At 42.9% G+C, this 62,497-nt stretch overlaps 4 protein-coding genes across 5 annotated transcripts; 1 reads left to right on the forward strand and 3 right to left on the reverse strand.

The window, feature by feature from the left end:
• Positions 1-28,213: 28,213 nt before the first annotated feature.
• On the reverse strand, positions 28,214-38,405 carry snap47 (synaptosome associated protein 47). Its single transcript, XM_062529665.1, has 5 exons — positions 38,151-38,405; positions 37,380-37,910; positions 35,996-36,501; positions 35,087-35,217; positions 28,214-29,006 (listed from the first exon to the last, which is right to left on the reverse strand). Exons 2-5 carry the CDS (start codon positions 37,871-37,873, stop codon positions 28,860-28,862), a joined length of 1,278 nt encoding a protein of 425 aa, XP_062385649.1. The 5' UTR covers positions 37,874-37,910; positions 38,151-38,405; the 3' UTR covers positions 28,214-28,859.
• A 313-nt stretch (positions 38,406-38,718) lies between these two features.
• On the forward strand, positions 38,719-41,100 carry jmjd4 (jumonji domain containing 4). 2 transcript variants are annotated; one of them, XM_062529684.1, is made up of 6 exons: positions 38,719-39,393; positions 39,523-39,688; positions 39,828-39,953; positions 40,050-40,317; positions 40,496-40,579; positions 40,659-41,100. In XM_062529684.1, the coding sequence occupies exons 1-6, from the start codon at positions 39,144-39,146 to the stop codon at positions 40,965-40,967; spliced, it is 1,203 nt and encodes a 400-aa protein (XP_062385668.1). In that variant the 5' UTR covers positions 38,719-39,143; the 3' UTR covers positions 40,968-41,100. The 2 variants fall into 2 exon arrangements, with proteins under 2 accessions (XP_062385668.1, XP_062385661.1); XM_062529677.1 differs by having other exon boundaries at positions 38,720-39,393; positions 40,433-40,579.
• iba57 (iron-sulfur cluster assembly factor IBA57) lies at positions 41,069-43,138 on the reverse strand. The gene is made up of 3 exons (XM_062529697.1): positions 42,603-43,138; positions 41,901-42,241; positions 41,069-41,657 (listed from the first exon to the last, which is right to left on the reverse strand). Exons 1-3 carry the CDS (start codon positions 42,944-42,946, stop codon positions 41,269-41,271), a joined length of 1,074 nt encoding a protein of 357 aa, XP_062385681.1. The 5' UTR covers positions 42,947-43,138; the 3' UTR covers positions 41,069-41,268.
• Positions 43,139-47,208: 4,070 nt separating this feature from the next.
• Positions 47,209-60,602, reverse strand: gjc2 (gap junction protein gamma 2). Its single transcript, XM_062529707.1, has 2 exons — positions 60,493-60,602; positions 47,209-50,771 (listed from the first exon to the last, which is right to left on the reverse strand). The coding sequence occupies exon 2, from the start codon at positions 50,740-50,742 to the stop codon at positions 49,486-49,488; it is 1,257 nt and encodes a 418-aa protein (XP_062385691.1). The 5' UTR covers positions 50,743-50,771; positions 60,493-60,602; the 3' UTR covers positions 47,209-49,485.
• Positions 60,603-62,497: the final 1,895 nt, after the last annotated feature.

Raw genomic sequence — 62,497 nt, forward strand, 5'->3', positions numbered from 1 at the left:
GGTGACAGGAAACGAGTGGGAGAAAGAGAGATGGGCTGGGATTTGGACTGTGGGCACTTGGACCCAAGGTGTGGTACTGTATGTCTGAGTGCTGCTGTTTGCCCGGCCACCCCAGTCATTATCGTTTATGCTCTCCTGTGTTACAGTAAATAGTTCATGAAGCAGTCACAGCAGCCTCATCTGGCCACACTGAAGAGGTGAGAGTGGTGCATTCTTTAGGGAAGTGAGCCCATCATCACGCTGTCCATGGTCTTATTTAGTGATGATTCAACACTACCTCAACGTGAGTCTTATGTGGAGACATTGGACAAATACCTTCTTTACTCTTAAGAGTCAGGATGGTGTCTTGTCTTTTGCGTCTAAAGACATAAAGACTAAATGTCAACTTTTAAAATCCCTTATTCATACATTATTGCTCATAGTTTTGATACGTTTGTTTATTTGTTATTTTATGCTAAAATGTAAATGTGCCAGTTGTTATTCAACACACTAAAGTACTGTACATATAGTGTACTGTACTGCATACAGAATAGTCTGAAGAGTATTGTCAGACACATTATTTGGTTGAGGCATATTGTTTATGTAGGAAGCCTGGGAAAGACAGCAGTTGTCTTTTTTTGAAAACAACAGCAAATTTACCATGATAAATATTTATACTGCCACAGCGATTTTGTAAGGATTAACATTTCCACTGCTTAATCTCAAGCTGCAAATAACAACAAATATCTCCCTCTCAGTTTGCACTTATCAAAATGGCATCTTATCAGGCGCAATTACTCCTCCAAGTGCTTAGTTCCCCCCGCGAACCCAAGGCTTAGTCATTATCCAGACCCCAATGTCAATGCCTCGTTTGAAGTTTATCTTACAACCGCATGGGCATATTTCCCTGGATACTCACAGTAATGGTTGTCTCTTGGCACAAATGATCCCACCCACTGTATGTGATTATGAAATTAAATCAGTCTTGAGCAAATGCTGTTTTTTTTTTGCCTTTGGGGGGTCATTGAGGTTGATCAGTCAATTAGGTCATAGTTGCATTGTCACAGAAACCACGCCTGATGTATGAATAGACGTATAATAGACGTTACAGAGAACTGAGACTAAGTGAAAACATAACAAATAATGTTGTAATGGTTAGATTTAAATGAATTAAAGCAGACCGTGCTGGGAGTTTAGCTAAAAGGTGTACAAGGCTTTGAAAGCTTAGCTCTTGTATACATGTATCATGTATCATTACTAATGCTTAGCTTACAAGCCATGGTTATTTTGAGAGAAAACTGGAGCAGGCTCACTGACAAAGGTTTGCATGTTTGCAGGCTACACACACACACACACACACACACACACACACACACACACACACACACACTTATGTTATTTTATATAGATAGATATGAGTGTACACAAGTGAATAAATATGATGAAGTTCTACAGGGGAGATAACAGTGATGCTTCACAGATGGAGGAGTTGGAGGGTATTACTTTGAAGTGGACATGGTCTTTTGTGTTTATGAATGTGAGGCTGGAGGGGCTCTACAATGAAAGACATGGGTTCTGTCAGACTGTTTCAGTTTCAGCACAAGCATACAAGGTCCTCTTGTAGCCAGAACAAAGGGACAAAAATTACAAAAAAAAAAAGTAATTTTGCATTTTTGCTTTCGCAAGTACATTCCTTCATTTGTTTTTGTTCTTTTTATTTGTCCATGAACAGGTGCTTCACCCTCAGAAGTGTGTCCATGGCTAAGTTATGTGCCAAACTGAAAGGGGGGATTGTAAATATAACCACAAAATGTGGACATTCTAAGTATTCTATGTTTTATTCAATGCACAATTTACACAACCCATCGAGAATAACAACCACAGTAAAATCCAGATTTATCTGGCAAAATTATGAAAGGTGGTAGGCTAGCACTGAGGCTCATCTACATCCGACACCGAATTGAAAATGTTCACACGTTTATCATCACCGTCTTCAGATAGCCCGTGTTTTAGTCCCCATATTTACACCATGAATTAAAAATCGAAAATCTATATAGTAGACTTGCACAGACAAATAAAGTCAGAGAAACCTTAGTGTTCTGTCCAAGTGCACTCTGTGCAGCAACGACTGCAATCTAGGGGATGTGAACATTCCTGTGAAGTTTGTGTCATTCTCTCTCATAATCACATTTAAGGCGTTAATCAGATTAAGAATGCACAATGCAGGCTTATCCCATGTGTGGTCTCCCTATCCCAACCTAAGGCTAAATCCCATTATTCCACATTTTGATTATAGGATAATAACTGTGGGATCCTTTATCATTAATGTTCTGTTATCCATTTGATTGACAGCCCAGGTGCGTGTTTTTCCCACAAATATTTGTTTCATGAACTGCATTAATAACATCATTTATAATGTTATAATATAATTTTATAATGTACATCAAAGTTAAGAAAATTATATTTGCCTCAAGTCATACAGTACAAGCAAATTTAACACTAGAGATCGAGGTATACTTTTGGCTATGAGAAATAAATCGGTAATGTCAATAGACTGTGTAGAGATATTTATAAATAGCTTAAATCCACATGACTCACATGCAGTTATGGCTTTTAAGTCATAAAACCGATAAATATTCATGTCTCCTTCTCTCCTTCTCTCTCTCTCTCTCTCTGAGTGTGGCCCTGCAGTGAAGGTGTGGAGCTCGAGGACAGTCGGCGTGCTGTTCTCCGCAGTGAAGTCACTTTGACTGCGACGGGATGGGCTTGACCTCACGGGCGGCCTACAGCAGGTTCCACTGGCCGGCAGTGGCAGGTCATAAATTAGAGCCAGGAAAGGGACGGGATGACAGACAAACAACAAGAACGAAGAGTGGAGTGACCCAACCTGGCGCACGGACCGCTGCGCTGAGGCCCAGCTGCCTGCGCCTCTTGACCTGCTGTCCCCATCATCATGACTGTTTGTCGGCTCCCTGCCCTGCCAATGAGGGCCGGAGGACTCTGGATAAGGCAAGGGGTTGCATTCTATTCCCCAGCGGCCATTAATAACACTAATGAATGATAAGTGCCATAATATTTCAATATAAACAGACACGTTACTGATTGCTTACATGACAGTGTAACAATGCGTATAAGCAGAACAATAAGCAATAGAAGGGCTGGGTGTTTTCATCAGGATTATAAAAGTGGCCACTAGAGGGATCGGTGTGCACTCCTAGTTCGCCAAATACTTTGTTTCGACAGGTTGCACTTGCAGTCCCTTTTATTTATTTATTTCTGGCAAGTTGCTTTGAACTGATGTAAAATACAGAAGGTTCTCCAAATATAGTTCATATGTGGATCCCACATTAAGATGGGTATGGAAACATCACAAATGACCAGTCCTTTGGCAAGCATGCGTTATTTCAGTCAACGTGATGTGTCCTAGTTGTCTTGCAAGATTGTTGTGGATGAGCATGTCCCTTTGCTGACCGCTCTTATCAGTTTGGTGGCTGACCATGAAGTCACCTCTCTTCGGCACCCCTCCACCATTGTTGTTGTTGCACGGAATGCACCACACTGGTAGAAATTAGAGTCCTGTGCAGGCCCACCAAACTCCAGTCGCAAGCTGCAAGGGCTATTTATTAAAACCAGATGGGGCCACAGTCTCTCTCTCTCTCTCTCTCTCTCTCTGTCTGTCTCTCTCTCTCTCTCTCTCTCTCTCTCTCCCTCCCTCTCCCTTACAAGCTCACGGCAGAGTCGAAAAACACACTCTGGCTTCTCCCAGGCCTGCTCCGGGGGAGCGGAGAGCTGCTGGTCCACCCATTTCCTTTCCTTGCCCTTCCCAGGCATGTCAGAGAGGAGCCAAGCCAAAACAAATCAGACCTGCAATGGCTTCTGGACAAGCTTGGCCTCCACCAGTGTGGTAATTCCACATGGCAAGCAGAGGAAGGTGTGTGGTGGTTGGGGGGTTGGATTGTGTATGTGTATGTGTACTGTATGTATGTCTGTGTCTGTGTGTGTGTGTGTGTGGAGGGGGTGCAACCAGGAGGATTCCTCCTATGCCAAGAGATTTAAAGGATCCTATAGGTGGAATACAAAGACAATAAACACACATACTGCTGAAAGCCAGGTTAACCTATCCTGTGAGGCAATATGTGTTTATCTTTAAGATTCCCTACAGGAATGTCTGGGTAGTTGTACTAGTGGTCATCCATCTTGTGGTTGTTGTAGTGTCGTTATTGTATCTGCCATGGAAGTAATAGATGACACCAGTGGAGCTGAAGGATTTTTTTTAGAGCTTTCAACAAATCAGAATCAATATCATTTGCTTAAGTTGTCTTTGTGTTTCTGCAAACATGTTGTTGTAGCAGCTTGTGAAGTAAGACCTTCACCTGACCGTAGTGTACTGACAGCAAGGAGTAATGGTGATATTTAAAAAGTAGTTCCACAAATCACACGTGGCGAGTTGTCCTTGGTATGAAATACAAAACAGGCTCTTCAGCAGGGAATACTTCATCATGCAGGTTGTGGTGGTGCCAAGGACAACGGCCCTGAACAATAAAGCATTGTGCGCTATCTCCGAAGAAGACTTTCCCTGGGACGAAATCATTTGACTAACATTGATGTCTAATGAAAGAGTCTGTTTCGCTGCTCAGCTGTATAAAGCCCTCCAAAGTCCTCTCTCGCCGTGACAGGAAAGCCGTGAAGAGCTGCTTATGACTGGGCGAAGCCATTAGACATGATCACAATGAGGTGTAAAGGAGCTGAAATGAGCAATAGTGGGTGACATCAGCACAGCCACAGCCGCCACACACACACACACACACACACACACACACACACACACACACACACACACACACACACACACACACACACACACACACACACACACACACACACACAGACACACACCACACCTCCTGGTTGATGCAGCGGGGAGGGACACTCCGAGTCCTCTATACCAGTCCAAACCAAAATTACCCTGCAGAGGACTATAACACAACAGCTCCCACGTGCCACTTTCTGATGGATTTAATAGCACTGTGAGGATACATTAGCAACCACTGTTTTTTTTATGATCTTTCGATCATCACAGAGTATTATGTCCCTTATGGTTATGACATACGACTTATGAGAGAGGCTGGTGTGGAGGTTGAAATGTTTGCAAAGTCTGTCTTTTACATTGGATTAATAGGTCAGGTACTGGGTCTTTATTTTCATACCATCCACAAATAGGACACACACAACATTCTCTTTAGTTTAGCAATACTAGAAAATGTCATTCACTACCTGGTCATATCCTCCAGGACATCATTATTTCCTTGATGCGTTGTGCTGCCAACTCCGTGCTGGGTATCCGATATCAGGCCAACTCACTTGAAGTGTTTCAATTGTCAAGCTATTACAAAACGACTGTGTTGTTTACCTTTTACATAATAACTTTGAAATGTCAGTCCGTATTATCTGTATAGGTTTTAAATCTTGACGGTGACCAGCGTTGTAAACATGAGTTAAAAATACCGTGAGGTGTTACCAAAGATGCATCTGTGGCGTGACTCACAGTCTCCTAGCGGGGCGCTAAGTATGGCCAAATGTTATTTGCTTATTAAATGCCTCACTTGTGATTTTTCACAGAGACCAAAACGCTTAAAAGACATTTCCAAACAGGTGGAGAAATTTATGAGCGCTGGTTGATTTCCCGAGGAGAGGGATAAAGTGCTGCGGAATCTGGACGCGGCACTACCCAGCTTATTAGGAGGCCTGGCGGGTGCTCCCCTTGTTTGTAGGAAAGCTCTGGAATAATCTAATGTTACACAATTTTGTTTGGGTGGCCTTGCGTGTGTGTGTGTGTGTGTGAAGGAGAGAAAACTCACACACTCTCTCTCTCTTTCTCTCTCTCTGTCTCTCTCTCTCACTCACACACTCACACACTCACACACACACACACACACACACACACACACACACACACACACACACACACACACACACACACACACACACACACACACACACACACACACACACACACACACATCAGCCCATTCATTACTTCTTGGTCGACTTCTTGCCAGTGGCTGACACGGTGTGCCAGGGGCCAAGTCGGGTGTCTCCGAGAAACTGCTGGCTTAATGGAGGGGAGGCCCCAGCCAGCAAGACCCAACACTTACACCTTCAATTCGTCAAAACGTTTGGGTCATTTTTTTTTTTCTCCCAGGCGCTAATCTCGGGGCTGAAGAGGCAGTGGAGTGTCCGAGCCAAACTACTGCGCTGATTTGGAGAGGCATGCGCTACTGTGGAGGAAAAGTAAAGGCTTCCTCATGCTGGCCCATGCAGACTGCTGAGTGAAGGCAAAAATGGCCCATTAGGGCACTCTTTTAAAACATGGACTCACTCAGACTAGGCCCGTAATTTGTCTATTTGCTGTATTACTTTCTCCACCAATTTGCTCCCTGCTGAGTGATGGCTTGGGGGTCAAATCAGGGCTTTGACACTTCAGTGTGTTATAATATTGAAAACGGAACTGGAACTTGTGAGTGTACGGTGATCAACAGATCAATGATTGTGTGCACTGAACATTAATATTCTGCCCGTCTGTACTGTGGGTCAATGTGCTTGTGTGTGCATGTGTGTCTTTGAGTGCGTAACCTTCGATGAATGTGTCTTTTCATGTGTTGTGTGCTTTTCAATGTCTTACTCTATCTGCATTTAAGTCAGTGTTACTGCCCACTGCCATGGCATGGTTGTGTGCATGGGTAATTCATTAGCCCCCCATTCAATTCTAAATGATCTCTGTGTGAATCCAATACATGGGCTGGTGCAGTATGGGAGATGGGATTTATCTGTCCCTCTCCATTCTTCTTCTGGGCTAGATTGTGTGACGTTGGCAAAATGCCAAATGACGTGTGTGTGTGTGTGTGTGTGTGTGTGTGTGTGCGCGCGTGTGCGTGTGTGTGCGTGTGCACGTGCGTGTGCGTGTATGTATGTATGCATGCGTGTGTGTGTGTTTAGTGCACATGACTGTCTGCATGAATGGGAGAATTTAATTGTCCCAAGTTCGAGTTGGTTAAAGTGTTTGAGTACAAAGCAGCAGAGAGCCTCTTGATGTGGTCTGCCGTTTCCTCTGCTCTCGCCAGCTACAGACAGTGTGGGGTGTGAGGGATGTGGGAAAAAAAGCAGCAGGCGAGGGACGAGAGGAAGTGACTATTTATCTCCACTGGTGGGGCTACTATTCCCGCTTTGATCTGCCGCGCTCTTGAGCTGCGTCCGTGGTCCACGGTGGAGCCGGCTCCGGCTCCGGCTCGCTTCACTCGCAGCTTCCACAATCAGTTGTCGCATGATGCCACGCCTGCAAGTGCAAGATAGAGATTTGGTCTGGGTGCTCCCAGCAATATGAGGTGGTCTGTCAAAAAGAGGGTGACGTCACTCTTGTCTGTGATAGATTCTGAAAAGGGATTTGCGTCCAAGTTTTTGCCTCCAAAGTTTCAAAGCTGATTAGACAAAGATGGTAGTAAGAGCTTCACTGTTTTCAGCCTCCACATGCTAGATGTTAAAATTCCTTAGTGAAACAACTCTTTACCATCAGAGCTACTCACATCCCATGTATGTTTTGCAGGGTGTTGCCTATTATGTTGACATGCAGGTTGGGTTGCCAAAGGCTTAGGAGACCATCATCACTTTTGCTCTTTGAATATGGGCCAACTCTTCAATATACTTTCATGGTTTCTTTCATGTATTGCCTGTTGATGCGATATATCTCCATTCGCTGGGTTTAGGTCTAGGTTCTAAATGGATGTTTTGGGAGCCTCATCAAGGAAGTGGGTGACAGATTGTGGAGCATCAGAGAAGTGTAATACCCATGCCATCACTAGTGTTTACAGTGTCAGAGTGGTGTCACTAAATATGCATCTGAGCAGAGGCAGACATCCCGGGTTCAGAAAGTAAAAGTCCTGCCAAGTATTTCATCTAACCATTAAGTAAACCAATGCATAAGCAGCCAGGTAGATCGGTAGTTATTGATATCACCTGTGTTAAGTGCACAGGTAGAACAAATATGTGGCAGGACTTTTACTTTCTGGACTTGGGGATGTCCACCTCTGCACCTGACATTCCATGAAAAAAGCAGGATGTACATCATAGGGAACAACGGCAGTGACCCCGAGAGTGACTGCACTCAGGGATCGTTATAGTGTTTTTGGTAATATTGCACAACTTCCACTCGAGCCGACGAGTCGAGTGCAATCTGGTCGTGTGCATGTGGTTGTGGGTTTGAGAGCCCAAGGAAAGAGACTCTCACGTCAGCAGTGTCATTAGAACACATTATTTACAGCTTTATGTTTCCCATGTCAGAGCTGAAAATGATTTGCAGACAATACTTCCAAAAACAATTATTAATGGAGGCCTGTCTCTTTATCAAATCAACCTGGTGCAATATTTCTAACTTGGTGAAATATGTGATACATTTGTTATTGATTTACTTGCATCAACTGTAAAAGTGTTTGGCTTTTAGAGCACTGGCTTAGACTATAGACTAAGGATTTCAACCACATACTATTAAACTGAAGCACATGCGGGACACCTAAAGCATATGTGTGACACAATCAAGGTAACCATCGGGATGTATTTATGCCTTTCCCATCTGATTCACCTTTATCTGTGTTCATGCATGAGGTCAGGTCCAGATTTAGCCCTATATCGCTAATATTCTTCTCCACTGTAGCAAGATCAGCAGGATATTATGCTTGTCTCCAAGCAACTGTTGTCTCGTGAAACCTATTATCATAAATAACCACAAGAATATCACTTGGCTTAAGAAATACTATAAGCGGAAAAAAATGTTTAACGGTCTCAAGAGAAAACTTGTCTAAAAAAAATGTCAAAACCCCAGACACTATCGGAAGATGAAGAGCCTGTTTTTCACAGCCAGTTGCTGTTATAGTTGCACACATTTTGGAGAAGGACCAATAGTCTTTTGGAAAAATAAACGCAGTGAAGATTTTCTTGAAACCACTATTCATCACCATAATGAAGTACTGCTCTAGTCCAGGAGAGCATAAGTCCTTTCATCATAGGCTCAATGCTAATCCCTCTCATCCTCGGGCCTGTTCGCTCGTTCATCTTTACATTGAGTGAGACAGAAGTTAGACTATAGGTTGTACACACAAAAACAAAGCGCAACATAAAGAAACAGAGATTTGTGTTCATGCTATGAAATTACCATCGAACAATGACACTATGTAGTATCAAAATAGTGGATGTTGTATGTTGATTAGTTCCATACATTATTGACACGATCAAGTACATTTCATGTGTTAAGGTCTAATAACTCTCAGAAGGGCTTTCTGGAAGGGCTTGCAAAGCTATGAAATCATGGGGTTTGGTCTCCCTCTTAGCCATGTTTATTGAGATGTTTCCATCCATCCCACATCTTACTCATTGTGCAAACAATCCTGTATTCCTTCTGCTCATTTATAAGAGAGGGGGAGAGGTTGATTAAATGATTTACTTTCCATTGTCTGAACACTGGACTATTCAATTACGAGGCCTGTGTCAACACCTCCAGAGCATGCGCCATGACATAAGGCATGCTCTGTCTCACCGCCGTGGTCCCGTCCCGGTTGTCTTCGGACGGACACTCTCCCACCACCGCACGTGTTTGTGGTGATGCACCGACATCGTCTCTCCTGCAGGAAACCGGGGGCGGGCGGGAGGGGTGGGGGTCTCCCCGTATCCAGTCTGATCGCATGTCAGAGGCCTTCCCCCGGCCCACAGACCCGGTCCTGCCTGGCTCAGGATTTCCAGCTGTGGGCACCCCCGGCCCCCCGCCCTGCCCCTGTAATGTGTCCAGAGGAAGTCGGTCAATGAAAGTGCAAGTGGCACAGTGGCCGGGGGGGAGCAGATTAGCCGCTCCTGTGGCTATCTGGTGCTGACAGTTCACACAGGCGGTTTTTCCACTGCCCTTGGGCGTATCAACACACAGCGTTTCCCTTCACAGACAGCCTCGGTCTCCAGGCGACGGGCTCTGTTGTCCAGGGGCGATGACCTCTGTGCACTGTCAAGGTGTAGTTCACATGAAAACCCAAATCTGGGCTTTCTTTTTAGCTTTGGCTCCCTTTTTTAAAAAGTGTGTGTGTGTGTGTTCCCAAAAAAAAAAAGAAAAACACGGCAGTCGGCAGAGCGTGTGCTTTGGGCCGATATTCACTCCGCACTCCAAGCTGTTGCATGCGAAGACTTTGAAGCAAATCTGTCTCTGACATCATTAGGTGGGCTCGCCCTCCGTCTACATCAAAGCCTGGTGAGCCAGCGTCTGAGGCGGGTAAACTCCACCAGGCCCTGGCACCGGCCCCTGCGCTCATGATGCTATTGTCTCCGCGTCCACAGACACAGCCGCCCAGGCAGGACTTAGACAAATACTAACTCCACCTTCCCCTTCTGCCTACGGCCATCTCTGGGCCATGCAGCCGCTGGCCCGCTGCTGGCGCTAAAAACACCACCACGGCCACGAAAAGAAGCAATTTAGACCAAAAGAAAACACACAAATAAATATCAGGGCGCGCACAGGCTGCCCAAGCATCTGGATGTTATTGGCAAGTCTCGTGTTTTCTAGAGTCAAGGAGAGATATTTTGGCATGTCAAGATAATTTGGGATGTTTCATAGTATCTGAACTAACCAGGGTCTATTCATTTGGCTGAATCGATCTCTGTGTAATGCTGTTGGCCTCTGCTAAAACTACAGCTGTTTTTTCATGAGAATTTAAGAGGATGCAGTGGCCAATACAGCCAAGCAATTATTGGGATAGCTTGCTCCAAACAGAATTCTAAGAACTCTTTCGAATTCAGTCTTTATCATATATTAATAATATATATATATAATCATGACATCATACAGATGGTTCTGCTAATAAATTAGACTTCACACAGACACAGAACATGTTTGATGACATGCTATCCTCACTGGTGAAAAATGGTCAACCACGAAAAGGCCAAATTAGGTAGTAATCATGCCAATTTATTTTGGTAAACACTCGTTCAATAACAGTGAATGACTACAAGACTTTTACAAGAACTCAAGTGCAGCAAATGTGACTTTGTGAGACCATGGCTTCATGAGTTGCACTGCGCATCTCTTCTCTCTGGCACCAACTTCACCACCAGACGACTTAAGCAGCTCAGCATTAGTCACGGCACAGGCCCTCTTTCCCACCCCAGGCCACCCAACTTTCTGCGAAACCCACCCCCACTGATTTCTCGACGAGAGTGTCCCAAAAGACAGATGAGGGGAGCCATCTGTTTCATTATCTTTATTAATGATGGTCGTTTCGCCGCGTCACGTCAGCATTTTTTTTTTTTTTCCCCTCCCCCTACCGCCGCTGGCCTAACCAGGCCCGGTTGGCCGTCCGTCCAGTCGTCCGGCGGCGTAGTTTATGACAGCTCAAAGTGTGCCGCCGCGTCTGGGGAGCCTCACGCGAGACACGCTGACAGGCCACAGAGGTCGCTCCCGCTCCAGCGAGCTCTCAGCGCCGGCCGGAGCTCTGTTCTCGGGCTCCGTGGCACTGCAAAGTAAATGGATCTCCCCTCCCGGGGCGGACGGCAGTGTTTACGAGGGTGGGATTATGAATGACTAAATAGCCCTATCTCAACGCGCATACCCGAGATAAGAGGAGAGGGAACACTGGGGGACGTTGCACTGCCTGTCACATTAATGAATAAAACACACACCAAAGGAGAGAAGAGGCCGCTCACAGACCCAAACCGTTGCAATCCGTCAGAGCAAAGTGATGAGTGAGAGGGGAGGGGAGGGGGGGGGGGTTCTCTCTTGATTTGTCGCGTCAAAGTTTGGCTGCAGTTGCACTGGCTTTGAACAAACACAAAACCAAACACACAGCAATGAAGCGTGCACCAAATTGGAATACGGTGCAGAGAAATGAGAGGTACTGTAGGTCTAACACATGAACTGGTGTTTTGGTTTTGTGCTGTCGTGACTGCACAACGCCAATAAAAGTAAGCTTTACAAAGAAAATCAATGGAAAAAGTAAGTATTGATATGTTGAAAATCAGTGCAGGCTATTTATAAGCCTAGCATATTCCACTGAAAATATGTAGCTAATTTGGAAATCAGTAGCACACTAAGTTTGGAAAAATGGGAAAAGTATAGAGTAATGACTCCATATTTCATTATGTACAATAGCCATTAATCTCTGGAAAGTAGGCCTACTTTATGTATGACTGTATGACTTTTGGAAGAGTGTTATATTAACAAAACCAAGTTTTAAAGCAGTGATTTGTGCAGAACAGATTTTTTAGCCTGGGAGGCTGACCAATGCTGGTTTTTCTCACTGTGAAAGATTTGTGTAACAGAGGGGATGGAAAACTTATCAGTCCGTTTTGTTTTTTTACTCAAGCCTCTCATTGAATGATGGCACCCTTATTAGACCATGGTCCTACTCCTCCGTGGAACGCAATATGTTTCCATGTTTAAGCTCATCTGCTCATTCAACAGCCTTGCGGAGTGGCACACACACACACACACACACACACACACACACACATACACACATTTGTTACTGATTAGCATAAACAAATGAGAGATGAATGGTAGCGTTGGGAGCTGTGGCAGAGGCCGAGAGCTGTGCGAGATCCCTGTGCAGTCACGCACACTAATGTCATCACTCGGTGGGAATACGCCCCCTCGGCCCACCACTCCCACTCTAGTCCCGTAAATTAACTGGCCAAGAACATACTGCCGTTAAGGAGCACCGTTTCAGCCACCTGACATCACACACACACACACACACACACACACACACACTCTCTCTCTCCAAGTCCAAGTCTCTTCAGAGGGAGTGCGTTAAGTTAAATGTGCGATGAGGTGTGTATGGTTGAAACAGGGTCCCTCGTACCGGCGGGCAGGGTGTGGTGCTCTGGCCAAGGAGACCATTAAGCTTTCACCACTCCATTGCTAAAGGTGGGCCCACTTAGCCAGCCAGACCCCCCCCCGCCCCCCCCCCGCCCCCCCCCGCCCCCAAAACACAGTGTCGACTCTAATGACTTCTAAGATTCTTTTCACCCCGACCTCCTTTGAGTGCACAGACCTCTACTGGAGGACCCTACACAGTGGCATTAGTGGAACACATGCACAGGACAAAGTGAGAAAACGTAATTGATTTCCAGTGCAGGACTGATATAAACAGTAATATGTACCTGTCTTTGAGTTAAATGAAGAACAAACGTAATACAGCATTAATTGCGCTAATTAAGCAGGATAATTAGAAATAATTAAAGAGCTGTGTTGTACTTCCTGACCATTTTCATCTAGATGTACAGATTGGTTACCATGGCAGCGAGCTGTTTATAGTAATGACTGTCGAAAAAGCTTACCCAACCCCAAGGGTTCATTTGAAATAGTATCCCATTCCAATTTCAACCGAAACTTGGCCCCATTAATAAAAAAGAATATTTCTAACAACATCAATAACTTCAAATGGAGCCTTCAAATGTTATTGGCTGAAAATAAACAGACAGAATATTTTTTTTTTACCTCAAACTCAGAAAACTATCAGAAAATGTTACGGGCCGCGTAATATACAATATATTCCAGTAAAGGAAAATGCCATTTCTCTGAAGAGCAAGCTTAAAAAAGCTTGACCCCGTGACCTTAACCCATTAGCTAAAAAATGCCATGCGTTGCCGTCTCTTAGATACTGTAGTGCCACCTTGTGTCAACATCATAGGTCTCACACAAACCATCTATCATGGCAGATTTCTAGGGGGTGGAATTCAAACGAATGTAATGATCAAATGTCTATTACTATGATACATTTACTTAAACCACCAAACACATTATGATCAGGATATTAATGAGATTGTTCATTATCTCTAAATATACTCCATCCAGAGTGCTCCACCACCACTGCTGAATCATTACTGTTCAGTGCAGACTGGTATCAGTGGGATGGCCTGGGCAAAACATAGCCCCCCCACCCCCCCCACACACACACCCCCCGCCAGCATCTCATCACTGTGTTTATTTGAGCAGAGAGAGCGAGCTTGCCCTGGCTCTTCACTCAGCACGGCGAGGCCGTCCACATTGCCGTCCACGCGCGCGCGGCCCTATCGTAAAGCGTCTGGCATAATTAGAACCTGCTGTGCATGGCTGGCCAGTGACATCATGCGGGAAAGCACGGCTTCCCCAGCGAAACACACCAGCTGTTTGGACCTCGGGTTGGTCCTGATCAATGGGGAGCTCTTTACCTCTATACCTCCCCCCCCACACACACACACACCAGGCACACATACTCACACACACACATAGACAGACAGGCCCACACACACACACACACACACACACACACACACACACACACACACATGCCCCCATCCTGTCCATAGTCTGTATGAGAATGTGCTGTGTTTTCGGCAGAGAGAGGTGTGTGTGTGTGTGTGTGGGGTGGGGGGTGGGGTGGGGGGTGGGGGGGTGTAGAGGAGACGCTGCCAGGCCTGAGCAGATGTCATGCTTTTCTCTTGGAGCTGAGAAGCAATCAGGGCCTCACATCGCACTCAAGGTCAGGCAGGAAATATGGTTTTCTCGTCGCAGACAAAATCACTGGGGTTTCGAAATCCCTTCGTTATCGTTACTAGATGTATCTCGTTTCATTTACTTGTCTCCTCCTATCTATCCATCAATCCATCTACCCATCTATCCATATATCTATCTATCTATCTGTCTATCTATTTATCTCTATCTATCTGTCTATCTATCTCACTTACTGACGATCTGTCTGTGGTTCTATATATCAATCTATCTATGCATTCATTACTAAAGACACATGTTTCCTCAAAAGTCTGCAGTTACCCCAATGCTTACCAAATCTAAGGCATATTTAATGACCAGTTTTCGTTACCTGCTGTGCTGTTTCGTTTATGCACTCTTGTTCAGATGACGCACGCAACCCGATATTAAGCACACTCCCTTCAACACATTGTTTTCCCATCTAAAGCATTTCTGCCTGCAGCGTACACTGGGTTCGGATGTTTTTGCTGGGAAAAGTCACAAAGAACTCAAGTCGTCTCTCGTTTTATGTGTAAGTGCAGAGGTTATTTCAACACAGTTTCACTTCGGCTATGAGAATTACAAACTTGTGTATCAGTCTCAACATGAAAGCAAATCTAAGCCAAAGCGGTCTGCACTGGCTTGTGTATTTGCAGGGGGAAAAAAAGTATTTTGCACCCCAAGATGGCATTTTATGCTCCATGTAAAGTGGCTGAATTGGCTGAAGTGACTCAGTTTTGGTGTTCGTTGTAATCATTACCATCAGAACGAGTGGTCGTAGAAGAATCATGGACTGGATTTATTTTTAATTTAAGATGCTCTCCGTGACCCTGCATTATGTAACAGCACCATATGTGCATTGTATTTCTAACATCCATGCCTTTGCAGACACCATGTGATATATACAGTATGCTGGGGTAAAAAAGCAGTATGAACTTTGCAGTATAGGGCAGGAGAGAGCATTCTAGATGAGGATTGACCTTAAGGCCTCTCGCCTGCGCTCTAGTCTCTAAACTTGAGGTCACTCTCCTTGCCTGCTGGAAGCAGGGACACACAGCCCGTGGGTTGGCTAGCCAGATGCTTTTTGGGTGAATTGTTCCGACACATCCTGTGGGTTTGCATTGGAAATGTGGCCCGCCAGAGCCCTGACATATTTTATCCACCGCTGATACTCGGAAAAGGCACTGAAACAAGGTGGAGTCATTTAAATTGATTTTGCACATGCCAATTTTGTGGCTTTCTGACGTAAACTGGCACAGTGGCGATCCTCCAGTTTTTTTCTGCAATTTTTATGCTTGAATAATGCATGAAGTATGTGCATGAATGATGCCATGAACACATACACAAACAGAACAGAACTTCTGTTTATTTATTAACAGTATTTGTTTTTGGGCGGGGGGGGGGGGTGGGGGGGTGAAGACATTTGATTTGAAGACATTAATGATTGCGGCAAGGGCCTAGCTTCATCAGCAGTCGAACAGACCATCACTTATAGCTAAACCTATATAAAGCAACAACAACTGTAAAAACATAGATCAATGCAAAAAGGTTCAGGTAACATTTTGACACATTTCCAGGTCTAGCCTTGATCCAGGAAAAACATGCCTTTACCCAAATTCCCATGCTTCTAGCGTGACAAAAATGAGCTAGCAATACGAGTCCATATATTCTGAAGGGGTGTTAGAGCAGAATTTAGTACCCTGACCTGCACTCTTCTCATTTGTCCTTCCTTGAGCTGTTAAAATAGTTGTAAAAACTTGAGCTATTCGCCATTATAGTGATATAGAGTATAATTAGTCTATTGATGGCACAAACTATGCCATGAGCAAATTTAAAGATGCATCAAATGTTATATTTATTTTCTTTTTATGTATCTACTTTTTGAAGTCCTCAATGATGTCCACAATTATGAGTCATATGGATGTACATGTAAGCATATCGGCCAGGGAAAACAATAGAGCAGTTGTGGAGCACACAACCAAATATCTTCAGTATAGTGTATAGATACTGTAATTGCTCCCACTGTGAATAAGAGAAGAACTCATAGCAGGGCCAGGTAGTTGAGCCATAGGCCTTAGATCCACGGTGTCTATGCAGGTGTGGTGGTGTTGAAGGGCAAGGCCAGTCTCTGGGGAGACCTGTTTTACTTCACCCACTGGAGGAGAACTCTGTGAACTCCACTCGCTTAAATTTATATGTGAAATAAAGCTGCCCAGTAAGAGAGAAGGCGCTGCGATATACCCAAACATTCTGCTTCCTTGTTCAAATGTGCAGGTGTAGAGCAACACTAGAGAGTTAGGGGTGTGTAAGGTTTTATCATTTCAAGTACCTCTCACAGTATCTAAAGATTAAAATCGTCAACTGAGGGTACCATATTGCAATTCCATATGGCCTGCATGTCAAATATACACACACTGTAAGATGTTCAGTTAGCAAAAACACTGAACAGGCTGACCTTCCACTGCTTCAACTTTTGACTGAAAATGGACGCATTTCACTATCTGCTCCAGCTCAACTGGAATTGCTTAACGCAAAGCATATCACACAAGGTGATGGCAAACAGGTTCGTAAATAGTCTCAGGTCGGATCTGGAGAAAGCCTGAACCTGAGCGCCTGTGCACTGGCTGCAGACGTAGTGTGTCCGGTGTGATTCATGGGGAGGAAATGCTTCGTTTTTCCTGAAGGATGGGCCAGTTGTATGCTCTTCCCCTCCTCCCTGGCCCTTAGCTGCCTGTGTGAGCTACGGTGTGGTCCAGTCCAGTGAGACCACTGCCTCCTCCAAAAGTCAGTCGCAAGTCATAAATTACCGACACCATTCGCTACACAGAGAGATTCCCAGATGTGCGTTCAGAAAAAAGAGAAAAAGAAGAAGAAGAGGGGGAAAAAAACCTATACTGAGTCAACCTCTAGGAGGTTCTCTCTACAAATCGCCAATACTCTCCCTGGAAGCTTTTTTTTTTTTTGTGTGCTTTTATTTCGTTTATGAGTTTGAATGAACTCCCAAAGCAATTGTAGCAGTGCTGGGAGATTAGTCATGGGGGGGCAGGGGGGGGCGCTATCCCCCCGATGGACACTTAGACATGCACAACAGGCATTGCGGCTAGCGCCACTGCTGCAGCAGCGTGATGCTTAGAGCAAATGCCCTGTCTGATGAGTGGGGGGATGTTTAGTCAGAGTGCCTCTGCGGAGAGCTCGGGGACTTGTGCAACAGCTGGACATTTTTTTTTTCATGGCCTCAACCTGCATTTTGTTTCTTTCCTGTCTGAACGTAAGTGGGAACACATTATAAATCATTAACAATGAGATATTTTGACAATTCTGTAAATCTAATGGACCTTTGCTGACCTTAAGGGTAGCATGGTCAATTAAAGATCTGCTTTGGGACTGCAACCTTAGTAAGCCCATTCAAAGTCATGTTGCAAACTTGAAATGGAATGCATTTCACGGTTAAGCATTGCAAAACGAATTCAACAGTTATTTTAGTATCTTTGTAAAGATAAATCTGTTGCACATTTAAAATGACATAGAATGTTACATTATGCCTTTACAGTCATATCCAAACCAGGTGGTATTGTTTAAACCATCTGCCTGGGCAATGTATAACAGAAATTATGAAGTGCAAGGTACGATTCAATGAACTCCTAAAGCCAAGTCTACCACTGATCGTTCTGATAATCCTGCTTAAAATTGATGGAGCAATCAGTAGAATTAACAACAGAAAGACCATTTGAGACGCATTATACAGTTTTCCTGTTTTCAGCAATGAACTAAGTGATGTATTAGGCAATGTGGAGGAGGCTAATAGATTATTGCCGTTTTCTTCCACTCCATGACTTTTGAGTCATGCCACATTAATTCCCAGGCAGCTGATGAATCATGCTATGGTTGTTTGGGGAAGCATAATTAGAGTTCAAAGAAAACCTATCTATTACAGCACTGGTTACATACTGGAACCGCTAATAAATGTTTGGTTATATCTCACATAACATTGTCTACGTAATCAGTCTTGGTGCTCTCAGGACAAAGATCACTGTATGACATGGGGAAATAATAAACCTCCATTCACAAGCAGCAGTGGTTGGGATCTGGCCCTGGGCTAGTCACCAGATATTATGCACAAAGGAATACACTGCAGTTACCAAGCCATGAACTCATCTGAAATGATATGGGCACATGTAAGGGGGGAGGGGGTCGTCCGGGCCCACTGTTTGGTCCCCTGTCCCATGGGAGAGGGTCATAAGACATGTACTCCCTCACACTTTCCCTGTAAAACAAGACTGCGATGTTACACCTGCATCTCGCTGGACCTGATTGGTCCCGGTTGATTTCAGAAGTTTAAGGTCTTCCATCCCATAATGCACGGCATGTCATGGGTGGTTCATGACTGCTGAGTATAACAGGGTCAGTGTGAATGTATGTTATACTGTATGTATGTGTTTAATAGGCTCTACTCTCACCATTTAGGCTATTTTTTATTTACCAATTGATATTTACTAGCGCAAGCTAACAAGCCAACTACTCTCCACTGTTTTGAATAGACACGTCTTGTGTATCCAAACATCTTTATGATAACCCTGTGAATTTTACACCCTGCGCAGTGGGTAGGGAGTAGAGGATACAGTGTAAGGACCCATGTGATCGGAACGCAACCTAAGCTAACATGCCCATTGACACTGCCTGTGGTTAGGCCTGCAATGCTAATGATGCTAATAAAATGATCTCATCCATTATATCACCCCTTTAAGGCTCTTAAAAGGTTAATCTATTTTATTGTCTGTTAAAAAGTATGATTAAAGAATCTTTTAAGTACTTGGATGGATCTGATGGAAGAAGCTTTGAAAGGAAAAAGGCAGGGGACCAAGGCTGGCAAGTAGACACAAGACTAGTGAAGATAGGTTTGATCAGCCTCTATGGCAGCGCATGTTGTACCGTCAAGGCGTGCCTTTATGGATCACGGGTACAACATGTGACGTGGTTGGGACTGCCACAAGTAAATCATGCATTCTCAGGTCATGCTGTGTAATGTGAAATAGGCTTGGTTGCTTGATCAATTATTTTGAGAAATCCCCTATATCACAAGTAGCTTAACACCTTTTCTGTGTGTGTCTGAAATAATCATAACCATACCATGTGGAATGCAAGGCTCTATGAAGATGGACTCCCGACTGTGTGTTGTGTGGTGAAATACAGCAGCAATTACTGACCGTAGGAGTAATGTTTGAGTGATAGACGTGGGTTTTCATTCTCATTGTGATTATGTCCATAATCTACCTAACTGACTGATATTTAACTGCCAAAAATAACATCACTCTCAGAGGAAAGGTCATGATGACTAAGGATAAAATGATTTATTTCTGTTCCCTTTAACACACGTCATGTCATAAATATGTCATATATATGAGAACATGTTTCCTTTTGGTCGTAAAGAATCCCACATACACACAAGCAAGCTGCTAATCTCTCTTTCCGATTCCCTTTTCCATCCAGAGAGGAATGGCCTCCATTTTCTGCTTACATGTCTGGAATATTTGCCTAATGACTCCACTCTCTAATTTGGAGATTAAAGACCACCACAAATCCCCGAAAACACAGAAAGCAAACTGCAGGACACAGGATAAACTTGTCAAGGTCAGAAACCCCGAGGCAGAGGCGGAGGAGGGCGAATGACGCACAGTGTCACATATAACTCCACTACTTTAGCTTTGCGTCCACCAAATGAAAGGCATGATTTACGTCATGGGATTCCCTCTTAAATATAAAAATATATATTTGTCTGTGCCAGAAATTCCTCTAGAAGCTATACTGCAGTAAGGCAGTGTTGCTGTATGACTGTATCATATAGAACAGTCGAATGCAGGTGTTTTAATGTAATGTTCTTCCAGATGCATGACCTGATTTTTACTCGATTTGTAGTAGCCTATATGCAATGTATTTCAGTGAATTGTGATGGGCTCCTTGACATGTTGTACTTGATCATGCCACCGTGATCAACCCAGCACACCCACATTCCATTAACTGGAAACATCCGAGTATCTCCCCATCTTTTCAAACAAATCCAAGAGACATGCCAGCCTGTTTGAGATCAATTGAACTCCTCCTTGTTGAACCCATACACAAATATGCAATGTTCCTGACTTTGTCAAAACACTGGTCAACCACAGGTGCAAGTTTTCCATACCAATTAGCGAGAGCCCCACCTACAAATTTTCCGTCCAAATAAACTTGAGTGCACATAAAAATGCACATTAAACGAGGAGGGGATTGTCTTGGATATTCTACACCCTAATTGAAACCAGCCAGCGGTATTACAGAGCAGTGTTTTGACGGCACCATGGTTTACCTCAGTTGAAGGGGATTCCTGTGTGATATCCTGAGGAACACTCCATTTCCTCAACAGGGAGAGAGTGCCACGGACCACGTCATTGTTTTCCACTCATTACAGGCAATAGTCATGAAACAATCGCATAGTTTTCCCTTTTTTTTCTCTCCGCCTCACGAGACACATGAGTTTGAGGGTTCATAACCTTTTTTCTTTCTTTCCTTCTCTCTCTCTCTCTCTCTCTTTTCTCTCTCCTTTGTAGTGACATATGGTAATGAGTCTAATTAGTGGCACTTGAGCTTTTCCCAGCAACAGCTGATTTGAGGGCCTTCGCCACACACAGTGCATCTCAGCCAGCTTCCCTCGCCACTTCTTTCATAAACACATGGGAGGACAGGAGGAGTTTCCACTAAATAGGTGTTGCCTGAAAATTCCAAGCATTTACTGAAATAAAACCATACGGTCTGACTGTGTCAGTATCTCTCTCTCTCTCTCTCTCTCTCTCTCTCTCTCTCTCTCGAAGGGTGTGGGTGGGTGTACCACCTATTATGCATTTTGTTCATGGGGTCTGGTTTCATGTGGAATCACGGAGTGTCCTCGGTTCATAATATTTTTATATTGGTGCCTTCAGGGTAGATGGTTCGATATCAACCACAGTCATACTATTTCAGTGTTGAAGGTTGCTGGCAAGCATTCACTTTTTCTGTTGAAAAAGACCTTTCCAAATAAAAACCCTTACCCATTAATATACGTTTCAAAGCATACTACAGCAGTGGTATACATGAGAATGCCTACAACATAACCCTATACATTGAAGTAGAGGGCCAAGCTGACCAACATGATATTTAACTGACAGCACAGTATGAAAACAGGACATTTTATTGACGACAAATTTCCATTTAAATTAAGAACCTATTAAAGCGAGTCAAAAGTTCATCTGTAAAATATTTTGAGTGTAACGTTGAGTGTAAACACTTTTGGAGAAGATTTCTTTGTATAAAAGATGACCCATAATCTATCCCTTCCGAACAGGCCCACTCCATTCCTGGATACTTAATAAGTTTGAAGATCTACACTTGGAAGGCCATCTCCGAAACCTATTTTGTTTTCCCTGGCCAGAGCTGTCCACTCCAACCGCTGAACAGACAGAGTTAGCAACGAACAAGCTAAAGCTAACCCCAAACAGCACTCAGGAACAGGAATGGAACACCAAGACACATGAGTGACATAATACTAAACTCCTCCACGTGAGCTTCTGAGCTCTCTGTGTGACCACACAGCCATCGCATATCCTGTGGCGCTGTAGTACCTGCTTGCTGTGCTCTGGAATGCTCCCTACAGGCCTGGGGCTTGGAGAGATATCATGAGCAGTGACTTCACACAGGTCACCTGGTGGGAAGCTTTGCTTACCCTGCTGGCGGTGGGCCGGGGACCTTCCAGACTTGAAGAATTTTCCCAAGTCTCACCCAAGCGCTGCGTGCACCGTCATCCTGCTGAAATGTAAACTCCGCCGTCAGCTGTGTTTGGAGACGTACGCCCGTACCGTACCAGTCTCAACTAATGCACAATGCTAACAAAGCGCAGCTACAATAGCAGCACACAGGTCAGTATTTCAGAGTCTCTCTCAGCTGACTATTTAGCTTTGGAGGGGTCGACTGCTTTTCGACAGGTCTAATTTAGCATTTTCTACAGCCCATCTATTCCCATGGCATGGGCAGGGAAAGTAGTAGGCTATTCTAGGCCTTCCCCAAAGCTGGGTGCAAAGACTGCAGTTGAGCTGATAAATAAGGCCAATGCCAGATGCGGACCCCCAGCTGTATACACACACACACACACACACACACACACACACACACACACACACACACACACACACACACACACACACACACACACACACACACACACACACACACACACACACACAACACACACACACACACACACACAAAAAGATGCACATGAAAATAATCAATATGGCCTTGTGCTTATGAGCATATCACTACATTATCATATACTCCTCAACAAAATATTGAATATAAATATGGTAGTTCATCTTGAATGACATACTGTACATTAGCACACCAATGTATAAAATACCTGGAAAGGCTCTTTGAACAGCTTTCACCTACTGTAGCACTCTAAAAGTGTGTGTGCTCCAAAACCTGCAATGCTTGGAAAAGGACCAAGAACAACTCACAGCCTTTTAATACAGCTATCAACTGGAACCTTGTTGGGAAATAATACCCTTTTAAACTGTCATGATTAATTGCATAACACAATGGCTTACGAGGTAAAGTGAGGACTGCAATATTCACCGATATTTGAAGGTCACTCAAAGAAAAGCATACTTAGAAATATGCACATGCATTCTATTTTGTGTTGAAAGAACAGGTCAGTGGTGTACTACAGTAGATAATGAGGGGTGTGCATCATTACGCCAAGAATTACAGACATCATTCAAAAAAATGAGAGTACATTTCCCTTACTCACAACTTCAGACACTATACTGTATGCAAACTTCTAATGACATATTTATTTTCATTATCTTAAATGCTATGTTTAGTCCTGTACAAAGCTCTGTAAACCTATTAAGTTGCATATTTCCTTATCATAGAGAAATACCTATGGTTATCTGGCCATTCTTTAAACAGCTTTGATGATCAAGGGCACTACAACAAAGCCATAATAAAACAATGGCATGAATGTTATCATCTGATAACAAGACATGGAAATAAGCTGGCCACTTGTAGCAATGTGTACATACTTAGTTTTGACACACCTTTTGACCCAACCAGTCAATAAAAGTTAGATTGCATCTTGTAAAACTGGCGGAGAACTTGCATTTATCTTTATACATATCTACAGTATACCAAAAGACCCATAGATCCATACGGGGAGATACCAAGAGGATCATTCCATAGTTGTTTTACTCCAAAGCAGTTACCTTCAAGATGCTGGTGCTCAATTGCTGCTAAACACTGTCACTGACACGGTCATTGTTATCCTGGAATGACCTTGAAGTCCAGTCCAAAGGCCACATAGCTGACCTTGACCCTGAACGTCTGAAACGTCTGAAAACCCAGCTCTTCAGTGAACATCTCATCTCATAGCACTACTTACAACTAGTCTTGCTGATCCTACGGACAATTGCACTCACTGATGCACTTACTACACTCATTGATGCACTTATTGTGGTTTTTGTTTATTGTTGTAAAATTATTGTTAGAATTGCTCTTAAAAGCTTTTTTTTTTTGGTGGTTTTGTGTTTATAAGTCGCTTTGGTTAAAAAGCGTCAGCCAAATGTAATGTAATGTAGTGTAATGACTCTTATGCTGTTCTCCATGAGGTGGATGGCTTGTAGTGTGACACCAACCCTAACAGCATGGTCACAGCATTGCTCCTTTCTCTTGGCAATCACAATCGACTGGGTCACTGTGATGACGTCCACTGTTAACCGCTCTGACACAGTTGTGTCCTCCACCCCTTCCACTAAAGCAAGACCCTCGGAATCCTGTAATCTTATCTCCATCCTGGCAATGAATAGCGTACTGCCCCCCCGACCCGCCACACACACACACACACACACACACACTCCAGAGTGTCTTTAGGGCTCAGGCAGTGGCAGAACCTGAGGGGCCGGAGGAGTATGGCATCACTCGGTGAGTAATTTATTGTGGGAGCTAAGTGTTTCCATTTGCACGAGGGCCACTAAAAACAGTCTCGCTGAAGGTTTCTGGGGGGCCCACTCGTAAAAATACTGATGCGGTGGGAGCTGGCTCATCGCCTGACAACCTGTTTGGGGAGCTGTATAGATGTGATTTTAATGAATACATAATCCAGTCATCACACAAAAGGGAGAGAGAGAGAGGGAGCCCATGCACTTGCCAAAGGTCCACTCCTGACCATTATGTTTTCATTTACAGAGCATGAAGAAGCAGAAGACGTCTGTGAGGGAAAAAAAAAAAAAAAAAAAAAATCGATATAGGTCCGACACAAAGAATCTAGGTTTCCATTACCGCGTCTTCCGTGAATTTCCATGTGTAAGAATAGAGAGCAGAAAGGTCCAAAATCAGCCCCTCTTTAAATTTAGATTATAACCCAGACAGAAAAATAAACCCGAGGAGTGGAATAAAACGGGGGAACAATAGCGATGGCCTAATGGAGTGATGTGAGTCTAATGGCTCTGAGATTAGCCAGATAGATTGCTTCCACCCTTCAACCTGTTCGCCAGAGTGCATTTCCCTTCCTACATCTCCACTCTCTTGGGCCGGCTCATCGGCGGAGAGATTGCGCGTGGACACTAGGGTGGGGCAAATCAGCGCTGATTACCACTGCTGTAAAAACATTTGCACTGTGGATAACACGGATCTCTGTCTGAATGTTGAGTGACATAGCTGACTATTTCAGGTTGCAAAATAGAGAGGAAAAAAAAGAGACCCGAATGCACTTGCAGCTGAGGTGTGTGGGTATCGATTGCCAGTGTTAGTTTGATGTAGTCACTGCTGCCCCCTACTGTGCCAACGGGGGCCTTGCTTTCACAGCTATGCAGCCAGGGTGAAACCCGGGGAACCTATCTACATCCACTGCGCTGAGACTTGTTGGCGGCCAGCCACTATTTCATTATATGTCAACAGCTCTATGTTAAGTAATGTCCCGGACCACACAGGGCTAACCCATCGAGGCCTGTGCTAAACGGAGCGCATGCGTTCTTTTTTCCGTACCGAAAAACGCCTGCAGTGTGTTTGCACACGTGGACGAGTGAAACCCGGAGAACTCGGCCCGATCTTTAGTCATGCGTGTCTATACCGCATAATCATTAAAATGCACGAACGTCGATACTGTATCTGAGAGCTTGAACTGTGCCCTCTTGTTTTCGGCGAACGTGAGAGGGACAGCTCTTTTGGGGGAGAGTTTGTCTTGGCCGGGGCCGTGTGCAGCGCCGCCTCCCTCAAGCTGAGATGAAAAGAGGGCCTCTCTTGAATAAATCGAAACAAAACAACACAGGCACATTTAGTACTGAAGAAAAGACAACAATAATATGTGCAGGAGGCTGATGATATCATGTTCATCTCCATTCCGTTTCCCAGCAGCAGGAAAAGCAGCCAGAGCACTCTCTCCTGTACGGCGAGAGCAGCGTTGCCACAACACAACGAGGACGTACTCGCTCGGATGGTTAAGCTTAACCAGACCTAAAAAAAAATCCTAACGATTTCCCAAAGACGAGAACAAATGGAAGGACGTGAACAAATCTTTTTAATATATTTTTTTAATCCAGCGTCAAGCCACGCCATGAGGCAATACCCATATGCGTCTCTTTTTGAAAGTCCCATAAGAACAGAGGCAATTAGTAGAGAAGTGCCTTATCTTACCGTAAAGTGCAGTGTGGCCCCCAGGTTGCCATGTGGACTCCACCCTCCAGACCCTCGTTTTTTCCCCATCCCTACCTCCCTCCCTCCTTCTCTCCCCCTCCCTCCCTCCCTCTCTCCCCCTCTCCCCCCTCCCACCCAGCTCCAGCATTAACCAACAAGCCCTATTTCCTGAAACTCAAACCTCCCACAGAAAAGGGGAGAGGAAGCAGCACCTGCAGTTGCGAGAGGCCAGCCAGGACATGACTCAAAGGCCCAAGCTCTTGCATTCAGACATGTTCTAATGGTGCTGAAATAATGGACGAGCTGTGCTTTTTCTCCGGCCTTGGGAAAAGAAGAAGGAGAAGGAGGGCCCGTTCACAAGAACTGTTTGCGTTTCCATGTGCGTCCAGTGTTTTCTCTTATCACGAGAGCAGCTCACCTGCTAACTCATGCAGTTATGGAGGAAAAGTTCCGTTTTTTTTTTTATTTAATTTTTTATAACTAAAAAGTGAATTGGCAAGGTGAAGCTTTTATGGTCGGTGTCATACAAATATATACTCTGAGACACCGAGGTGACCCGGTATTCTACTGCTCGGACCCAAAGTTCAACCTCCACGCACAACAATGCTAGCAGACATTTTCCCAGGACAGTTGATTGATTTACCATCAATGGAGACGTCTCTTGTAAGGCAGCAGCCGCTCACCACAGGGCCATGGTGTAAACAGACTTGTAAGTCAAGGCCAGTGAAATCCCTGGTGTCTCTGCACCATCCGCTGGAAAGGCAACGCCGGATCTCATGTATCTGTGGTCAGACGAGACCGCCGCCACTTCCTCTTATTGCATGGCTGCTCCTGACCACGCCAGTTATGTGTTCACTCCGTCCTGCCCCTGTTTTTAGGCAGCGGAATTCTCCTCGCCATGAGGTGCATTTCTCCATGCTGCAGTAAGAGAGATTCTTTCCAGCGGCCAAAAAGAGAACAGCCCTGACGCTAACGGCTCTTCCCATCCTCACCACCCTGTCACAAGGAGTCGGTAGAAGTGGCTTTATTCATTTGTTTGTGGGTATTTATTTGTTCCTCGTAACGGGAATACCTTCAGATGAATGTTTCCAAAGACCAAGATGGACAAAGGAGGAATGTCTGTAATGTATAAAACTTGGAGAACAGCAGACTCTATAAGACCTTATAAAGTTACCATATCTAGTTGGTAACAGCATGGTAGACAACGTGAGTTCCTTCTGTGCTTTGCGGCCAGAGCACAGGCTACTACTCCTACTACTGTGAGCGCTATGAACGTACCTCCGCCACAACTGCCCCATCCAACATCAACATAACCTTACGGCGGCCTCTCCAACACCAGTCCACTTCCCTCGGTCTTTGTGAAGACAAAACACCCAAAAAAAGACCCGGAGACGATTAATCATATGACGTCCGAGTTCAAAGGGATCGTCGTGTCCAAACCCTAGCCCCTGCACCTCTGCGTAATCCCAAATTAGTGCTCCTAGGATTTACCGAGGGCCTGTTGTGAGCGCGGGAGAGACGCTGGGCCGGGGAGGGCCGGCGTATCGCCTCTGAACTCGTTTCAGGAGGGTTTCCTCCGCGGCGGTGATCGCGGGGCGCTCCGGCGGGCTCTGCCAAGTGAAACTCAATCTCCCCTGGCTGGCGCACGGTGGTCCCGCTCGTGAAAGTCGCACGCCAGGGTGGCGAACAGATGCGAAGCCCCCGGTGCCAACAGGATGTTATAATGACAGGGTTCCTGTGGAAGTATGCAGGCCTGTTTACAAAAGCCAACCCCGGTCTCGTTCGGCGGCGCTTGCCGCCATCGCGACAGTAAATAGCTTCCGACTCCAGCTCGGCAGTGTTTTGACATTCTCTTTGCCACTTCATAACAAGCGATCTCATTTATTGTGGGTAGTGTCTGGGCCTGTCTTCTGTCAACTGGAGAGTCATGTGACAGTCAAGCTACAGACACGGAGAGCCGCTGAAAAGAGAGGTCTAGCGGTCATCCAAACACAGCCAGCCAAGAGCCGCTTTCATCTGCACATTAGAGTTTATTGCACTTGTTCACAATGACAACCATTACAACACGCGACGGACAAAATTACATCACAGGACTTTCCCAGCCACTTAACAAATATACAGTATATATATATATATATATATATTACTATTAACAGTTGAATGGGGCTGGAGAGAGGGACATTACAGATGGGCATTCATAGTTAGGGTTGATATGGATCATCAAAAACAACCAGAATCCATAGGAATATGTAACTTGTCTTGTCTTTGCTCCCCTTTGGGAGTGTTTGGACTTACTACAAGGGACTCATCTTAGACATGCAGTATGTTGGGGCACTGGATGGGGTCTTTTATACTGTACGTACACTTACAAAGGTGTATTATGAACTGCTGAATAGGCTGAAGCTAAAAGTTGTATCGCCAGACTCACTGAATGGCTGGATGAACGAGAACAAGGTAAATATCGATTGTTTTGCTTGAGGGAAAGTGGAAAATGAGCTTATTTCCAAAAATGGCGGAATATCCCTTTAAGAACGGAACGTTTCTTTTTGTAATGATAACTCATGAAACCTACAGTCAATTATAGACTTTCCCAGTGTTTTTGTGCATGGTCACCTGTTCATTTACAGTACATCTCATGGGATAGCAGGGGAAGGAGTCACAGTAGCTTTCTCATGCGGCGAGTGTGTTTGTCGATGACCATGGTGGTGCGATCGGTGGTGGACACCAAGGTGTCCAGAGCCTCGTCCTGCCTCTCCAGCTCGGTTTCTGCCTCGAGAGCCAGACTCTTCAGCTGCAGCAGCATCTGTCCCATGCAACACACACGCACACACACACACACACACACACAGACTTTTAAAATCATGCAAATACAGAAATCTAAGACCAATAGTCCCACAGAAACATTACGTGAGTGATTCATTTTCACAGTTGATGTCATTGATTCTTTATATCTACAGAATGCCTTTAAAAAGCAACCCAGACCCCTTTCCTTATGCCATGTTAGGTTTGTGTTGCCATAACAACGCTCCCTTACTCACTCTGGTGCGCTCTCTCAGACCATGCTGAGCCAGCTTTGCCTTGCCTTGCTACAGGTGTGTCAGTGTTCCACACACCTCCTCCATACACACTTGGCACACAGCGCCAGTCCAAATATAGTAGTTTACAGCATCAGTGTGTCTGTGTGTGAGTGTGTGTGAGTGCGTGTGAGAGTGTGTGTGTGTGTGTGTGTGTGTGTGTGTGTGTGTGTGTGTGCGTGAATTTGCTCATGTCCAGTGAACAACACAACCCCATCTGCTGAGCTCCAAAAACGGGCAGTGTATGTTATGGTCAATGGAACAACTCAAATAAACCCTGATGTGCCAAGTAAAATCTAATAAACACTCACTCCAAACCCTACCACTGTGGTTTCTGAACTAATAGTATGCTGTCCAACACACACACAAACCCAATGACATTATGACAGCTTTCACCAATCAGCAGTCATGGACAAACCAACAAGACACACAGACACACAGGACTGTGCCAGAAGGCCATGGAGAGTGATGCTATTTCCTCACAGGTTTGGTGACAACAGCATATATTGGGCTCTGTTTGCTTAGGTGTATATACTGTAAGACACTGCATATGGGTAACAACCTACAGTATGTACAGTAGTGTATTGCTGAAGACATTCACCACATAATGATGACACACACCTCAGAGTACTGCATAATCATGAATGGTAAATGCATGGCAAATGTTTCCCATACACGTGACATGCGTAAATGATATAATTGTGTTCACGTACTTGTTTATGTTGTGTTCAGCCTTCTTCTAATGACCATAAGTTACATATCCTCTGATGGAGGCCAGAGATTAAGAAACATACACATTCTGATCTCACTGCTCTGGGTTAGTGTTCGTTCACCTCACTGTGTATTCACTGCGTGCTGTGTGTGTTTACTAATTCATGAATAAGGATAAATGCAGAGACCGAATTTCCCTCACTGGATCAAAAAAGTATATATACTTATATTATACTTCTAAGTATAAGTATATACGTATACTTGGCAACTATTATTTCCTAATATCGAGTAAGAGGCAGAAGGACAATAACCCAGTTTATAATCAATATCTAAATTTCGCTGCTCTGTATTGTACACATTTTTCCCCTTTTTCACACATTTCAACATTTGCCTTTTGACAGTATGTTCTCAGCAGTATCAGACCAATTTATTTCTTGGTAAGCAGCTTTCTGATTAGCAAGATGTTACAATTAGCAAGATGTTTCAATATTGGTACTGAAATGGAAAACTGCGGAGAGCTCTGAAATAAGTTGGACAGAAGATTTCCAAAAAAAATACTGCCAACAAGGAGGTTGTGTTTTATTCTGTGCCTATTTGTGAGATGGTTAGTTGGTTGGTTTGTTTGTTAGCAAGGTAACACAAAACTACTGGACCAATGTTCAGGAAACATGGTGGTAGATGTACAGTAGCATGGACTGAGGAAAAATGTGTTACCTTTTCGTAGCACATCCAAGATATGGGGTGCTTGGACATAATATTGTATCAGTATTGCATTTAAGAGGACTGTTGGGTCTTGGTAGCAAGTTAGATCTGTAAAAAAAACCTTTTTAGAATCTTAGGAATTGTTTTAATGTTTCAACTGTCTATATATCAAGGCATACAAAGTGTTTGTTTACACAGTGTTTGGCAGTGTCTCAGCCAGCAAAAAAATCTGCCTGTCCAATTGTCTAATAAAATGTTAAGTGAACAATTCTACTAGATTAAATAATTGGTCAATCATTGTGCTTTGACTTCTGGCCAAATGTGTCCTTGTAAATAAACAAATACCTAATTCATTTTATTTGAGACAATCAGACAACATAATCCAAAGGATAAGATGTTAAAGTGAGAACACATTTTCTCTTGGATACGGAGTTGAGTGATTTGTTGACTGACATTTAAAGGCCCACGGGTCAACACATGGGTCAACAACAAAATATCTTTCAATTTGCTCCTGGATGAAGAAAATCCTATGAATGAGTATACGTAGCCTATGAATGAGCAGACACCCTTTAACTAGAACATGGAGTCTATTGTGAAGAGGACATGAGGCTGTTCAACAGAAATGAAGAACATGGGTATAAACAGTTCATTATTCAATAATGGCGCCTTGACGTTGCATATTATCACAAGATTATCTAAAATAAAGAAGGAAATCATTTTGAAGTCTTTCATGTACTTCTCAGTGATATCCACTTTAGTTATTGACAAATGGGAGTGTTCTAAACTGTAATCAACTGAAAGCATCACCTTTTGAAGTTTAAAAGACCATTATTACGACTTATCAGTAAATGAATGACCAAAGGTATAAGGGAAACAGTGGCTTTCTATTATGAACTTTGAAAAATGTCAAGGTTATGATGAATTTGTTTGATTATTGATAGCAAGACAAAGGTCATTTGCATCACAAAACAATCTTTTGAGAGGCATCCTATCATTTTAATGGTTTGCTTAAAGCATTAATTCCACCACAGTAGACTCTTAAAGTAAGCTAGTCTCTTTGAACTCGACTTTCTAAATGGCCTCTCTATGTGCCGTTATTTTGTGAACTTGCTCTCTCAAAGAAATGACACCGCATAACTCACAATATTTACTTGAATGTGATCTATATTGCACACTAGTGACTACGGTGTTTCATAGACTGCAGGGCATCAGGAAAACCATAACATTCACAAAGTCTGCATCAGAGTGCACCACTGAGCTTGCGCCTTTACTTGACATGAAATAAAATCTAATCTGTATGTTGAAAAACAAACGAATATGCTGTTGCAAGTGTTTATTATACTCCTTTAGTTTTATAGGCATACATACAGGAAATATAGCTGGAACGTGGTGAAAATATGGCTAAAATGTGCTGAAATGGTTTTATAAGTGATGGGCCAAACTATGAAACCAGCCGTGTTGTCAAAACGCATTTAGCTGCCTGAGAGAAGCCGCATCCCATGAGAAACCAGAGTGCTTGGTTAAAAACAAGATCACATGATGTTTAAAAACGCAGCCTTTGGAACTTACTTTCCCCCCTTCTCATCACATTTTCGCATATTACGGGCTTCTTGTATTTCCAAACCCCAACACATCCTGAACTGAAAATGATACCTGTGATGGTTCACCAACCATAAATTATCTTTGGTCGCAGCAATAATATTGTGTTTTGAAAATGGTTTCAACATACAGAGCAACATTCTGTTGCAACCCATAATAACGTGTTAAAGGGAGAATGATGGAGCGATTATGCGTCACTGTTTATGTCTGGCTGCCATGGACCATGCAGCTCCCAGCAAGACCCTCCTTAGCAGATGCTTACTGCACCGAATGCTTAGTGGGCAAAGACATGATGACATTAATGGGTGTGTGTGTGTGTGTGTGTGCATGTGGACGAAGGGGAAACTCTTTTACAAGTTGCTCCTGTAATCGACACGAACACAGAGGCTACAGTCTACAGACCGCAACTGCCAAATGACGCCCAACCCAAGATGTCACAAAATATGTGGAGTATACCTAAATTTGGATCGCCAATGATTTTTCAGGGGTGAAAAAATTATTTGACTATGAAGAATATATGTTATCCCTGTTGTACACTTCTATCAGCGTCCTCAAATGAAGAAACTGTAGCAGATTATCACCAAAGCTGTCAATATGTCAATGCTGTGACCTTCCCTCAGTCCACAATTTGTACACAGAACACTTTAACTGTGAATGGAACTGATTCATTAAATAATCAAGGACATCAAATGAAATTAAATAAAATCAGGCTTATTGGCCATGTACACTTGTGTATACAAGGAATTTGGTCTATGCATTTATCCCATCCGTGAATTAGTGAACACACACAGCACACAGTGAACACACAGTGAGGTGAAGCACACACTAACACGGCAGCGAGCTGTCTTCATACAGCGGCACTCAGGGAGCAATGAGGGTGCCTTGCTCAAGGGCACTTCAGCCGTGCACTGGTCGGGGATCAAACCGGCAACCCTCCAGCTGCAAGCTCAAAGCACTGACCAGTAGGCCACGGCTGCCCTCTCTGGATCTCTCATCCAACCCCAATTGTTCCAGCTTCTCCCATTCAGAAGGCGCTACAGGTTCATACCATCAAAAACAACGTGTTTCAACAAAACCTTTTTTCCCCTTCGTCTATTAGATTACTCAACACATCTGCTGACCTGCCATGAAACAAGAACCACTTGGGCACTTGCGTATCCTTTCCAAGTAAGTCAAAGTGCCCTTTTAGGGCATTGAGGAGGAGCGGCAGTGCCACCACCTGACGATCAGTCGGCCTGGGTTGATTCACGAAAGCTTCAACTCCAATCCATGTCACTTTGTACAAAAGCGTGTGCTAAATACCAATCAACTTTAAATGTATCCTTAACATCAACTCAAAGGGTGGCAAGGTGAGACCGAGACGTATGTGGAACCAACTGCATGCTTTCACAGACCAGGTCTCATCATTGACTGGTGGCCTATAGCCATTCAAATGCCCCAAATCATTGTTTGTTACTGCTTGTTGTCAGCTTTAAGGGTGAACACCGCGAACATGGATGCAATTTACACTTCTCAACACAGAAGTTGATCAGTTGTCCTTTACTTACTATAAACTTTATGACATAATAATTCACAAGTTAAACCAAACATACTTACTGCAAACTACTCACAGATAATTACATCAATACATGTACAGACTAGAAAAGCACTCAGAGAGCGCAGACCTCCGCCTTTATCGTTCTTCCTAGGTTGTCATACATTTGAACCTAAACTATTCCGATTGCCACCATGTGGCCATACTATGCCATCACACCACTAAGCGAAACACAGAAACGGCTCCGGAATCCCGACGGTGTTACGGATCACTCCCAAAATGTAATCGTTTCTTCCTTGGGTCATGTCTGACCTTCAGCGAAATTCATCCATTACTTTTTGAATTATCTTGCTAACAGACAGACAAACAAACAGACAGACAGACAGACAAACAAACATACGGTCCCCGATGAAAACATAACCTCCTTGGCGGAGGTAACTAACTAGTACATCATTAACAAGCAAATTTCTACAACAGTACCCCAACGGTCAGCCACTTTATTTCTGGAGAGAAATCATGTATCTTTTAAGAAATATTCTCTCGTAAAACGGCCCGAAAAACCAACTGACATCCTTCTCTACCTCTCCACTTTGTTTCATCTCAACTGCCTTGATAAATAAATAGCACACACATGTTCAGCAGAGACCCTGCAAACACTGTGGCCGTCCAGGAACAGCCTTGATTACACTGGCCCTAAATACTCCGCCCTAGCCATCTCAAGTGTGGCTGCTGTACTTGCTGGTATAATCTACTGGAGGTGAAGTGTAAACTATGCTTGCTGAGCGACTTACAGAGAGCACAACGAGCTGCCGCAACTGAGGGGAGAAGAAGTGGGCCTTTATGGGGTACTCATGAGAGATTACTTGAACACTTGCTGCTGATTGTGATCTTCAGTATGTTCAAACACCTAGGTGATGTGAAGCTTGTCAAGTAGCAAGTAATTGATAATAGTTGTGGAATGTATCGTATTTAGGATTAAGTATTAGTACTAAGGACACATGATGAGAAAAGTTTCCCCTTCCAGTACTTGAAATGGCTTTGTGCAAGAAGCCTGTTACTGGGCATTTTGAACTCTCTGTGCACTGGTATCTTGGAGGTAGAGCCATCATCCATTGCCAGCTATAGCAGGAAGCACTGGAGTCATTGTTGGCAAGCAGAAATTTCAACAGCAATGAAACTTTGTCGAAGGAAGAAAAATCGTCACATTTTGAGTGACCCTTCGGGGTAGTGAGAGAGGCAGGCAGGCGGACAGGGCGGACATACCTGCTTCAGTTCCTGGGCCTCGGCGTCTGTGACGGTGGGCTGAAGGACCTGCACTTGGACCTGAGTAAGTTCACCAGCCGGGATCTCCACAGGAACCTCTGTCTCTTGGCCGAGCTGGACCTGCCCTGCAGCTGAAGAAAAATACTGCTGAGTCGAAAGGGGCTTTTCTTAACACTCACACTGATTTGTTTTGGCAGACTAGCACATTTAAGCAGATTCATAGAAGCCTGAACATAGAGATAGGATGGGTGAATGAGACTTAATATCAGATTAAAATATAATCCGATAAAATATACATGCCAGGATGCCTCAACTGTTCAAAACTATCCGCTGAAACAGATATGACTTGTTAATGAAATAGAACAAAAACATTTTTGCACTGCTGCCTGAACATATCTTCACAGTGCTTAACTGCCACCATGTGGCAAAGAGTACGTAATACACTGAAAGCAGAATTTCATGTCTTGCAATGCGAAACGTGTTCGTTCATGTAACTAGCTGGGGACTTGGTCTTTTGTGGTATTCCATTCTCCAAGAAACACTATTTGTAAATTAATAAAGAACACTTTCTATTACATCTATAACATCCCAAAGGATTTCAGTTTTATTTCTGCTTTCACGCTTATTTTGCAATTCACATGAGTCAAGTTATCATGAGGATGGCTAGGCACCTTGCCAGACATTTTCAGCTGTCCAAATAGCTCTTGTTCTGTTCTGCAGGCCTATTCAATATTTGGGAACTGAACTGAAAAGGCCAGATGCTGGAATCATACCTTCCCTTAAAACCACCCACATATATTTTTTTTTCAAAACCTTAAGCCCTAAAAGATAATACAATCACATTTAACGCTCACTCATTACATAAGACTGACAAATATTGTGATGCAGGGATAATATGAAACCACCAACCTCCACCGGCAGTCCACACTGATCCCTCCTCCTGCGTGGCTCCAGGAGTTGTGGCAGGGCTAGCCCGAAAGGCTGCAAAGTCACTGGTGAACTCCACTTTCTTCTTGTACTGCATCTCCAGCACAGACAGGGCCTCAGTCATCTTCACCGAGAGGAGGCGGTAGCAGATATCAGGTTTACCAATGAACCGCTGCCGTACGCTAATTTCGTACGGGCTGTGGATCCTTATGTCATCCACCTCATCCCTTTCAAAGTGGTGCAGCAGATGTGAATTTTCATCCCTGATCTCCAATGAGGATACCAGCACCACCAGACAGCCAGGTTTCCAGTCTGATTCTGCGCCTTTAGAAATGAGAGCAGGAATGCTCACGATCACCCTCGGGCCCTTCCCGGATCCTTTGGAGGAAGCGGCCAACGCTGCTTGCATGCTCTTGGCTTCCTGCTGGCTCTTCCATGGTAGCTTTCCAAAGGGCCACCAGGGGGGGGACTCCAACTCGGACAGTAGCCTACATTAAATTGGAAACAAAAATAGACCTTTAAAAGGAGTGTCTTTGTTCCGCGGGTGTGTTAATAAAGCAAGTTCACTTTGATTCCGACTTTGATATTGATTCTAATTCGGTCAAGCCCAAATTGAAGCTGACTAAAATCCATGCGTCTGAATGCTACTTGCTGAACGCTACATCAACTTTCTTACACAGTATGAAATACTGTACATACAACATTTGATACGGAAACAACAGGCAAAGTCAGCAGTCAAAGGCTGACAAATTGTCTGGGGTCTACAGTCCATACAAAAATGTTATATGAGGTCTGAGTGTATAGCACATGAATCTTTGTACAGGATTGGGTGTGATAGTGCTCAGCGACAAAGTCATTGCCATGAACCCATTATGTAGTAAACACAGTGCAAAGGTTAGGCTATAACCACATGACTGAGTGGATGGGGGAAAAAATTGCAGTATAATCCTTGTTAATAGTGTGTGCTGTATAAGTAAAAGGACAAACACAAACATACTGTAAATATATGCAAATCAACAACAGTAATCAATCTTCTTCTGTGATTCGTCATGTAATTCTCGATGCTTACCTTAATAGGCCTATCATATGTCCTTATGGAATAATGACTACCGTAATTTCCCGACTATTAGCCGCGGCTTATACATTGATTTTGCAAAATGTCTTCCGATATGAGGTTAATACAGGGGGGCAGTTAATATGGTGTTAATATGGTTTTGTTGCTTTTAACTTGCATACAACACTGTCCTGCGGCTTATACAGTACACAATGTGTCTTATATGCGGGAAATTACTGTAAAAACTAAGCAAAATAGCAAATTCCTCGCAGTTAATTCTAACAACAACAAAGGGTGAAAAGAAGAATTTACTTGTCTGCAACACCCAAATTTGAGTCAATCTTGCCCAGGTCTTGCATCACATTATCAAACTGCTCTCCTTGGTGGTTGAGCACTTTCCCTGCATCCTCCAGTCTGCGCTGGGCCCCAGAAACCAAGTTGATGAGCTCCCTGCCTTTGCTGAGTGGGGCCTCTGCTCCGCGGCTCTCTGAGGGAGACAGCAGGCGTTCCCTCCAGAAGTGCTCCAGCACATTGTAGACCACCACCCGGTTGGGGCGCAGTGACCCAAACCAGTGTTTAATGTTGCCTTCCTCTAGCACAGTGAGAGTACTGAAGATGAAGCTGGAGGACTCCATCTTGATCTCCATGATGCGGGAGAGGCGAACGCTGGCCAGGCTGTCTTTGCTCTGCTCTGTAGTGAAGCGGAGGGTGGTTCTGCTCAGTGACAGTGTGCCACTGACCCATCTTTTCTCACTATTAATGTAGTAGGACCCAGGCCAACTATGAATGGAGGAGTCACGACTCATCTTTGGGGTGTCCAGGCGGCTTCAGAAGAATACTCCACTGATGGCAGAACACATTAATTATCATTAATTAACATTAATTATAAATCAATTACAGAATTCAGTTTATTCATAGGCTATTTCAAATAGGCCTATTTATATCATAATTTTAAAAACAGCATATGGCAGGCATTGCAACTGGACTGGCCACAGCTCCTCAAACAAAGCAGAACTGTGACCATACTGTTCATGTCTAAAAAAGCCTTACATTTACTGAAAACAAGATGCTGATTCACAGTACCTTTATAGACATGAGATGTATCTGACTGACGATGGCTCGTCAATGACGTAGCTATGTAAAAAAAAGAAATCACTGTGTCTGTCTTTGTGCCGTATATCTTCTAGAAAACGCATTTCAGTGTTAAACAAATCATTAATAGTGCAATCGTCTAAAGAAATTCCAGTGAACGCATTTGAGTAAAACAGTAACCTCATTTGCCAGCCAGAACCACGGCCTTTAGACAACATAAACACTGCGATTTACTGCGAAACCGGAAGTTGCTCTAAGTTGGAACAGTCATATTTACAGTCCGTACTGAAAGTTACTGCTAGGAGTCTTCAGTGCACCACGTTTAATATCAGGGTAGCTAAGAATATTTGTTGCGAAATAAAATAAAATAAAAGGTACTTCACGGCGTTTAAAAAAGTCAAAGAGTCATCGTGTATGACATTGTCTTGATGAAAATGAACAAGGTCACAATAGTAACAGCAAGTTTGCTTTTTGGGCTACCCGGCGCACAGTATGGGTCGGATCAGTCCCGCCCACAGGATTCTGTAATTGAAGTAAACACATAGATCATGACACTGCGCCTAATGCCATTTCTTATGCCTAGCCGAGCATTTATATATCGACATATGGGGACATGAGGGGAAAAAACCATAGACAGTAAAAGATAATGTTCCAAGGAAAAAACTAATGGACGAAACAAAATCGATATAGTTTGCACAGGTTTGCTTTGTTATCGCCTGTCCGTAGGCAACACATTTTGCACGTAGATACACATTACTATCTACTACTTATCGTGCACCGCCGCGTTATTCTTGCACTTAGCTTTACGACGTTTAGGTCTATGCATTCATGGGCCTTGTACAGTGAAAGATCATGCTCGCCAAATGAGGTGCAGCATGCATTTGCCACAAAGCAGTTTATTGAAATATAACTGGACTGGATGAACAAACCCCCTGTCTTCAGTGAAACCTTTTGGATTGATTGTGTGTCAAATTGTTCTTCAATATGGACAGGGAAACGTTACATACCTCCTCCAGTCTTATCAAAATACCCAGGCAGACACATCAGCGGTGTTCTTCCCATTTTGTCGACTACATCGAAAAGAACATGAGCTATTCCAGATTCTTTAAAAACTACTTGATTCCAAACCACCCCTGTGTTTTTTCGAAGAAGTTTACAGAAGAGTGGAACTGCAGAAAACACTGGGTCACAGAGGAGGGGAAGCCTAATTTCTCTAGACTTCTACAACAGTTTGGTATGTCAATGAATAAACACATGACACATCACATAGACTACTGCAATTTTTACAAAGATTTTGTGTGTGTGTGTGTGTGTGTGTGAGAGAGAGAGAGAAAATAATGCTGTTTCTATGTCATCCCAACAGAGGAAACACCAGTGCCCGTGGCAAACTGTAATGTCAAGGAATATAATGCGAATCCCAAGCAAATAATCCCATTTAAAGAATTCATCCAGTATTGGAGAGAATATATTCAAAATGGACACTCCTCACCCAAAGGATGTCTTTATCTAAAAGATTGGCATATGCACAGGTATGGGTGGTATTTATGTCAATACAATTTCATTTGGAAATGGCTGGTCAATTACTGCACTTATGTTGTCTGCAACTTAAATGTCTTTGAGGACATGATATACAGGTTGGTATTGTGTCTTGTTCTGTGTTCATCTCAGGAACTTTCCTGAGCACAACAGCTACAGAACACCCATATACTTTTCTTCAGACTGGCTCAATGAATATTGGGATTCAATTGAAGTGGATGACTATCGCTTTGTCTACATGGGTCCTAAAGGCTCCTGGTACATGGATAAGTATATGAATTAAGTATTTTATAACCTATAACCTTGTTTATCCGTGAGACTCACACAAAGCACTTCCTGCCTTTTCGGAGCCAGGACTCCCTTCCATGCAGATGTGTTCCGCTCCTACAGCTGGTCAGCCAACATCTGTGGGAGGAAGAAGTGGCTCCTCTATCCCCCCGGCCAAGAGGAGTTTTTAAGAGATCGCCATGGCACTCTGGCTTATGACGTTACAGCACCAATGCTTCAGGATAAAGGGCAGTACCCCCACATAGACAAGGCATGCCAGCCTCTGGAGATCATTCAGGAAGCAGGGGAAATCGTTTTTGTGCCAAGTGGCTGGCATCATCAAGTTTACAATCTGGTGAGAACTAATGTAGTGGTCAAGTTCAGAGAAACAAGTGAATAATACCAAGTTCAGAAACTTGTACAGATAAAATAAATACAATATATAATTCAAGCAATGGTGTCTTTTGCAGGAGGACACCATTTCTATTAATCATAACTGGTTAAATGGTTCTAATCTGGACATCATGTGGCAGTTCTTACAAGACGAACTTGCCTCTGTCCAAAGAGAAATTGAAGAGTGGAGGGAAACAATGGACACTTGGCATCAACATTGCCAGGTATGAAACAAATATCATTAGTGACATTAAGTTTTGGTGATGACAGTCATGATTGAAACACGTTTTTGACTTTTTGCAGGTAATCATGAAGTCATGCACTGGAATCGACTATGGAGAGTTTGCCACATTTTTAAAGATAATTGCAAACAGTCGCATATCATTTTTGAACTCTTATCCAGCGAGCAGCTCTCTTCAGTCAAGACACCTTGCTGAAGCACTGGAATCTTTGGGTCCTCATCATGCAACATTTGACCTTCAAAGAGTCACTTATATTCTTGAGAGTATGCTTAACAACGAAGACTTCAAGAGACTTGACCCTTCAATTTTAAAGTTTCAGCCAGAGGCACTACTTCAAGAAATACGAGAGGCAACAAGGTCTACTGTATGACTGTCAAACCCCAAACTAAACATTTCTCACCAGGAAACATCCACATTTTGCTTTAAAATGTTTATTATTCAACAAAATAAATAAATTATTTCTTTTGCAAACTAGTAATGGACGTTGTGTGTGAATGGTCATATTTCAAGTTTCAGAACCTAAATAAATAAAAACAAATATCTTATGTGTGGTCTTTAATGCAGTGTAGAACTAGTTAAAAAGCCACCACATAATTTTCGTTATGCCCCAAATTTTGATACATGTGATCCTGATGTGTTTTAACAGAATGTTGTGCAATTTTGCCTTTGGCTCACTTGGCATCTTTAGGCCACCACTCAGGCATGGCGGCCTGCAGCGTCACAGCGCTGCCATCCTCAGATGCCTTCAGTGTTAGTGGCTCGTTAGCGTGTGCCAAGCGGACAAGACTCAGTCCGAGGTCTCCTTTCCCAGCTCTGTACTTCCCCGCTGGTTTCCCAGAATTTGTCTGCAGTGCCACTCCCTCCTTCAGTCCGTCAACTGGCATGGACATACACACAGGCATCAAGCGCTTGCGCACAACACCTGTGTGGTGGGTTCTGGCTGTGAGCTCCTGGCCAATGTAACAGCCTTTACTGAAGCTGATTCCATTCATGTACACCAAGTTGGATTCCAGAGGCAAGGCAACACCAGGAGGAAGATCGCTCACACCCTCTGGCAAGCCTGCAATCAGACACAGGTAAATATAACAACATTCAAATCCTGGGACAGTACATAAACAATAGATCTGAGTCTGACACACATGACACAGAGTACCAACTTCTGCAATAAATAAATACATAAACAAACAAACAAAAAAACATAATACCACTTCACATTCCCTAACGACATTCACTAGCGCACTAGCATTCAGGCAAAGTTACACCTGAAATAACGAAATACCACAAATGAATTACATTAACATACCAATTGTATAACGGTGCTTGTGATACTCTTCTGTGTCTCCCACTTGAACGGAGGCAATGATGTCCTTTGGATTAACTTCTTGGCAGACAATCAGTCTCCACCCCATAAGCTCAGTTCTTGGGTCCTTCTCCAGTACAGTATTGTCTTTGTTGGCAGTCACTTCTGGTTTGCCTGGTGAACTGTTGTCCACAGGTAACAGGGCCCATATAGCAAGTTCAGGACAAGGGGTGACGCTAACCTTACGGCGGATTTTGTATACCTTCAGATGCTTTAAGATTGCGTCTTTCACTGTGCTGTCACACTCCAGTAAAAGGCTGTGTTCTGCAGAATCTCCTTTCAAACTAAAAGAAAAAAAATAATACAACAAGGGGATGATTTGGCATTTGACCAATTTTACTGTAGCCATATTACTATAGGATTTACTTCCTAAAAAGTGATATCCATAGCCTCAATTCTTAGCCAGTCACCACTACAGGTTGTTTATCTCTAACAACCAGACCTAACAACCTCCCCCTTCATTTGTGCCATGTTATCAGTAGACACGCAACTTCAACTGAAATTGATAAACTGACACAATGCAGACATACTTTTTACTAATGATTCATTCCAACTGTAAGGCTTCAGGACAACAGTTAACTTATTGGAAAAATAATTCACACTAATAGTAACATCAACTTGTGTAACATTCACAGACTAGCCTACCTGTATAAGATAAGGTCATAGAGAGTCCTCCCCTGCACATTCAGCATGTGTGAATACATGCATCTTTCGTCCTCCAGCAACTCCATGTCATTTGTAACAAGTCCTTGAAGATATGAATTGGTCTCATGGCCATATATTTTAACTAGAGTCCTGTGCGGCAAACTGTAACAAACAAAGTTAGCCGATCCACTTTTCGCATGATCTTGACTGTAAGTCCTGAGTTGCGATTGTTTGTTTGTCCAAACTAAAGTCCTTCTTACTGATGACAGAGTGAGGAACGTTTTTACAGCCTGCGTTCTCATAGCAGTGTTAACGACGCCTGACAAGAAACCTAAATTGAGCATTGTGTACCCTGAATACTCACAGATTCAGTTGTATGCTACTATACGCGTATATTTCTCTAGATACTCAATGACAAGGACTTGGAGGCATACATCGTATCGTTTCGTAGTCTAACCGACGAGGATCACCATTTTACTTCCCACAATGCATTGCTCTATTGCGCAATCTTCGCGCATGTGTCCCATGATGTCCCCATCTTTCTTCTTCTTCTTCTTCTTCTTCTTCTTCTTCTTGTTTTTATGCCAGCTTGCACAAAATTCCGTCTAGGCGCTGACTGCAGCCTATTTTACTGATGGGTGAGTTTTATTTCGTAGCTAAATTGGATACCATCATAGCAGGCCTATTGAAGAGAGAGAGAGAGAGAGAGAGAGAGAGAGAGAGAGAGAGAGAGAGAGAGAGAGAGAGAGAGATAGTGCCTATCTCACTAAACTGTGTTAGTGATAATAACACATAATAAAATAATGCAATAATTGCAATAGGCCTAATTGCAATTCAAAAAATATTGATTTCTTAAGTACTAGGCCTAGTAATTTGAACTCGTTTATTTGTAACGGATGCATGCTCTGCCACCTTAAGGGCATACACGATTCTCAATAATCTTTTGCCCGCTCCATTCAAATATACAGTAGCCTATGACTAGTCCACAAACTCTAAACGATAATCATATTAAGATGGTATAAACAGCCTTCATTCCTTTGGAAATAGACGCACAGTGACATGTTGCTAGCTACACTTTCTGTTTCCAATTAAAAGTGATATATGAGCCTGGTACCCAGCTATCTAAGTGGAATGTTTATATCTTGCTTCATCTAAATGCCAAGGAAACGAACTAGGCCGAACTCGCCCGTCCCATTATTACACATAGGCAATGATCGACCATATTGTCATTTTTCCAAATCACAGAGTGCAGCTCATGTCAAAGTGGCTCTCACAGTTTATACAATTTCCTTTTAAAGGTTATTATATTTTAAAAAGGAGGTAGGCCTATTAATTATCAACAATGATAAGCCGGCTAGAACCTGACACTCTCTCCCGCTCGTGCGCGCTCAGACGCGTCAAATAAATGGAGTAGACTTTTGGCTATCATAACGTTCAAGTTAGATCTACTGTAAGTGGAAATTGAGAGAAAACCCGAAAAGTATCATCCTTATGTAACATGCTGTTAGTGCATGTTGACATTGTAAACATTATCTTGAAATCAAAAATCATGTTTTTGCCTAAATGTTGGTACCCCCTGTCATTTAGTGCCCTATACGCACAGTGCGTAAAGCGCTTGGTGGTAGCGGCGACACTGCTTTGGCTAAGCAACATTTGATCTATGGTGCATATATTTTTAGCATATACAGACGAGACGAGTCGAGTGCTGTTTATATATGTCAGTCTATTATAGATTCGAAATGGTCCCAAATAAGTTTAAACTTGTTTATCCAGTGTTAGGCTACTTCCTAAGAACAGAGTGTACAATGTGCCTTGGGCCATCTGTACTCATGGTGTCTGCTTTTTTGCATATGCCATTGCCTTAAGCTGTTTAATTCTGTCTGGTTGAAGACAGGTCTATTTCATATTTTACAGGAAACATGTCTGACCTCTTCCAAACAAGCCATAATCCATTAGCATAGGCTAAATGACAGCTTGCCATAACCTTGAGACACAAGAGTGCTCCAAGCTTGTTTTACAGACATGCCTTGAATGCATACTATCACACTGACAAAGACGACAAATGATTGTCCACACAAAGTAACGCCAAGGCCAGAGGCAAATGTTCTAAAAGTCGCTGGGTGTATGTGTGACGAACGGCCAGAAGAGGGCAAGCAAAGCAAGCAAACGCACAGAAAATGGTGGAGTTTGCGCTGGGGAACGTCCATGACCTCCACTGACTGTAGTAGGCCACAAGGTTGTCCTCAGTTTTCCTCTCCTCATTGGCAGTTGCTGGTAGGGCTATAATAAAGAGATGGCTGAAAATCAAGATGCAGGCCTTGAATTACTGTATGACCACTTTGATGGCCCAGGGTCATTATTGTTTTGTCTTAAGCTGCTGGGACCTTGAATTTCAAATAAATAAAGTATCTATCTATCTATCTATCTATCTGATAAGGCAAATGTTATCATGTTCCTTACTTTAGGTTCCTCAATGTAGATTGCCCTATTGTATGAACATTCATAGCTAATGTAGATAGATAGGTATTTTATTCATGCCAAGGCAAGTTTTGGGCATCCAGCTTAAACAACCATAGGCATACAACAAACACCTACACATATATCATGTAGGCCTACATAAAATCACTCAAAGAAATTTAAAGAGTTGAACATTTGATCAATATGGAGGTCTGATATGGACTGACCATGTGATGCAATGACCATGATAAGGTGCTATGGTAGAGAGTGTGCAATGGTGGTTGTGCAAAAATGATCAGTGCAGGGATTGAACAGTGCAATTATAGCTGGGCTTATTAAATATTAGCTATGACTATTAAAAGACCAGTTATAATATGTAGATGTTTTGACCACCGTCCACAGTCGTCGTCCCCCCCCCCCCCCCCCCCCCCCCACACACACACACACACATACAGTGCCACTGACGTAGGCTAACCTGTTTGTAACCAATTCAGTTTGGCCCATACTGTAGAAGGGGGGAAATATCAGTACGAACCGGTGTGAAGTTGGTATTAAATTTAATTCAAAGTGCGAAGGTCAAAAAAAATCTTGGATTGAAGCTGGAGGATCCTTGGGATACCCTGTTAAAGCTGTGACATGTGGGAGCATTGAGCTGACCCACTAATGAGTGTGCTTTTATTTTGCTCATGGTATTAAAGGGATATTCCGCCATTTTTGGAAATACGCTCATTTTCCACCTCCCCTCGAGCAAAACAGTCGATATTTACCTTGTTCCCGTTCATCCAGCCATTCTGTGAGTCTGGCGATACAACTTTTAGCTTCAGCCTAGCATAGATCATTGAATCGGATTAGACCATTAGCTTCTCGCCTGCTAGCTTCATGTTTAAAAGTGACTAAGATTTCTGGTAATTTTCCCATTTAAAACGTGTCTCCTCTCAAGTTAGAAAGTGCAATAAGACCAACTGAAAATGAAACCTGCCGTTTTTCTAGGCTGATTTGACATGGAACTACACTCTCATCTGGCGTAATAATCAAGGCAACTTGCAAACGTACCATAGGCGCAGTGATATCTTACGCAGCATCTGAAAATAGTCCCCATAGACAACAAGCAGTAGTAGTGCCAGTAGCTGCAAGTTGCCTTGATTATTACGCCAGATGAGAGTGTAGTTCCATGTCAAATCAGCCTAGAAAAACGGCAGGTTTCATTTTCAGTTGGTCTTATTGCACTTTCTAACTTGAGAGGAGACACGTTTTAAATGGGAAAATTACCAGAAATCTTAGTCACTTTTAAACATGAAGCTAGCAGGCGAGAAGCTAATGGTCTAATCCGATTCAATGATCTATGCTAGGCTGAAGCTAAAAGTTGTATCGCCAGACTCACAGAATGGCTGGATGAACGGGAACAAGGTAAATATCGATTGTTTTGCTCGAGGGAAGGTGGAAAATGAGCGTATTTCCAAAAATGGCGGAATATCCCTTTAAATTAGGAAATAGATGACCTCAGACTTTAGACTTTTCTCTCTGCCCACTATTTAAAGTAGGGCTCTCAATTATGCACCCCAATATAGAAATAAAATTGATGAGGAAGATGTCATAATCTGGAACATAATATAATATATAACCTTAGTTACCTAGGTTTCAAATGCTAAATATTGCAAGTAAGTATTCTTTGTCCCAATGGACTGTGAATTCATAACATTCAGTGGTTGTAGTGAGAAATTATAATAAAACATTTACATGACACAATTCAGTAATCAGTGAACATTTGGAAAGTTGTTTTCATAGAAGTAAATACTATGAACATTTCATATCACTGCATAGCCAGTTATGAGGATGGCGAAGTTCAAAAGGTTACTTGAAATGCATACTGTATAGCAGTAATCAACTGAAAGGTTAGGCCTACACACTTGGTGTAAATAGTCTGGTGAACATACTTCAGTCCTTTATTTCAAGGTTTAATTTTTCTTATTGTTATCTAAAAATCTTGGACATATGTCATTACAATTATGGTTTTTATGATTTTTACATATAAAACCATTTATGCATTCATAATTACTGGAGGAATACAAGCATTCTTGTATACAACAACATACATTTAATAAAATCATATAATGTATTGCAGTACACTGCACCATATATTCCTCGGAAAGAAGATGCCTGCGAATAATGCTAAAAGAACAACATATTATTAAGTTAATCCCAATATTTATTTCCACATTTGCATGAATAACCACACAAACAGTCTTTATTTTTAAGGCACAGACATTTAAAATAGTGTCTAAAAGGTGCTTTCCCATGCCTACACTGGGGCAGTCCATGTCTTGTTTAACAATAATAATAATAATAATAACAATGATGATAATAATAATAATAATAATAATAATAATAATAATAATAACAACAACAACAGTAGTACTAGTAGTAAATCAGTAGCAGTATCAAATGAGCTTTTTCTCCAATTCATTGTAACCTTGGTAAAGTGTTCAGCCTGTCACAAACTAGTTAATGATTCCTCAGGGCCCACACTAAGAGAGAATTTTAAAGCGATGCGATCACACATTCAAATCTAAGTCCGTCAGTGGAAGAGCATTCTGACTGGACTTTTGTTCCATGTTTTTGCTGAAACATAATCCAGAGCCCCAGAACGGAACAGCCTCATCCCCCAGACCAAGCCACTTCAGTGTACAACATGCAACCAATGTCTCTTGCACCAGTGTGAAACACAACACGTGATGTGCTCAGGACCCGCAATGTTTACAGTATAGGTTTGCTCAGCTGATATGCAGTGGGCCATCCTTGCAAATATTTAACAATGCATGTAACTGAATCCACATTATCCCCTGTCTCTTTTAATAGACTTGTTGCGATGAATTTGAGAAGAGTAAGAGAAGCAAATGCAGGCATGTTTGCTTGAATGAATTGTTGGTTAAAATAGGAAATGCACATATTTTTCATGCATCTCGTAGTTCACCAAGTAGCATATGTCAATTGAATGTTGACATGTTTTTAAAATCATTGTAATGCTGACTACATAGCCTACCAAATACTTGCTTACATTTGCGTGTTGTTTGTCTGTGCAATACAGGCCTACAGTCTGACAGGCCTACAAATAAAAAATCTGTATTAAAAAGGTCGTATTTTAATGGGCAATATACTGTATCAGTCAGATCAGGCATACCAGTGTATTATCATGAGTCAGTGATATGATTCGTCACACACACACACACACACACACACACACACATGCACACACACACTGGTGCAAAGAGACACCCAGAAAAAGCTTCTGGATTGAAAGGGAATTTTGCTCCTTCTACACCGTAGCTAACAAGTCACCAGGACACAGAACTGCATGTGCAATATGCTGTTGAACACACTCTTCCACTCGAGTGAACCTGTCACTGGTCAGTAGTTCTGGATACATTGCAATGAATATTCCTAAATAGAATGTTTTCAAATACCAAATGCAAGATAAATATTTTGTATTTGTAAACATGAATGATGAAGGGACAAAAAGTTGTTTTACGGTCAGCAGTTCCATGTAGCTCAATTATTGTGTTTAAGGTAAATCTAAATTTGCATTACTATATGCAATGTAAAAAAGTTTATAATGCCCATATTGAAATATAACACTTTTAAAAACCCAAACCCATCAAAATACCTTATCCATAATTGTGATTGCACATATTTAAAACAAAACTAAGAATATTATTATTGCAAAATAAACATGTAACCCTGTATATAAATGGATGAAGTTAAAATAATCCAGCGGACTGTGACAAAAAAAAAGAAAAAGAAAAAAATCAAACAATAATGATCACTCTGTTGTAAACACCTTTTAAAAATAAATATTCTGATGTATATGTCAGTCATCCATCTGGAAAGTAAGTGTTAACGAAAAGCTGCAAACATCATTTACCAAGTCCATGTGACGGGACTATTCATATTCATGCTGAAGAGCACACCTTATGATATCTAACCTTTCTGAGAGATATCACTACGTGTAATATATCCTAATCACACAACTGATGTAAGACATTATCATGAGGAAGTACTGTAAACTGATAGCAGACTGTTGAATACAGTATATCTAAGGAGACTCATATCTAATATGATTCAGACATGCTAAAATTAGACCAGTAAGATACATGAAAAGTACAGAATGCCGAGGCTAGCACAAGGGAAAAATACATCTCAATGAATGTATGGAATATGGTAAAGACTTACATTAACTTTCAACAAGTTTTGCTCCCACAGTGTTCATGAGAACGTTTGACTCTTACAGTAACACTGGTATTTAAGATCAGGCACATTGTGCTGGATCATGTGGTGTTAGTTCATTTTTTTTAGTCAGTAATTCTTCCCACACTGTATTGATGACCACTGATGGCCAGTCAGTGGACACATCTACACTGTTGCAGTGACTTTAGATCCATACAGATGTCTTGCCATTTTTGACTATTGTTCCAGCTTTCTCAGTGGCAGCTTTGGGCCTCGCCCCCTGCTTTTCCTGGGCCGTGTTGACCCGGTTCTGTTCGGCCATGGTGCCCCCTGAGACTGGACTGCTGGTTCTGGAAGTCTGTGGGTTGTTTTTGGTGTTGTAAGTCTGAAAGGCCATATCCAACTGCTCCTGGGCCACCCGTAGGTGGCGATGTAGACTAGCCAAGTCAGTGGGGATGTTCTCGTCAGGGCTTATGCAGTGCTGCTCTTGGGCCACGTTCGCCATGTTCTGCTCGTGCGATATGAGACTGTTGGGCATCTTGCCAGGTTTGTCGGACTTAATGACCAGGTTGTATCCCGGAGGCGACGCTGGGATGTTCCTCGAGTAAGAGTAACTGAAGGCAGGCTGCCGGCCTTTGTTCCTCCGTCTGCGGAGAGAGTCTCTGAAGGCACCGATGCCCAGGTGGAACATCTCGCACACGTTGAGCACCAGGCACAGGCAACTCACCACGTACATGATGAGCAGGAAGATGGTCTTCTCCGTGGGCCGCGAGATGAAGCAGTCCACCCTGTGGGGACACGGGATCTTATTGCACACGTAGGACGGGTTGACTCGGAAGCCGTACAGGAGGTACTGGCCCACCAGGAAGCCGATCTCGAAGATGGCACGGGACAAGAGCTGGATCACGTAGATCTTCATCAGGCCCTCCTGCATGATCCTCCGCCGCCCGTCGTGCTTCGGCGGATCCCTGTTGGGAACGTTGGTCACGTCCGGCTTTGCCTCCGGCACTTCCAAAGCGTCTTCGTAGATCATCGGCTCTGCGTCGTCGTCCTCTTCCTCTTCAAGCACCTGTTCTAGAGGGTGGCTGTCTCGCCAGCGACTGTTGTTGTGGCTCTTCCTTTGGTACCTGCGGAACTTTCGGCGCTCGTCCTCCGACGAGCGAGCGATTTTGTGGATGGCGTAGCCCAGGTACATGACAGAGGGTGTAGAGATCATGATGATCTGAAAGACCCAGAACCGCACGTGCGAGAGAGGCGCAAATGAGTCATAGCACACGTTGTCGCAGCCAGGCTGCTTGGTGTTGCAGGTGAATTTGGTCTGCTCGTCTGAGTAGATGGACTCGCCCCCAACGGCGGTCAGCACAATGCGGAAGATGATGAGAACAGTCAGCCACACTTTCCCCACAAAGGTGGAGTGGTTGTGGATCTCTTCCAGAAGACGTGTGAGGAAGCTCCAACTCATGGTGCTCAGCGAGTTGTTTCAACTACAGTCTGTGAAAACACAACAACCCCAAAGCATTAGTAAGGGCAATAATTCACTGTGAAGCAGACACACAAAGCAATATGTCCCCCCCTATCACTCTTTCAGACTGAGGTATTGTAAGATGAAAGTTAAAAGATTGTTTTATTTGATAGTTGCTTAGCTCAGCTTGAGTTTGCGAATACTCCAGTCAGACTACTTTACGGCTGTCTGTTTTTCAAGGTGCGCAAAACAATTATTTTGGCGATTTGGCAGACAAGTGTGACATTTGGCCTGGGGTGGAAAACACTGTGAGGGTTCACTTAGGGAACGCAGGTGCTGGGGTGTTGTTGTGGATCTGACTACATTCCATGCCTCACACTGTTTGCATTTGCTGTGTAGTTGAAGCCCTGTTTACTCCCATAAGATGAACGAGGGTAAACTAGGTCACAAGCGCCTCGGGGAATATGTAAGGTTAGCAAATAATGTTTGTCCTCGGTCACCCACAGAAGCAACACAGTTACCTAGTAACTGATCTCTGTAAATGTATCTCTTTCATTCTCATTGAATCAGCCAGATCTCTTTCATGTTTGAGTGTTGGCGTAAGATAGCTGTACCGATTAAAAAAACAAAAAAAAACAAAGTACATATGTGGATACATGGTTGCGTGTCAACAGCTAGCAGTTGCTCTATGCTTGCATAGAATTTGCTGTCATGACTTAACCATGGCATTCTGCTGATGCGCGAGATGCTACCTCCCCTGCCATCTGAAGAGGAAGGAATGCCCGATGCCAGGCGTGAAGCTCAACGTCTGCACCGAGGGGAGAAAACTGCATGGGCACAGATGGCACAGCGGTGGGCAATTCCTAGTTGCGTGTGTTCTTGGGGACATGAGGTGTGTTTGCTTCACTGGAGCCACTTCTAAGAAAACTGTGAGAGCTTTGTTTGTGGACAGGCTGATCACATGGAAAGGGCAGTGGCTCAAAGATTACCCGATAAAGATGTTACCTTAACTCCGCGTTCTGGGTCAGATGTGACACTACCAATGATCAAAACAATCTGTCCAAATCATTTTAATGGCTAAACCGAGAAATATATACTATTTAAACAAAGATGGAGAGCAATGAGTAAATATTGAGCACTGCAATGTATCTATCTACATTTTGGAAAATGTATGTAAAGGTACATGCTACCCTTGTAAGTCAAATATGAATAATTTACAAGGAAAATATGGTTAACTTTTAAATGTACTTTGCAGTATTTTTCCTCACTAAAATACAGTATGTCCCCGCACCATAAAAAATCTGTAGAATTCATGTGAAATTTTGCCTTTGCCATTTCCATGTAATACTACATTTTGAAATACTATGAATTCTTATATATATATAAAAGAAACAATTATAGATACAACCATCTGAAAAACTGTACCAAGACTATACCAATTTTTTTTTATGTTTGTAATTACTGAACAGGACAGCAACAGCTCAGCTAAAATGGCAATGCCGGCATCTTATACTGAGAAATCACCTTTTCACTTCACACAACTCCCAACACACACTAGAATGTGATACTAGTTACATCAAATGAACAAAGTCTAAAAAACCCTCTCCAAATGATCACTTTGCATCACTATGACACTACTCATCAGGTTTCAGGACTTGGAAGACGTCAAGAAGAATCTGACAACAACACCCACCTTGAGGAGTTGCACCTGTACAGCCAGTCCAGTCTCAACTTTCCCTGCATAGTTGCAGTGCTTTCTGAGTATCACCGGCCGAATGTCGTTCCTGACACGGCCCATGGTCCATGGTGATGCGCTCGCCTCCCCGCACCCTAGCCGCTGGTCGTGTGCATGGCGGTAGGCCAGGCGGCGGTGACGGTGGCGGCGTGTGTGTGTGTGTGAGAGACCGAGGACGCGGCTACTCGCTCAGCCCCTTCCTCAGGAGGAACTGAGCCACTTTCCCTCTCGTGAATGCCTCACATTCTGCATCAAGTCTGGTTTGTATTACGCCAGCCTTCTGCCCAAGTGGGAAGCATGGAAAAAAAAGGAGGGGGGGTGGTGGGGATGGGGGTGGGGGGGGGGGTTGCAAGAGAGCCAGGGGGGATTTTGCCTCTGGCTTGCAACCCTGAATCTAGGGGTCAAGCATGAGGACGTTTGACACTGGAGAAGAAATGAGCACCCAGCTGGGTGAGCTCATTAGCTGTGGTCCATTCAGGAGTTGGGGACTGATGGTTTGTTTATTTATTTATTTATTTTGGGCATATAGATGGCTCTCCCACTCAAGCGTCATACGTGCATGCTGCTGTGGATCTCTGCAGAACGAGAATTGCTGTGACAGCCGTTGTGGGCTTGAGTCGGGCTCTCTCCCTCTCTCTCTCTCTCTCTCTCTCTCTCTCTCTCTCTCTCTCTTTATCTTTATCTATCTCTAGTGTACAAGTGTAAACATGCAAACAAAACACATGCACACCCAAATGCATGAAAATGTGCACACACAGAACTTACATTTCAAACAAACACACACACACACACACCTATGATCACATAAGCCAACGAACCTATGATTTCGAAAACAGCATCGCTCTCAGTAGATGCTAGAAAATGACCCTGGTGATTGAGGCTGCCATAGCAGGTCCATTCACAGAGATGGAGGACACTGTCACACAGTGCAGATCTGCTGGAGTGTGCCCCACTAGTACACTCAGTCATATCCAGTGTCATAATATTTAGACGCTCCATCTAGGCAGCGAGCCAGAGATAGGCGTCTGTGGCAAGCTGTGCTCTGCGTTTCGCCGTGCCTTTCTGACATATGGCTTGTATGTTTACGCTGACGACTCTTTGTTGAGCAGGAGAAGCACTGTAACGCATGATAGCACAAGTGTGTGTGGCAAGCCTGCCTCGTGAAAATAACTCTGCTCTATTCGTAAACAGTACGTGGCATATGGGTACAGCCTGCCCATTAGCGCTGAGTATTGTGTTTAAGAGGACACACTGAACGGTGCCCAGACTGCCGTGGCATCAGGAGTAGATCTGGTTAGACCGGGAATGAATCTGGACCAGCTCTGCTCTAGGGCTCTCGGCCGTAGAGGGCACAAAATACCTGTAGGGTCACTTGGGCACAGTGTGATCTTTTGCAAAAAAACTGAGTTGGTACAAATGAATTCCGAAGCTTAAATGACGTTCACTTCCTCATCAAAACATAAACTATCTTGTTCTGGAATTCCTCTGTCTAATACAGAGACAGTTTTCAAATAGTGTGTTCCCTTTTTGTGTAACTTAAGATAAAATTTGGCAAGTGACGAGAACCTTTCATGTCATCTAAGTGATTAAAACACCTTTTATGTTTTCTTCTAGGAAAGAAAATGTACCTGGCTTATGTTGAAAGAAGATATCTGTTTTTCGTCTTGGCAGATCTGTAAGACATCCTCTGCCTCAATGAAGGTTGGAGTTTAAAATAACCTAAATCCAATATACTCAAAATAAAAAAAGGGCTGGTGTGGCATATTAGAAAAATAGTCACAAAAGACCTCCAATTTTACAAGCTTTTTATCAATCTGTATTGATACAGATCCCCCCCACCCATCAGTTAACATATTCACTTCGGGAACTTTCAGATATTCTACAGAATGGCCATTAACACATAGCTTCCGAGCTTCATGCTAAACAGTGTCACTTGAGATAATCTACAACAGCCTGAAACGTATGCAAGTGATCCTATTGTAAATGTTATAGTTCCTCTGTGACAGGCCTGGCAGTCTCACATTAGTATGTTTCTATAACATTTCCTCATGGATTTCTCTCTGTCTCTCTTTGTTTAGCATTTATCTTAACAGAGGACAAGAATGTATATAAACAAAAAAACAGAACATTCAGAAATTTTCCAGTCAAGCGTTGACAGGGATATGTAAGTTCAAACCAGCCCCAGTTCCTTATGTAATCCTTATACTTTCCGCCAATGTCGGGGGGGAAAGAGACATGCCCTTATTGACCGGAGGGGGTCATCCACACTCACAGCAGGAGCAGAGCATGAGAGACTGTTGTGCGCGCAACAAACATGAGGCAGTAAGTTGGCTACAAAAGGATCCTTGCCTTTTGCATTGACAACAGGGCAGGCTCCACCCCTCTTGCCTCCTGGTATGCAGGATCCGAAGGCCTTGCCTTTGTGTCAGCATGTCTAACAGAATACATTCAGCGTGGCATGGCCCCCTGGTGCGCCCGCGGAGCAGGGGGGGGGGGGGGGGGGGGGGGGGGGCGCGGGAAGCAATGTAGCATTTGGGCGTCTGCTGCCCAACCATGTGCTCTTCCTTAAGGGTGTGACAGAGTCAGGCTAGCACGTGTTGCCCAAGTGGGATCATGCATAGCTCTCCTAAATCTCCCAGCCACCCAGAGAGGCAGATGGTAGGTCCCATGACAAGCGCTGTTTACTCCAAGTGTGTTGGCGTTTGAGAGGAAATATGTCTGTACATGTCTCTTGTGTCTCCCTAAACAGTAAGCGCAGGTCTCTAAACACCATGATCTCTGACAGACAATGCCTGCATTTTTCTTATGGTGGACCAATGGCAAGCATTAAACTATCTCAATTCAATTTTAAATATCCAAATATAATCATTTGAGCACATTTTTTAGTGTTTTACTAACAAATCAGTTTTTGCAGCATCAAACATGGCCTGCATTTTGTCCCAGTTAATTTTAACATCCAAAATCTATTTGATTTGATTTTGGTTTGCATTGAGAAATAATCTTATGGAAAGATCCAAATCACATTTCTTCATTGTGTCAGATCAACAGCGAGAATGATGATAATAGTAGTAGTTGAATGCTGAATGTTGAATGTTGAAGTGCTACGAAATGGACTGCAAGAAGGTTTCAAAGTAAAATGAGCATCCACCAGCCTGTCTGTACCCTCCCCAATGTCATCTTTGGAGTTGTTCTTGGGAAATAAAGTTGATGAAAGTGGACGAGGGCCATCGAGGGCCTTGTTTATGTAACAGATCAGGCTATGCCACGTGACTAACATGAGCCCTGGAGAAAGAGTGACACAAGGCACCAGCAAAACAACCATGCCATCCCAAAACCCTCATCCTCAGAGCCACACACACAGACACACACACTTACAAACACACTCAGACAAGCAATGGAGCCATCATATCAAAAGAGGGGCTATCCACTGGGCAGCCTCAGAGAAGTGGCAGTCTCATTTGTGCATGTCTCTTCTGGATCAGCCAGGCCTTTGGCAGCCTGGGGTCAGTGGCCCCTCAGCCGGCTTTGACAGATACTGGAGTCCACTGAAGCGACTTGGAACGGCAGCCCAGAGGTGGATGCCAACATTGCCCTGGAAGCTTCCCCCAACCAGGCTTGAGTCTCCGAGTCAACTAACACTTGCATCACAGTGCATGATCTGCAAACACCAGAACTTCGCCTCGCATCGGAGATCAAACGCAATAAAGTATGTCTGATTTGGAGTGCAAATGGTGAGTGCTCAACTCACACTACCCCAAAACTGAGAGCTCACAAGCTTGGAGGTCACGTTCATAGCACGTGTTTTTTTTTTTTGTTGTTGTTGCCATAGACAAATATCCAACATTTTCCAAATGTGAATTTATATCAGAAACTAAGTTTGTAAGTATCTTAACAGTATCTAAATATCTTTGCTAAGCAAAGAGAGGAGATACACAGCCATTTAAAATAAATAGAGAGAATAGGCCTATCTATTTATTTATTTATAGGATTTTAAAGCAAAATACAGAAAATATGAAAGACTTTCCATTTAATAGTGTCTAGATGAATGAGGGGGGAGAAGCTTCTTAGCGACATACGGTAGCTTTCCCAGAAAAGCAGGAGACAAGTTCAATGCAAGACATGGCCTCTGGGCTTGCCATCATATGGTAGAAACACATGATTTTCTCACTGTACGTGGATATAAAGTAAACACACACTGCATATGTTGGTCATGTGGGCAAGATTCCCCTGTAGCCCCAAAGAGTCACCATGGAGTAAATGTTGCCAGAGATGGTGCAGTCATGCCTTGTGGTTCTACTACAGCTGTTTGAAGATGGAGGAGAACACTAGCAAACAGTCTGACTGTCAATGACATCAGCTGGGGCCTGTGCCCACGACAATGGCCTCGACTCGGTCAGCAGGCTCTCGCTCCTCTAGAGTTTCCAGACACTTATAATCAGCCCTCAGTGATCTGCAGAGCAGCTTTTTTTGCTTCTGGGCACCACATGAAACATCTAATTATAGAAAGTTTGATTACAGCAACTTAATTAGCCAGAACCCAGTAGTGGTGTGTGATGTATATACATTTCAGTGAAGTCACTGAATTATTATTATTATTTTTTTTTTTTTTAAGTGGCCAATGTATCTTCATACACAGAGGTCACAGATTAGGACATTGGTCATCTGATGTGCTCCAGCACCCTTTAATCATAAAACTCAGTAGAACATAAAGTGTTAAGCCCACCATCCAGAATCGCCCTGCCAAAGGCTTACTGCCTAGACAAGATTTTGACTACTTTCATTACGCTATCTTGGATCTCTTACATAATACCATTAATACAAAAAAAAGTGACAGCAAATGTATTACACTGTTATTTTATATCTTTATTTTTTATTATTATTATTATTATTGTGGCATGACTGTAGGTATAAGACCCAACAATAAGAACAAGCGTTTAATAATGTTATAACGAAAAGAGAGGCAGTTAAATGAAGGGGTGGGGGCAACTGGTTAGACTGCCCGTTCCATCCTTGTTACAGGCACTCCGACCTGGGTCATTTCCTGATCCCTATCTATAAAGTCAAATAAACATTATAAGGGAAAAAAATAGATACAAAATAATAACAAAGAAATAATTTCTTTGATATTTAATTCAATAAGATAAAAAAAAATGGGGAAATCCGGAGGGAAGAGCTTTTTTTCTTTTACGAAAAGGTCTCTATAAAGCATGCTTTGTTCAATTTCTTGAACCGCTAGATGGCAGTCTTTTGAATGACAATGGCTTCTTGCATAATGCTGAGTGAGACAAAGCTTCTACTGTGAAAACAGAATTACGCTACAGACATACTGTATTACTATAGCATCTTGAAGCAGTGTAACAGAGACGAATGTTTGAAAAAACAAGCAAACAAGAACAAAACAAAACAAATGAGTTGGCTGCACAGTCGGCCATACACTGACCTGAGTTCCTAGGCAACATAGTTAGCCCTTAAAACTCTAAAACTTAGGACAACCTAAGCAATATGATTAAAGTGACGACATTTCATTTTGAACAACTATATACACAAACATGAGCAAAAAAATATTTTTTTAAAAAAAATTAAAATCTGACTGATTGTTATCAAATAATGTTTTGGAAAAAACACAAATACAGATTAAACTTTTTTACTAATTGCAATACACACACTTCTTCTGAAATACATATTGTGGACGCGCAAAAATGTAGTCTACATGAACCGATTGATAGACACCTGCTGGACTTCAGTTAAAATAATTAATCGCCAAGGTTGCATAGCGGCACGTGTCCATGCCGGCTGAGTTCTGAGGGGTAACTCCTGGGCAATGCACGGTAGTTATCCACATCTATGTGCATTCAGCAGACTCAAAGGTCAAGGTCAAAGAAAGGGAAATGGAACAGAACTGTGTGTGGTATTGCCTCATTGAAGAGTCACTTATTGTCAAGCGTATTGACAGACCCCTTTTCAGATCAATACCAGTGGTTGGAGAGGTGTAATGCCTCCAATGGAATAATCTGCCTTTGCCACATATTAGAGGGTATGATCATCAGTGGGTGGAATTTAATCACGTCCTTGGCATAGATTTTCAGGTTTCAGGTTTCACTAAATGTGTATGCCGTAAAAATCACTAGATTAGATATACCGAAGTTCAAAGACTTGTGTGCTGTTATTTGAGGATAGAGAGTTGTGCTGGTTTGTGACATATAAACCTTTGGATGGGCTGAGTGACATACTTCTGCCACATCAAAAGATAAGGTCAGCTTCTCAAACACTGCAGTGTATAGCCACATATGCTGAGTGTGCAGTCCATCAATAGATGTACAAACACCGCCTCTGCCAGAGGACCCATGTTATATCGCCTCTATCATCTCTTATCAGTGGTCTCTATAGCAACATACTGTATACTGTAAGCACAGAACACAGAATCATAAAATGTCTAAAATGGAAGGAGCAGTGTATAACTGTCAAGTTATTTCTTGTGTATTATGTAGCTCAGGATATACTTTTATATATATATATATATATATATATATATATTTTTTTTTTTTTTTTTTTCTGCTGCAGACATGTTGTTTGAGAGGAAGGCATCAGGTGCTCTGCCTGAGGTTTGGGCACATACTCCCTGTGCATCCATCCAGCTCAGTCAGTTTTTGAAGTGCAGGGCAAAAGCAAGCTAAGGGAAATTATATGAAGGGCAAGAAGCGATGCCTCTTTGGGTTTTATGCAGCACGAAACTGGCTTAATTCACGCTTAGTACACAACTTCATTATGAAATAAACGGTCTATCTATGATATCCTGTTAAAACCATGTATGGGAATTTACTCTCACCATTGTATGGAAAAATGATTCATTGTGACAAATTAATTCATTTACCCCTCTCACAGTAAAGTGGTCGGTACACTGTGGAAGGTTGGAAGTAAGGGGATGGAAGTAATATCCATTATTTCAAAGCACACAAATCATCTGTCTTGAAAAATATGAATTCTCATAGTAATTCTATATGTAAGAATACAGTTTAAAAAGCCTGTTACTTTTTACATTATTCTAAATAGCAAATAGTAAAAAATAGTATAGCCTAATTGCACTATAAGAAGGACAATGTGTTTAGTCATAATAAGTAATGAAGTATTATTATCATTCATTGGTGTTACTGATGTTGTAAGGATTGACGTCAATTAAACAATCTGACATTGAACATAGCTAACCACAAGGGCAATGATGGACTTGATGGACTTGTGAACCTGATGAACTTCTCCCTCTGCCAAAGCTGTCTGAGATATCTGACCTGTCAACAATTCACGATAGCAGACCCAGGAGAGACAATGACTAACACAAGACCAAAGACATCATGTTCACCCAACAGTAGTGTTTGTTCAAAGGTAAACGACCTATAAGGAAATGACCTCAAAGAGAAGAGATTCTGGGAAAGCAGTACAACTTGAACTTGAACTAAATTCGTTCTTTAAGAAAGGATTTCTGTCATTTGTATGAAGTATCATAAGAATTCTGTACTTTGCACAATAATTATTTTTCAGTGAGAAACAAGAAAATGATTACGTAAGCAGTGAAACCTTTTGTCTGCATGTAAACAGAATCCTGTGGGTTGGGGGCAGCTCTCTCTAATGGAGAGCCCAAGAGCCTCAGGCGATGCAAATGCACTTAAGATCAGGCAAATCTATACTGTATGGTCACAAAAAAATAAGCCAGAAACATCGGAAGACATCTTCATTACCACAAAGCAAAGCACAGCAGAATGCCTCTATTTTCTAACATAGATTAGCCATGTGTATACATGAAGTGAACTATTTACTTAACTATTTATTTAACACTATAAAAGAGAATATTCTTCCAACCTCACTAGCCACCTCCCTTATGACCAACAGTTTAAAACAGGTCTGCATTTGTCCCAATGTCACATTTTAAATAGTGACGCTGTTCCCATAATCATGCCATGTAGTCTCATGCACAGGAAGGAGCTTGAAGCATCTGATGGACTCACAGAAACTGAAATACATACCTCTCCATGGTGGGTGTTGGGGGGGCCGAAGAAAGCTTTCCCAATGTGCCAGCACACAACATCCAGGGATGACTTTCAGGCTGCTGTCCACAACTAAGGCTCCATGGCAGGATGAAGACTGAGACAATGGGTCATTTTTCTTCAAAACCCCTCACCACCAAGTACAGGGAGGGACACTCAGGGATCCGACCTCTGGCCAATGGCCCCATTGTTCAGTGGGCTGTTGCATCTGTGAATGAGACTCTCCTGATGGCATTTCATCAGTCAGGACTTTCGTATCTATTCAGTTCTAAACCCATCCTCGCATAAAAGCTCTGAATCCATCGAGCCTTAGTGCTCCTGCACACACCAAAATGTGTATGAGGTTACTGTACAGTGTATCTCACCTCTTGAGGCACATCACTGCACATGAATTCTCACGAGTCTAGCAAGCAAGCATGCCTGCCCTCAATTTCATTCATCACATACAAGGAAACATTTCAGTAAAAAAAAACATGTATTTGTGAGGATTCCCTAATGAAAAATAGAAAGAAATATAAATATTTACATTTTACAGCACTAATGTGTTACTAATGTGGGATGAATATATTTTATTGCTTAGTTGTATTGTTGCATACTTGTTTATACAACCTTAAGCCAACACAAAAAATAGCAAATAGTCATATAGATTTGAAATATATACAGATGGTCACACAACACAATAGGATATGGTCTGCAATGTTGTGCCCTGTATGCTCCACATTCAGCCTCACACAAGGCATCCTGGCTGTGTATTTTGGTGTCATGGTGAACTGCGCAGAAATAATGAAAAGCCTGATGCAATACGACTACTCAGTCTAACCATATTACTTGCCTGTATTCGGCTCTCAGAAGCCATCAGAAAGTCCTCTTTTCTAAAGCACATGGTTTCCCTGGACAATGCTCAGAAATGTTTGTCTTTTTCCCCCTCTAGGACCTCTGTGTCTTCTACATTGCCGCTATCAGGCTCTCCGAGGAAGCAGGTTTAAACTTTCATAAAACCGCAACGCATCCAGTGGCACGTCTGGTCATGTTCTTACTTTCTGTTTGATTTGTTGGTTTTGATTGTTGTCTGTCTTTTATGTCCTAGTTTCACGGGTACGCTGGCGATTATGCTGCTCCGTCCGCCATTATTTGTCTTGTATTGCCTATCATTTGTTATTTTGTAAATTTGTATCTTTATGTCTTGATGCCACAGGTACACTGGCGACTTACTACATCTGGCATCTTTTGTCTTGTGTTCTGGTGTGTTTGTTTGTTTATTTTTCCTTGTTTATGTTTTTTTGGTGTTACCTGTCTTTTGGTTAATTGTTATTTGTTACTTGTTGTAGAGCATTGCTGAAAAAGAGATTAAAGCTCAGTCAAGTTTCCCTGAATAAAGAATGGTTGATGATGATGATGATGATGATGATGATGAACCACTTCCTATGCCATTCTTTGTTTCTCTGCATACTGTTCATAATGTATTTGCCCTGATATCACTGGTGGTATTTTGAATTCATTCATTCAAATTCTCAACAAATCTGAGTTCTTATGACGCCTGGTCAGAGGCGCAAAGTGTAAAAACATTTAAGACGTGTCCAGTCCACATTTGATGATGTGATTTTGTAATCAAACACTGGGCACTGGGTGCAAAAGGTTATTCTGATGTTTCTCAACCAGTCATGGGTGTGTTTTGGGTGTAGCATCCTTTAAATCAATGAGAATGACATCTGTCATTCTCATTGATTTAGCCAGCAGTGCAACATCAAACATCTGAGCCTGCAGTGCAACATCAAACAGGCTGTCGGCATTTTGACAGTGAACACATCTGAAGGAATGTGCTTGCAGAATTCCACTATAAGGCTACTGACTTTACTAAAAACCTGTGTGTGACTAGCCGAGACTAGCCTACATGCACTCTGCACTCGCCTGTTAGGTGAACTCTTATAGGGCTTTATTTTGGTGTTAGGAAATGGATGTCATCATTTCCAGTCTTCATACACTA

The sequence above is a fragment of the Sardina pilchardus genome, chromosome 2 (genome assembly GCF_963854185.1).
Source record: "Sardina pilchardus chromosome 2, fSarPil1.1, whole genome shotgun sequence".
Lineage (NCBI taxonomy): Eukaryota > Metazoa > Chordata > Actinopteri > Clupeiformes > Clupeidae > Sardina > Sardina pilchardus.

Bases quoted from the DNA above. Each gene is read 5' to 3' on its own strand.
- snap47 (XM_062529665.1), bottom strand. From the start codon at position 37,873: ATGAGTCGTGACTCCTCCATTCATAGTTGGCCTGGGTCCTACTACATT. The intron at 36,502-37,379 runs GTAAATTCTTCT...AATTTAATGTAG, and splicing joins AATTTGGGTGTTGCAGACAA to GCTACTGTCCGAGTTGGAGT. The intron at 35,218-35,995 runs GTTGGTGGTTTC...ATTTTTCTTCAG, and splicing joins AGTGTGGACTGCCGGTGGAG to CTGCAGGGCAGGTCCAGCTC.
- jmjd4 (XM_062529677.1), top strand. From the start codon at position 39,144: ATGGACAGGGAAACGTTACATACCTCCTCCAGTCTTATCAAAATACCC. The intron at 39,394-39,522 runs GTATGTCAATGA...TCATCCCAACAG, and splicing joins TAGACTTCTACAACAGTTTG to AGGAAACACCAGTGCCCGTG. The intron at 39,689-39,827 runs GTATGGGTGGTA...TGTTCATCTCAG, and splicing joins AAAGATTGGCATATGCACAG to GAACTTTCCTGAGCACAACA.
- iba57 (XM_062529697.1), bottom strand. From the start codon at position 42,946: ATGCTCAATTTAGGTTTCTTGTCAGGCGTCGTTAACACTGCTATGAGA. The intron at 42,242-42,602 runs GTAGGCTAGTCT...TTTTTCTTTTAG, and splicing joins TATGACCTTATCTTATACAG to TTTGAAAGGAGATTCTGCAG. The intron at 41,658-41,900 runs GTATGTTAATGT...GTCTGATTGCAG, and splicing joins CAAGCACCGTTATACAATTG to GCTTGCCAGAGGGTGTGAGC.
- gjc2 (XM_062529707.1), bottom strand. From the start codon at position 50,742: ATGAGTTGGAGCTTCCTCACACGTCTTCTGGAAGAGATCCACAACCAC.